At 36.7% G+C, this 54542-nt stretch overlaps 3 protein-coding genes across 3 annotated transcripts; 1 reads left to right on the plus strand and 2 right to left on the minus strand.

Annotated features, from left to right (window-relative positions):
- The first annotated feature begins 3008 nt into the window (after window positions 1–3008).
- LOC144429927 (uncharacterized) lies at window positions 3009–8615 on the plus strand. Its single transcript, XM_078118175.1, has 5 exons — window positions 3009–3104; window positions 3385–3618; window positions 3722–3982; window positions 5191–5302; window positions 7331–8615. The coding sequence occupies exons 1-5, from the start codon at window positions 3074–3076 to the stop codon at window positions 7503–7505; spliced, it is 813 nt and encodes a 270-aa protein (XP_077974301.1). The 5' UTR covers window positions 3009–3073; the 3' UTR covers window positions 7506–8615.
- A 14874-nt stretch (window positions 8616–23489) lies between these two features.
- On the minus strand, window positions 23490–26554 carry LOC120346996 (uncharacterized). Its single transcript, XM_039416796.2, has 4 exons — window positions 26410–26554; window positions 25225–25287; window positions 24446–24654; window positions 23490–23836 (listed from the first exon to the last, which is right to left on the minus strand). Exons 1-4 carry the CDS (start codon window positions 26552–26554, stop codon window positions 23639–23641), a joined length of 615 nt encoding a protein of 204 aa, XP_039272730.2. The 3' UTR covers window positions 23490–23638.
- A 5859-nt stretch (window positions 26555–32413) lies between these two features.
- Window positions 32414–51109, minus strand: LOC120333154 (uncharacterized). The gene is made up of 13 exons (XM_078118155.1): window positions 50996–51109; window positions 47787–47845; window positions 47427–47466; window positions 47002–47124; window positions 46654–46779; window positions 42616–42789; window positions 41627–41728; window positions 40097–40229; window positions 39329–39413; window positions 38421–38502; window positions 36329–36505; window positions 33900–34108; window positions 32414–33440 (listed from the first exon to the last, which is right to left on the minus strand). Exons 1-13 carry the CDS (start codon window positions 51063–51065, stop codon window positions 33240–33242), a joined length of 1581 nt encoding a protein of 526 aa, XP_077974281.1. The 5' UTR covers window positions 51066–51109; the 3' UTR covers window positions 32414–33239.
- Window positions 51110–54542: the final 3433 nt, after the last annotated feature.

Consider the following 54542-nt stretch of genomic DNA (forward strand, 5'->3'; position numbering starts at 1 on the left):
TGCAAGCATTTCCAATCCATTTACGTTATAAAGCCTATATCTAATCCAAATTATTATCTATGCCTATAAAGCTACAACGTCGTAACAGATAGCTTGTGAGAAGCAAACAACTCGATTCACAAAGCCGCCACTTACTGAACAGCAAGCAATTCGAGGAAAGTGCAGAGCAGACGCTAATAAATCACTACAACGGGTAATTTGAGATTTGGTAATTAGCAATCACTTTTTGTTTTAACCGATTTTTTAAAATGGGTGTCATGAAATCCACCTATCGGTCGGTTATGACAGACGAACACTTGAATAATGGACTTCAAATTGCTAGCATTTACATTAGCAAATTTGAAAAAAAGTAGTCGGAAAAGCGGGTCTGGTATAGTTTAGTACCACAAGTACTTCTCCTAGTGGGCGTAGCATAACTATTTTTGCATATGTTATTCCTAATCCCCATCTGACTACGTCATTTAAAAATAACGTCACCGCAATGCCACAATCTCGTCATAGAGCTTGGCAAGTGTAGGTACGATAGCCCGGAATGGCGTCTGCGCCGACGATAACAAACTCACGATCCCCAGCGACCTCTTATGACTTAGACTTTAGAGTATGTTTACGACGTAGCTTGCTCAATTTTGGGTGATCGTCTGCGCGTTTTGCACGACCGTACGTAGGGGAACGTGGGGAAGGTTGGGACACTTTTTTTCTTTTTCCAATTTTGAGTTCTTTATTCTGCACATTCATATGACTTTGCGGGATTAATGCAGGGAGGGGTAAATGTAGTTTTTATTCAGCGACTAAGAAATTCTCTCGCGACACACATCTCACCACCAAAATGCTTTGAAAAACGTTTGTCAAGTGTCCCACTGTACCCCACTTGTGGGGCACATTCGGACAGACCCTGGGGCACAATGGATCATTCTGTTAAAATTCAACGAAGTATGCCCTTAAAAATAAGCAATCAATCAGCATAATCGTCTTAAGAACAGGGAGACCTCAAATTTGAAGATTTAAGATTTTTAAAATCAATGTTCAAACGAAATATTTCACTAAAATATTCGCTTACAAATTAAATTATTTTCTAATCCGAATCTAAATCTGGAAATATTTTTGATTCTCGAATATATTTCATATTGGACCATGAGTCGAAAGATACCATAATGTTACATGAAAATATAACGCATCTCTAGGTCTCTAAGCACTTGTTGTATCAAACACTGTCGAATTGTGTCATGTAGGGCATGTCCCACTGAACCCCGGTCCATTGTTCCCCATTATCAACAAATATCTTCAGATCATCCCACGGCGAAATTCGGAAGGCACATCCACTCGCCAACTTTATAATTATTTCACAGTGTACTATACCTGAAAGATATCAGACGGTGGTTTGTCACGTTGAAAAGGCTAAGTTAGAAAAAAGAAAAAAATGGAACGGTGAAATTTTAGTTTCAACCCCTCAAAACCAATTTCACCTCATAGCTTGCGTCGCTCTACCCGTCCGCTGTCCGTTTGCGGGGACGTTGTAACTCACCGAAGGACGGATCGAAACATTAAACCGCGGACCGGATTCCGAATATAGTATTAGTGTGAGAGCTGATTTTTCACTGTGCCCCATGTCCCAACGTGCTCCATCTTCCCCTATATTGTGACGGGTCTTGTTACGTCACTGTGACGCCGTAGGTAGTTTTAGATGACATATGCTAAAATTGTTAAATCACGCCCACTATAAGTACTCAAAAGCTAGGAAAAGTAGGGAAGATGGCCGCAGGCTGATAGCGTGAAGTGAGGGTGATGTCTAGCAGAGATTTCCCGCCCTTATTTCGATAGAACAGTGAAATAGCTTAAAAAAATAGGGCTGTGTTTGCTATATTTTTCAAGAGCGTACGATAATTGACTAGAATTAGTCTCAATGAATTAGAGTGAAAGGGCTTTTACCATATGGCTTATACTCTAGGTGTTAGACTCAAAGAAATGCCAAACACAGCTGTCGAATTTCAATATTACTTCGCCATATTTTCATATAATCACACTCAACAGCTCTTTGTTCTTCCAAATTTAATTTTACATGTATTAAAGCAAAACTGAAACTACGACTTAGCAATTTATCAAGCCGGATGTACTCGAAGACGATCCACCTTTCATAGAAGACGAAACCATAATGTGACGTCACTATAGTACAAAGAAATAATTGTTCTGTCATATTGTAATCAAATCAGAAAGCGCCTGTAACACAACGTAATCTTCATGGAATGTAAGTCAGAGTAGCTTTTAGGCTTTCTGTGATACAGGAAATAAATAGGGATTGTGGCGACCAAGATATTTTGAGTCAGGATAAGCAAGTCTTATCCGGCAGGGCCTTTTCTATCATAGTACCGTGTTTCCCCGAATAAGAGCCTAGCCTGAATTGTAAAAATGATTTATAATAAGCCCTCACCTTAAAATAAGGCCTGGTTAAATGGGGCGAATTATTATTTCTTTGATTCAGTCGATAACAAGAAATCTCTCTTACATGCTTCAAAGGATTGATAATCTACGTTTTGCATTTGTTTGGAATAAAAACGTGTTATTTATAAGTGAATGAATATCGGTTTTCATATTTTGTATATTTAAAAATCTCGCAATTTTGTTTTTGATGAATAAAAATAAAAGAAAAAAAATAAGCCCCAAAGTTATTTCTCGAAAGAAAATTTAAATAAGAATCTGTCTTATTATTTATGGGGAAACAAGGTACTAATTTTCAGAGTCCACGAAGTGGACTTTTGGACTGTTTGTTCTTATTGTTTTGGGGTGATCATTGTTGAAAAAATTGCTAACATTGGCAATGAATCCATAAATTTATGTTAAATTTCCAATACAGACTCAGGCCAACATTAGCCAGTCTAATAACCGCGACTCTGTTATTAAGGTTCCTTTGGTCTTGAATCGTGTTTAGAATTACCCATCCTTCTTTTTAGTATTTGATATATCCAAATCTACGGTGTTGTTAACATTTAACATTGTTTTCTATCCAGCTAGAATATGGTATTCCAGTACAAATCCGCGTTAGCGCTAATAGCTCTTTAGTAGTTGCCAGGATACGGAAATGAGACGAATGATATACCCGATGTTGATTGGTAAGTTTGATTGACATTTTGAAGACGACTTCGTTCCAGTATGATTTCATAAGAAATGACTTCACTTCATGCATAAAAATGGTTTGTACTTTCTGATCACGTCACTCGACACTTCCGCATAATCCATCAATGGTAGAACAAAGTTGCCAAGCGAACCTTTAATCTTTTATTAGTGAATTCGATAAAAAAAAATTTTTTAAAATTTGAATCCCACCAATGGGAATATATGATTGGAATGTCCTCACTTTTATGGGCCAGTGACGCATATTTTTGTTTTCAGCATTACTTGTAACTCAAGTGAACGGAGTCCAGAAGGATGTTGAGTTGCGTAATCGATCGGGAGAAATCACATACAGTAGCACGGAGTCCGGGAAACACAGAATTTGGAAATTTCCTGCCAAATATAGAGACAACCACACGTTATTTATATTTATCAAGAATGTGTCGATGTATGGATGGATATCAGAGAATAAGAAAAATGATACAGGCTGTATTGGCACGTTGTCTTTGCCAGGTACGCTGTATATTTTTCTACCGCAAACCTCATTTTGTTTTTGTCCAAAACTTACAACAGCTGAAGACTTTTAATAAACTCCTCTTTTGAACGATTTTTTCAGAACTAAGTAGGACATGTCGAGAGCCCGAAGTTAAATGTATATACTATCTACCGTTTGGATGTAGCTTACAAACTCCAACCACTTTCACAATACCGGATATAGACGGCGTGGTCTGCGACAAATTTGCATGGTTTCGTCTGTCAAAAATGCCAGCGGAATTAAAGATAACTAGGAAGTATTCTGGTGAAAAATTCGTTCAAATCCAGTATAAATATCTCGAATGCCCGACGAACGAGTCCGAATACTCCACAACAGTAACTGGTGAGTAAACACGTTAAGGATGGGGATAATAATGTAATTCGAGTAATAATGTGAGTAATTCCGCACGCTCATTTCCACAAGCTTAAACCTGATTCAATTTTTTTGTTATCTATGCCCATGGCATTACAATGCCTTAACAGCAAGCTTGTGCGAAGCAAAATTCCGTGTCATAAGATAAACAACAAGTTTTTTGTGCCTGAGCTACTCGAGAACCAATGTTAAATAAAGGTGTGGCCCGCGGTTTCACCCAGTTATGTGTGTATTTGCCCTCCTGTATTAAAGGTTGCATACCCCTGTGCAAGAGGATTGATTATAAGTCTCCTCGGCATAGCGATGTCATGGTTTACTGCACTTTAAAACCATGTATCTGGGCTAAACTGGTGAGCTATATCCATACTCGATCTGGGAGTTAAGCAGCCGACAAGCAACGAAACATTATCTGTGCTCAATATAATTCCTGACACCAGGCCAAAACCAAATTAAGTTTACAGAAAACCACTCATTTAGAGAATTACCGAATCACTGAATTAAACACTGAATGAATGAATTTCAATGACAGCCGCATATATATAGTTAACTCAACGAAAATTCTCGTATCCACGCAATAATTCGAGCAATTTACGATAAACAGATTACGATTGATTACGAAATAGGGAACCATTGTGACGCCATGCTTCAAGTGGAAACTACAGCCTTCCTGAAAGTAGGAGAAAAACGCATTCTGTCTTATGAGCATTACGCAATAAAGCTGTTTTTAACAACGACGAGAAAAAGGCACGATTAAGAAGTAATGTTAGGCGTAATATTGTGACAACAGGCCTTTAGTATCAATATTTAACCTTCATTTATTTTCCTGTTAAAGATGCAATGCGCCACCTCTAATCATGCAATGCGCCACGTTTGGCGCATGCGCCATAGGTTGGCCACCCCTGCTCTAAACCCATAAACCTAACTTTTTTTTATCACAAATACTTGTTTCACAGCAAAATGCTCTTGCGGCGAATTTTAATGCGGCGAAATTTTTTACGTCGAAATTCCTTGCGGCGAAATTTTTTACGTCGAAATTTCCTGCGGCGAAATTTTTTAAGGCGAAATTTCCTGCGGCGAATTTTCCGGACACGCCATATAAATATTATCTCCATTTTTTTAAAGTGCTTTCTATCAGAAAATTTGCATAAAACTATATGAACTTGAACTCTGAATTACAGATTCATTGCAGATGGTTCATGGCAGAACCGAACTGATTGTCGGCCTTGCAATCGCCATCGGATTACTTGTCATATCGTGGGTGGTGCTCGGAGTTGTGATTATACGAAATCGGTAAGTGAAAATGCTTTGATATTATCCTGTTATTGCCACCACTAATTTTTTGATTTTTTTTGGACACGAAATGGACCTATGAATTGTCTTGTTATTTTGTTGTTGTTGATTTCCTTGTTTGATTTTTTTATTGCAAAAAAATTACTTCTGGACCAATTGCCTTGAAATTTTCAGTGGGGAAAGATTGTATTTTTCGCTAGAACGTTTTTACTTTTAATCATTTCCAAAATTTCTGTGGCCTCTATGGGATTCGGTTTATGTGTGCGATGACGTCATCCAAATTAAAAATTGCGCTCCTTGTGGCGGTTTCCTCAGCTGAAATACGGTACCGGTAGGCTATTGTGACAGATTGTAACCGCGCCATTTTGTGTCCATATATTTGAGCATTGCTCTCTTGTCTTAGATTCTGTCTTAGGTTCGAGCAATTTTGTGTCATCTATTTGAGCATTGCTCTCTTGTCTTAGATTCTGTCTTAGGTTAGAATAAATTGAAAAATTTGTGACGATAAATTTAAAATGAGCAGAATCTGACAAGCCACCTCGATAGTTACCTCAAGGGGCAGTATGCTATCACCAAGGGCGCAGCCAGGAGATGAGAGTCGAGATGCCCTTCTGAAAGTGAAAAAAAAACATTTTTCTGTATCATTCGAACGAGGCGCTCTGCAAGCATTCAAATATACGTATAAACCTCCGATTTGGGGCTACTGTACAATTTCTAATAAACTATTTATTACGCGTTTAGCTGCTCACCACCGAAATGGGTGGATCTGGTATAGTTATGTACCACAAGTACTTCACGTGGACGTGGCTCAACAATTTTTAATATGTCATTCTTAAACCCACCTGACTACTTCATTCAAATATTACGTCACTACGGCGTCACATTGACTCAATAAGGCCTGCCAAAATCTGCAGACCGTCGCCCAGAACGCGCAGACGATCTCACGAAATCCAGCAAGTGAGCGCCCACAAGTACTTCTAGTGGGCGTAGCATAATGATTTTTGCATATAATATTCCTAACCCCCACCTGACTACGTCGTCCAAAATTACGTCACTCTGACAACACGTCATAGAGTTTGCCAATGTATAGCTACGATCGTCCGAAATGGCATCGGTGGGGACTATAATGAACATGCTGACGACTGGCGACCTCTTTCTTATCGGTATACTCACAACGGCAAAACGAGAGAAATAGCTTGCTCGATTTTGGATAATCGTCTGCGCGTTTTAGACGGCCATCCGTATATTTTGGAGGGCCTTATTACGTCACTGTGGCGTAATTTTCGGATGACGTAGTTAGGTGGGGGTTAAGAATGACATATACAAAAATTGTTGAGCCAGGTCATTTAGAAGTACTTGTGCGCGCGTACTTCGGGAGACCTAAGTTACGTTGGGAAATCTAGCCTAGCGAAATAGGACGTATTTACAAGCCCCTCAGAACAAGGCACTCCACGAGCACCTACTGATATGTAAGGACCTATTATAGTTTCGAAGGACCGGAATCATTCTAACTCGTCATTACCTTAATAATTTATTACACTATGGGCGCATAGGCGTAGCCGGGGTGTGCCCGAGGGACCATGTCCCCTGGAACTGATTTTTCCTAGCTTGCTATCATTGATTCTTCCACCAACCTAACGAGATAAATGGAAATGCTCGCTTGTATGTCTTGGATAACTTCGACAGCGAAATACGTCTGTAGAGAGATTCTTTGAGATATTGATAGATATCAGTGGCCGCTCTTACCTGGCTTTGTTCCGAGCAAAAGATAAGAGTGAGTGTCGTATTACGTCAGTATACCCCCAAAAATTACCCCCTGCTCTCAAAAAATGTTGGGATGACTACGCTTTGCCTGGGTAAGGTGAAGAACATGGGATTTGAATCCAAGATTGTGACCTTTGATGCCATCACAGTTAAGTATGACGCCTTAACCACTAGGCCACCGCTAAGGTGTCATATCGACCTTTCTATTCCATCACAGGCTCCATTAGAACCTAATCTCTTTCAAATTAATATAATTCACTTCAGGTCAAAGGTAACCTCACGCAACCCAGAAGAATCAAGCAGTCGGGAAATCGTGGTCAATGCCATATATGGAGACAACTTCGGCAGAATGGGAGACGATTCGCAGCCGAGTAGCTCAAATGCCATCTATAGCGTCATCAATAGAAGACGACAGGCAGCTGACACGCCACCTCGCTAGTTTACTCACAGGGTCGGCCCTATGCTACCGCTAGGGGGAGGGGAGGGTCGACCCCCCTCCCCCCTCTTTTCAAATGTAGAAAAAAGAATTTTCCGTATCATACATAGACAATTTTCGTAGCTTGAAACAATTTGTAGACTTTCAAGGCCTTTGAAAACCACCGGCTCTTACTGTTAGCTGTTACGTTCTAACTTGGCAATTAGAAATTTCAGAATCCTTCCTTTCCCTCATTGGAAATTTCTGGCTACCGCAACTCGCGGCACTTACATAGACATGGTGTCCAAGTTTAGGTGTGAGGTATTACTTTAAATAAAAATTATGTATAGCATATTTGAGGACCATAAGACGCACTTTTTATTCTTCAAAAATCGATTGTGCGCCTTATAAGCCGATGCGCGTAATGTATGGATCAGGTAGTGCAATGTACTTATAGCCTGGTTCACCTTGTATATGGATAAATACCCAATCTAAGTAATTCATTGACAGTGTGTCTTATAACCGGGTGCGCCTTATGGTCACCAAAATACGTCAGCGTATTTATACTGTACGCAAACGACTCTTACGTAAAATCACGTTACTCCTGATTTGTATTTATTCACAAGTTGACAATATGTTACACAAATTCATTTTTTCGTTACAAAATCCTAATTTTCAGATATTATTCTTATTTCTATTCAAACTAGGCCCCGCCCACTCCGTTTCACATGGGTACCACGTACTAATTAGAGCCGACCCTGTTTGCTGATCGTGCGTTAGGAATACGCTTGCTACGCTTGCGCGGTGGTGTGGCTCAACGGGCTAAGCGTTAGGAATACGCTCGCCACCGCACCTCTAATTACTCTGCGTGGATTCGCAGGTTCAAATCCCATGCAGGGATGGTTATGTGCGAGAGGATTGCTGGACTCCTCGCCGTCGTTGGGTGGTTCACGTAACCGCTGGTCGGTTACGGCTTCCTCCACCACCAAGTCCATGCTTCCGAAAACAAACAATACAGTAAAATCTAATCCCATACCCGACTTGGAATGGTAACCGGACGAGAGGCCGTGGTTCGCCATATGGATAAGCCGTCTTATCGGCTTTCTTCTCCCCGGGATAAATATGTAAATCCTATCCTATCCTATACCACTCCCTGCGTAAGTTTGCCGGCTGGAATCTTGCCAGATCGAATCCTCACGTCGCTGGGTGGTTCATGTTACCACTAGGGCTGGGCACTTCGAATTGAATAGTAAATTATTCGAATCGGTTCAGAGCTAAATTACGAATCGCCGCCATCTTGTTTTTTTCTTTCCGCTAATGGTCGAGGGGAATTCCCCGATTTTTTTTCTCATTGGAGTCATATTTTTTCAACGAAATTCTAACACATGACTATTTTCTGTAGTGAGTTATTGATAAAACGTGTTTGTTATTATGTGTGAACGCTCAGTAATCTATCTGGGTGATTTATTCTATGTCTTCAATAATTCATATGTTGAGAGGACCAATTACTATAATAAAGTCGCTCACAATTATATATTTTCAAGTATTCGAGATTCGATTCGAAAATAATTATTCGATTCGATTCTGAAATCACAAGGTATTCGAAAATGCCCAGCCCTAGTTACCACTGGTTGGTAAGTACTTCCTCCATCATAAAAGTACATGTTTCCGCGGTTCCGGCGTTTGAGAAATTTTGAAATAAACTCCGGATCCGGCAAAGTATTGACTCCGAATCTCACTTTGGCAAATTGATGTCTTCTTTAATGAACGGTTAGCAACGCTTTGTCAACTTAACTTTCAGTTTATCGATATTTTATAAATTTTTATTATCATCATTGAACTTTCGCCCAATAACCATTACCTGCATAACCCCCCCCCCCCCCCCCCGCCAACACCCACCCACCAGTACCACGCTTACCCCGCCCCAAACACACACGTGATTTAAACTTGCGAACACTGGCAGGGCAGTGAAGGGACCTCCGGAAGTATGCGCACCAAGATGGCGCACAACCTGAACATGGTATGTGTGTACCTGTTAGGATTCAGGTTGTGTGACATCTTGGTGCGCATACGTCTGGAGCATCCAATGAAGAGTTTAGTGGCAAGCGTATTCCTAACGCTCAGCACGATGCGTCAACTATTGAGAGACTTTGTGTTTATGGAACCGACAATGCGAACTTTGATTTATTGTAAATATTTCTCTTTTATTCATCTCATTCATTCAGGTTTGCACCTCAATTAGAATTGTTTTATCCAATGTATAGGCGGAAGAACAAAAATGCCCTTCACCTCAGGAAAGATTCAGATTATTGTTTTTATAATGTCTGCTGAATATTTTGATTCCGATTATCAACTTGAAAATTTAGATTTTTGTAAATGTTTTCTTTTTTCATTCATCTCATTCATTAAATCACGCATTTCAATTGCTCTTGTGGTTTACAGGAAATTGATGAAATACGCAGAGGGTCTTCCTTCTTGGGATCGCGAGACTATACCTAGTAAGAAGCGGCGCTAGGCAGAAGTCCTTGATTCATAGTCAGGTCGAGTCACTAGTCATCCATTCTAAAATCGATTTATTCACTTCGTTACGCATTTGTTTTATCGCCAAGAGATACCACTCGACAGCGTGGTAAGGGTGCGCCCCTAAAATTAACAGAATTGCGTTGAACGTAACTAATATATGATATAAAAATCAGATGAGAAAGAAGAGTTGACTTTTTGCCATCATTCCTTAGGCCTACATGTTTACAAACTTTAAAAGGCATAGAGTTCGCATTAACGATCACAAAATTGAGTTTTATAAAACCCTTTTTTTGCGTAAGCGCGCCGTGAGTTTGCGTTAGTGGATTCTTACAGTACAGGGGTCGGCAGCCTACGGCCCGCGGAGTAAAATATTCCGGCCGCGACGCTTCACTGAGTTAGTAGAAAAACGGCTGTTTTGACGAATATATTTTTTACGGTGACCGTACATTTGAACCCACGTACATTTGAACCCATGTGTATATCCGCGGGTTCAATCTATATTCGGGTGCTAAAACCCATGGGTTAGGGTTAGTATGGGTTCAACTATCCGTAAATAAAAAAAATTTCCATATATGCAATAGCATGCAGGTGCAATTGTCATGGGTTCAAATGTACGTGGGTTCAAATGTAATGGAACCATTCTTTACGGTTTACGTAACAGAATTTATTGTGATATACGTGTAGACTAAATTATATTATAATCTAACAAGTATAAAATTCACAATTGCTCGTTTAATGAGCCTATAAGTTAATTATAATTAGACAAATGGCAACAAAACGCAAAAAAATTGATGCTAAGTGTAAAAGGTTTAATGGCGCAGAAAAAATGGCTCACTGATGAATAATTGACAATTCCGAGTCATTTTATTTTTATGACGAATCCTATTTAATCTTGACTCACAGAAAGCCGTACAGAGACTGTTCTACCGAGTGAAGTGCGCAGCATGGGTAGCCATTTTCATACATTGCATAGCTGGTCCGTTGTAGTGCTGGTCACACTGTGCCAACTCTAAAACGGTGTCTACTCAGATCACAGTGTGCCACAGATGTTGATACTTAAAATTGCGGTCTTTTCCCATTGTGCTCTGACGGGACGTCACCTTGAGGACCGCATATTATAGCCTGTGTTCTCCAAATCCCCATAAACAAAAGTCTTTTTGACTGGATACAATCAAATGTATTATAACTTGGAAAATGTTTAACAGTCGCTCAAGGATTGCAAAATCAGGTCGAACACAATAACACTCGCCAAACAGTTGGTGAGGTACGAAAAAGTCGGTGAATAATTTGAGTGTCACTCGGGAATTAACAAATGCAGAACCAATGGATTCTAAACAATGAGAAATAAATAATTGTTATACCTAAAGGAACACGAATCCATTACAAATACAAGCCCATATTGGGAGAGCCAGACCAACCTAAGAACTGCAGACGGGGCTATTAACCTAACGCACAATGCGTCAAGAACACATGTGAAAAGCACGTGGTACTTAGAAGGTGACTGCTCTTTTGCAACCCCTAGTGGGCAAAAACCTGTGGGTACGTGTGCCAATTATACTCTTTGTGAATCAATGACCATTACAAAACCAAACAGTTTTTTTATTCAAATTTGAACACAATAATTTTTTGCCTCATTTTGAGTTTCCCAACATGGGTAGGTTCAAAATATATTGCAATAACATTAGAACGCAATTAAAATGTCCCAACCAAGCATGTTTGGCAAGGGTACACCTTGTGTGAACTTTACCACAGCTTTTCGTGATCTATCGTAACCATCTGAAATATATTGGGAAAAACATACATGATAAATCAGTTGCAATGCATGTTTTTGAATCTAATATCTATGCAGAACAGCGAACGAATCAAGAATTGTATAAAAATAGTGCTGATTTTAGAAATGAAAGTGGTTGAAGCACTTACAGTCTGAATGGATTGTTTTATCAGATATGACAAACCTCAATGAGCTCATTATGAATTTTCTATTAGTTAATTCATCACTTTTAGACTGATAAAGCTTGAATATGTTTCTGTTACCTGGTCTTTTAATGACACGCAATGGCACGGTTGACAATCGTTAGTTGGTGGCAAATGGCAATAAGTTCACTGAGGCTGCCTGCCTATGTCACGGTCATATTTAAACTTCATCATAGTTCATATTTTGACTGTAAATAAAATATAGGTATTGTGTAAAATCAAAGGCAATGAACACCATATATGTTAAACAGACATGTCATATTAGTATTTAAAAAACTTCGTGGCATTTTACCTTGCCATTAATGTACATATTAAAATATAAACTATAATATGTGGTTGTTTAAAATCCACATGTGTTGTTATTTCATCATTGGAGTTCTTTGGCCCAATGCTATATCTAAAAGATTTGACATAGTCTATTTTGTAAGGTTTCTGATCACAATTTATATTCACCTTGTGTAGTCAAGTCAGCAACGGCAAAACAGTTTTTGGTATTGTGATAAGTGATCCTTCAACTTTCAGACTGTTTTCCTTAAAAAACAGATGGGGTCTTATACTTATTTTTTGTTCAAAAAATAGGAGTTATCTTGTTGATAATGATAATTTCTTATCCAGTCGTTGATAACACATCCGTCTGTGATTTTATTCCACAAATTTGCCTTTCAAGTTACAATCTCTTATGTTTTGGGCTATGGACTAGGTCTTAAAGGGGAGAGCTTATACTAAAATCATTTTTATAATTCAGGCTAGGTCCTATATTCAGGTCTTTTTCCGGGGAAACAAGGTAGTAAGCAGTGTTACCGGTACAGACAAGGGCAGACTAACACAACTTGAAAAACTGTATGATTTGACGACTGTAGTCGTGCACTTGTACCGTACGGGCGTACTGCACCACCGCCGATTTCTGTGTTGCCAGGGACTGGTACCCGGACATCCTATCTAATCTAGTCAGTATACCATATGGAGTATATATAGTACCGTACTTTAAACCTCTAAGAAAGATATTAGGACATACCTGATCCGGTACACTCCCGGCGCAACATTGGCACCCAACGAAATAAAAGCTCAAACACGCGAAACCGCCTTGTCCCCTCAAAGTAAGGTAAAACTTGTGTCTGGCAGCAGCCGTCCGTTCCGTTCCGATGGTTCGTATGAAAGGTGGTAATTGGTCCAGTAATCAACGAGAAAAGCGACTTTTTAATATCGATGAAATTTTGTGTCAAAGAACATTAACAACAACATAATAACAAAATGGTTCATAGGTCTACTACTTGTCCAATAAGCATAGAACGGTATGAATCTCGGCCCCTTCTCTTGAAACTTAGGAGCACGAAAAAAGATTTTATATTCCCAATACAAACGAACTCTCTCATTTGTATGCTCAATATTAATAATGAAAATAACATACTATAGTTAGGCTCATGTATGGCCAGTACTCGGGGTTGAAATACTCGTTCACAGGAGATAAATATTTTTTTAGTTGCAGTTGTTATGAGCAAACACTGGAGCAGGAGTGTGCAAACTTTGATACAGGCGGGCCCCATACCGATAACTGGGTGAAATCCGGGTCGCACCTTTATTAAACATAGGCTTTAACACAAAAATTTTGGTTATTGACCCTATGACATGCTTCGCACAAGCTAGCTGTTAGGGCATTGAACGTCACGGGCATAGATAATAAATTGGGCTCAGGTATAGGCTTTTTACTCGCGCGTATCAGATTAAACTAAATTAAAAAATTCGTTTCGCGAGCCACACAGTTTTCTAAATTGACACCTTTCCGCGGGCGGCACTATTTGGCCCGCTAGTTGCGCACCCCCACTCTACACAGCGGATACACAGTTTAATTATTATTTATCTAATTTGCAAACGGCGTAAATAAAACAAAATCGAATGTACAACTAAGTCTGTTTCATTGGAATGAACTTCCCTTTTTTTCTCACCACGTGGTATTGGGATTTCTCTCATCTGCATTACTAAAACGGGCGCTCCAGAATGGTGTGTACAAATACGGAGGTAACTAATTTTGTTCGCCTACTTCACATCAAGTTGTGTAAATGGACTGAAACTTATAGGCAGGGGGTTTATTTACTTGCCTAACACAGACAGTCCCCGAACGCGTAATAGAACTAAAATACGGAAACCCAGAATAAAATTATGGCCTAACCTGGTACACACACTATGGGAGCACCCTAAAACGATCCTAAAATTAATAATTTTTATCTCAGTAAATATTAATGATTAAAATCCGGTCCCGCCAGCTTTTACGATCTAACTTGGAAATTAAGAATTTCCGACCCTCCCGATTCTTTGAAGATTCTCGGCGACACCCTTGCATGACAGATCAAGTTTTCACAAGTTGTTAATATGTGAGAATACAAGAAACAGGTGAAACGAAAAATATATATTACAGATGTAAATTCATGAATATTACAAAAAGTTTTTTTGTTTGTACAAAGCCCCCGCCAAAACTAACACTCCAACCAACGCTCAAAATAAGAAAATTAGTAATTATCCAGTTTGTAATGTCCATGATATACTGTTATATTCTATGTCTTATATTTGGTCTTTGACGTAATAATATGAGGACATCTAGTGATCTAGTTTAGGCCATGTGATAGAACATTCTAGAACTAATCTATGTGAGCATCGGACGTATGTTGTATTCCCATTTACTTTCATGCAATGTAATATATTCTGTGAGCAATTGAAGCCTGTGTTACTTGGATTCAAGCCCTTGAATAATACACAGTTAGGAGTGAGGGTTAGGAATGCAAATCGCGCTAGAAATCTAAACCATCCCTAATCCGAACCCTGACTGCATTATTACTAATTTGTTATTTAAAACGTGACGGATGTGTTTTTCTCAAATCTCACATTTTTGCTTTAGTGGCGTGGGCTTTGTACAAAATATCCAATGTTTGGCCTGTCATTAAGTTAGAAGAAATATACTCGATAATCAGGCCATTTTAGCACAATTCTTGTGTAATACAATATTCCAAATCGCAGATGCGATCGTGTGACTCGGCGGTGTGGCGCATCGTGCTAAGCGTTAGGAATACGCTCGCCAGCGCACCTCTGCTTACCCAGGGTGAGTTTGCAGGATTGAATCCCATGCGGGGATGATCATGTGCGAGAGGATTGCTGGAGTCCTCGTCGCCGTAGGGTCAGTGTCATCGCTGGTCTGTTACGGCCTCCTTCGCCATCATGTCCATACACCTGGGAAACAAATAACTGGAAACTAATTCTATACCTGACATGAACTGGTAACAGGACTAAAGGCGGGGTTCGCTATATGATTAAGTCATATTATCAGTAATTAGTAGTTTATTTTCTCACCTTACTGAAAACACACTTGATGTAGAAATTGCAATAAATAATTAAAGCATTTCAGGGTGAGGGGAGCCACGAGAAACTAAATTTGATTGAAACTAATCGAGCAGCGGCACCCATAAGCAAGTCTAACAAGGAAATGATAACAAAAAGTCGAACTGTATATGTTATTTTGAAAAAAATCTTGCGTTTCACCAACAGTAACAAAAAAAAAACGTCTCCGTGCACCAACGATCTAAGTAGCCATGGCAACAGCTGTGTTGAGGTAAATCACAATGGTACCATTGTGAGGCGACTGTGGTCGTATATAGAACATTGTACATTGATTGTGTATGATGCAGAGTCTCAGTAAAACTGAGTTTCACAAACAGGAAGCATACCGGTTGTATAATATGCATACAACGGTAGTAGTAATAAATAATTTGACCTTTATGGTAAGAAGAAATTTGTACGAAGAAAGTCTGTTACTGCTTCCAATGCCTGGGTGCTGGATTCAAAGTTTAGCACACTGGAATTGTAAAATTGGAAAGGACACGAACAATGAATAAACGGTATCCCACAAGATCATGGTAGGATTAAATGTCATGTGGAACTGACCGCTTTATACAGAACATGGAATGAACGAAGCAGGTAAGCATGACTGCTTGTAATGGTAGATATCAGGTTTCCTTTTCCCCGGTATATATATGTAAATCCTATCATATCCTAATATGATCTGATTGTTATCCGTTATTTGAAATAACAGATAATTGGATATTATTCGCCGGATTCGCATTTTGTAATGTATCTTTCACTTTACATGGAATTAGGATTTCTCTCCATTCCTTGAATGAAAATATTGCCGCAATGATATTAATCGTATTAAAAAGTAACATCGCAGTACCGATATCATACCAACTGTATCTAGATATTAATACTGAAAAAAATGAAAAAGATATTTGAATAATAACAAAAGCTAGCGAGGTATAAAACGATCTTCGAATAAGAGGTGTGACGTAAAAAAGAGAACTGAAACTACCGGACTCCCGTTCATTATGTCTTTTATGCCTCGCTAAAGGAAAATAGAACATGCCTAGCAAAAGACACTCAGTAGTTACTCTATGTATACTTGTCAATATATAAGGCCAAACTATTAATTCTTTCTGACAGATGTAAAATTTAGATGTAATCAAATGAAAGGTTGTTAATATGATGGGCATTGCTATGATATAAAATAAAAGAAACTTGCTCAACAGTCTAGTTGTGCGATTTGTTAGACTTTGCAGAGATGGATTAGTATAAATCATTTGTTGGCGACACCATAGTGACAAAAATAAAAATGTGTGACCGATAGCGATCGAACACGTCACAATTATTTTTCCGGTGGTACAATATTGTAAGCGAAAATGGTTGAATAATAGAACGTTAAAAGTCCCAACACAAGCTGCAAATTGCACTGCAATAGCCGTGATGATACAATATCGCATATATCTCCCCCAGTCTACGTCTTCAGGGTTTCTGAATCTTCTTTTCATTCTTCTGTTAAATCTAATCATTGCAATGAGCAAATGTACAAAAACAACCAAATACACAGCTCTGATTATACTGTAGCAAATGAGCTCAAAATTGCTGTATTCATTAAATTTGTTTGTGTCGTTCAACAAGGAATATTCCGTTTTGTTCCACAACTGCACGACTTGAAATAAAGTAACATTATCTTCTATTTTCATACTTTTTACTTTTTTTATAATTAGCTAGTTCGGGAAAAAATTTTTTTTTTATTCGATAGAATACGAGGCAATGTTTGTGTATGATAAATTCGGGATATATTGTAAAAAGCACCCGCAGCTAACGCTCAAAAAAAGAAAGTTATCAATTATCTAGTTAGGATTTGGGAAATGCAGATTGCGCTGGGAATTCAATTTTTCAAATCATTCCTAACTCAATAATTAATGAATTGTTAGTTTAATTAGAACATGGCGGGTTGTTTTTCTCAAATCTCACATTTTCGCATTAGTGATGGAGGCTTTGTACAAAAGTTCCTAAATTCGTATTTAGCATTAATGGAGATATGATAGAATTCTATTCCTTATGCAATATCTTGTTCAACGTTTTGCTGTGCTTCTTTAGATTTGTCGAACACACAGATTACTTTATTGCCAATGACTCAATTAAATACTGTTGAATGAAGATTTACGGAAAATATAACTGCAAAAATGTGGAATTTGGGATATACATCTCGCCGTGTTTTAAAATAACAAGTTATAAATTGTCTTGATTGTCTAAAATGCGTTTTAAGCTACAATAAATTGATATGTATGATACAAAAAAATATCTTTTTTAGAATTCAAAAGCGCTTCTAACCCCCACGCCTTCCCCGATACATCACTCTAATATACAGAATTACCCTGGCGTTGTCCCGGGCTACTGCTCTACGTCTATGACTAGCTATAAACTAATTATGCGAATTATTGTGTTGTCAATTTGTAAAATACGTACTGCTGTTATCGGATTAACATTTTCGCAACGACGATTATGATCGTTGTGCGTTTGGTATCATATTCAAATGCCGTTTTTATGAAGTTGAAACCTCGGTCATATTCCAACCGGCTCAACGACTCGTCCTTATATTATAATACATTATTAACGTGTCGAAAATAATATGATATTTGTAATAGCCTAATAGGATATGTAGACATCTGACTATGAAACTATATAGCAGTAAATCAAATTCTCCCATGATTGGTCGACGGTATAAACCCGTAGCAATGTCCTAGTAGCGATACCGTGTTTATCTGTAAACTTTCTATCGCGGCGATTTTTGTTGGTCTTTTTTATTAGGTATTTTTTGGTACTCCCATAGTATGTGTATGGGTTAGGCAATAATTTTAATCCGATTTTCCTTATTCCAGTTCTATGGACCTTTCCCCGAGCATGGACTTCCTTGTTTACTTCGTGACATTGGCCAATCAGCAAGATGCAAAATGTGACGTAACAATGCCCCCTTTTCGCATCCGCTCAGACACTTTTCTCACTCAGACAGATTTTCAAGCGTGATTGTAAACATTACCTCGTTTTCGCGTTTTTGAACTCTATTCGTTAGTTTTCAGTTGTGTTTTGGGAACTTAAATAAAAATCAGATAATTCAATGATCACTCTGTCTTTCTAGGAGTTTCAATTTAATTGCAGTAATAAAAATTAGGCTGTGATAGACTAGCCTGAAATTCTTTACCGGTACTTTTAAAAAACAGATTGTTGTATGCGATGAATCATAATGATGGTTTGAAACACATACCCCATTTTACAGACGCCAACTCGCAAAAGCACTCTTAAAATAGCCTTGACAATTTTGCAATGATAAATGATAGGGAGAATTTTCCGGGGTCAAAGGTCGAGGAAAGGTCCATTACGAGTTCGGAGACTGTCTGTTTTAGCCAAGTAAATACCCCCTTGCCCATAAGTTTCAGTCCATTTATACAACTTGATGTAAACGAAAACAATTACCGCGTTTCCCTTAAAATAAGACTGGGTCTAATTACTTATCGATTTTAATTGTTACTTATCAATTTTAATCGGTAAGTATGTTGATAGGTATTTGTCTGTCTGTTTGTTTGTCTGTCTGTCTGTTAGATGCACGCGATATCTCACGAAAGCAAGTATGTCGTACCAGAAGCCTATTGATTTTGGATGAATTATGTAGTATAGTTAGCGAGTTATTAATTAATTAGTGATGGGACACAAGGTGTCACTATGGAGTAAGAGCGCTGTTTTGGGGGATCCCCTAACTTTCGATCCACAAGTCTTCGGTCTCTGACCGATATTCTCGTTTAAATTTTCTTTCGAAAAATAACACGAGGGCTTATTTTCGGGGGATGTCTTATATTTTCATTTATCAAAAACCAAAATTACAAAGTAGAGAAGTACGAGATTTTCAAGGCTTATATTAAAATCAATTTTAAAATTCAGGTCAGGTATTATTTTCGTGGAAACACGGTCCCTCTATATGGGTACACATACTTCTGAAGCGTTTTTCTGCAACGCCGCGATAGCAAGTGTCCAGATAATCGTTGCTAGGACCAAACCTAGTGGTTTCTAACATACTTTTTGGTTGAGCAAAACTCCGATGAAACATTATTGAGGATCGATACAATAGCATAATTGTGTTTTATGGTACAAATTTTAAAAACTATAAATATATATAAAGCAAATCTGATCCTGATAAAACAAAATCATCTCCGAAATGTAGCAAGTTCGATATTAAATATCAAAAATCCTGATTTTAATTATTTAAAACCTTCCATTAAAGAAGTCTCAACTGTTTTCCGAGCCCTGACAAATATCTAGTGACAATGTCTTATTATAATTTAAGACAGGGGTGTGCAACCTTTTATACCGGGGGGCAGATACACCCAACTGGGTAAACCAAGGGCCGCACTTTTATTCAACATATGCTTTCTATTAGCTGCAGTCAAAAAATATTTTGGTTTATGATCTTATCACTTGCGTTGGACCTTGGGTGTCGCTGCTCGATATCTAATCTTGGTCCCCGCTGCTTCTCTTTCCTAGTAAATGTGTGTTTAATTTTATTTTTTGCCAATTTCGTATGTTATTTTTTACTGGATGGGAAAAATAAACTTGGCTATGACTATTCCCACAAGCTGTTAGGGCATTGTAACATTATAGGCATAGATACTGGATTCAGGTAAAAGCTTCGCAACGCATGGGATTGAAATTACTCGCACGTACCAAATTAAAAACTCGTTTCGCGGGCCGCACAACATTCAAAATTGGCACTTCTCCGCGGGCTGTACAATTTTTCTACGTTGGTCGCATCTGGCCCTCGGGCCACAGGTTGCACATCCCTGTTTTAAGTCATTATATGAAGTTTGAAGCATTTTTTTCAATTTCCCAAAATTACATGAAGTTGGAATGCATATTTGAATAAACAATAGCACAAATAATTCAATATTATTTACATTCACTCAGAAACAAATTGGGTTAAAATAATAAATTCAAATATATCTTCAAGTCATCTAGAAAATAAATTAAAATAGTATGTTCGGTAGAAATCTAAATTTTATCGAAGTTTTTATGCGAGAAAAGCCCAACAGACGGCCCAAATAAATAAGTGAGCATTAAGTGCAACGAAGATGTGGTTAGACTATAACTGTAGTAACCATTGCTATAGAAAATCCACGCAATCAATTTAGACATTTGCAGAATGCCAATGTGGAATGCCCTTTTCCAAAGAGGTACAGGTTCCTCGATTCAATATCGGAATTTGTAGAAATAGCAGGAGTGAATTTATTTGAAAATTGCAAAGAGGCGAATTATAAAATAAAAGTTAGGAAATTTTGCTATTAAGATATACAGAGATCAAATTCGATAAAAACAGAGAAAAGCGAGATAGATTTTTGATTATTTTTTGCTATTTCGTTGGCAAATGTTAGAATGTGACGTAAATCTGATGCAAGTTCAAAACTGCAGCGCTCGTTTCCTGGCTAATGGTTTATTGTCGTGCAGTAATCGATTAAATTTTTGATCATAATTATCACGCGATGGGTTGTAATGAATTGGATTAAAGTCAAAATAGTGTTTATGTCAATTACTCACTGTTGAATAAGGCTATGATCACACACACTCAGAAGTTGGAAATATCTGTGAATATTATTGTTTTGTTATGCAACGTGGCTTTTCCTGATTACCCTCCCTCTCAAGAAAATTGCCGCGTAATACTTGTACTATGCTTTAAATATTATTGGCTTTGTGACAAAACAAGCAGGCGCGGCCATATTGTTTCAAACAACATTTTTATGGGAGATCTTGTGTTAGAATTATAGCGCAAATTTTATTCCGATTCCCACTTTTTACGACTTAAAATGGTAGTGAGAGACCTTTGATAGCATGTGTGAATAAAAACGAGAATTGCAATTCAATTTTGAAAACAGTAAAGATAGAAAAGTTGCAAGTTACTGATTTGCTAAGGTCTACATGTAGACTTATCCACGTGATATCTGGTGGAACGAGACTTGAAATAATTCCGCACTATACTGTCAGGAAGATTTCTAGAATACCCCAACTCCAATCTTAGACGCAACAATGGAAATATATCATTAAAATCGCCAAGTGTCGTTGAAATCTGCTTTCGTGATTTACTCTCTCATAATATCCGGCACATTCTAACCTGTAAGCGCACTTAATATTTGAGCGAAATCGTCTATTTTGAAATAAAAATATGAAAGTTCGAGTCAAAATTTGCTTGTCTGGTTGTTCGAGTAAAAATTTGCTTGTCTGGTCGTTCGAAGAAAATTTAATTTTCTTGTTGCACAAGTCCAAATTTGAATTCCTGGGAGTTCAAATCAAATTTGATTGTCTGAGACTTCGCGGCAAAATTTGATTTTACGAGAGTTCGAATATAAAATCGATTTTCTATGAGTTCGAAATTAAAATTTGATTTTCTTGGAGTTTGAGTAAAAATTTAATTCTCTGAGAGTTCAAGTCTAAATTTCATTTTATGGAACTTTGAGTCAAAATTTGATATTTTGGGAGTTCGAGCCAAAACTTTATATACTGGGAATTCGAGTCACAATTTGATTTACTATGAGTTCGAAGTCGAATTTAATTTTCTGTGAGTTCGAGTCACAATTTGATTTCTATGAGTTCGAGTCAAAATTTGATTCTCTGGGAGCTCTAGTCAAAATTTAATTTTCCCTGAGTTCTATTATATTATATATTGAGTTCCTGCATTCAAAACAAATCACTGATATATGATTAAGCCGTTTTCCTTCTCATCGGAATTAAAATATATCAATCCTATCCTGCATTTCTATTCTACACTGCGCTATGCTCGGAGATTTCTCCTAGAAAATTTTTGTCCTATTTCAACAACTTGTATGGAACTGTTTTTAAATTCTAATTCTCCAATAAAGCAATTTCTTAGTTTTCTGAGAAATAAATTTAGTCTCTATCATTTTAAAATGCAGTATTAGGGTTTTGCATGGCAATTTTATTCACATAAAGTAGCAAATAAGAATATACATTAAAATTTCAAATTATTTTTTATGAATTCAATTTTTTCAGTTCAGTTTGTGAAAAATAATTTGAACTTTCGAACCACATCTAACTAATAATATAACAGAGCAAAGGTAATAAAAAAAATGTTGATCACACTAATTCACATACAAGAAAAATGAAAAGCAAACGAAATGAATTTTTTTGTCATGTTTTGAAAGCCCGGGAAAGAGAGAGGTGACATACGAAATAAAAAAAACTTGCTTATTATGAGGAAATTACAATACTGTAATTGATTTTGATTTCAATAAATTTCTAACATTTCCTAATAAAATTCAAATCATTTTTCAGCTTTTCTAACTATTAAATAACCAGGAATAAATTTTTTCAATGATGCGATGCAAAAAAATTCAAACATGAAATACCACAGCAAATATAATGAAAAAATCATCAATTCTTATAATTCACACACAAAAAAATAAAATGTAAAAACGGGTGTGAGTAATAAAACTTGCTCATTGTAAAGCAAAGACAATGCTGTAATTGATTTCAATTTTGACAAACTTGAATATCTTATATTTCTTTCAGATCACGACGGGAAATATATCCATCGATAAATAGCAACTAAAATTAAGGAGACACGGGCATCAGAATATTTACAAAATGAGCTTTTGCACTTATCAAAATAAATGTGAAAACTATGCGCAAATTATTTAAGTCAAAAACGGCTCTAAAACTTTCCTCGACACATCCTCCTAGAAAGGTCCTGGTCGGTAATACGATTCAGTTCTGCTCGGTCTAGGAGTCAAAACAGAAAGATTTTTGGATTTCCAAGTTTAAGTGCAGAGAGTTCAGAGTGAAGATTTGAAACACCCCAGGCTTTTATGAAACTCTATTCTCGTGACATGAATAAGCATTCATTCACTAAAGCGGGGATGTACAATTAACTGGGCGAAACCGCCGGCCCTGCCTTATTTAACATAGACTTTCTAGTAGTTCGCACTCGTACCAGATTGAACTGATTTTAAAACTCATTTCGCGGGTCGCACAATTCCTTCTTGTAGACCGCAGGCTGCACACTCCTGAACTTAAGTACCGTTAAACTGAACGTCTCTAACATGTTATTAATAGGTGCTCTACACACCGTCTGTAGGCTATATCAGGGTTATATTCGAAAATACAATAACATATGTTGTTGTATTTCAATGTAATGAAATTCAACTGTAAAAATTAGTAATTGAGAGTTTTGATTAAGCTACTAGGGCGAATAACAATTACTTTTGAACTCGTGTAATTTTACAGTTTTTTTTTTGTTATTGATCATTCAATGAACAGAGTTATAATTCATTTTCACAGATGGCTCCAAGAAAATTATTGTCAGAATGAGCATTAAGAATCCCTTCCTTGCCTTCCGAGTTTCGAGTGATGAGAACAATAACAGTTGGATACGATTCGTGGGTAATCGGAAGACCAGGATGCCAAAGCGTTTTTGGCAGAGATATAGGTTGGCCCGTCGTTGAATACAGCTGACCGTTCTGTTAAGATAAAGAAGAGATTTTGTGAAATATACAAAATGGAAGTTTGAGAATATAGTTGAGTATGATTAAACCAGTAATGATCAAAAAAGGCAAAACAAACTTATTTGGGTTCCAGTTAGAAGGTGAATGAAGCGTGACATTAAAACATCAATATTCTGCTCAGTCACACTTCAGTGATCACCGTTGGTGGATGAGAATTGAATGGAATAGACACATAACCAAAATTAGTTTGAATTAGTTTTTTTTTTATTTAGTATCAGAACTGCAAAGATGAAGCGTCCCACTGGTGTTGTAATTAAAATGTTGAATTACCCAGAAACATCACATGGAGGCGAAAGTTTGTGGTTGATTTTTTGATAGAAACTGGAGTACGCTGACAACCGAATTGTTTAAAATCCGGTAAGGAGGTCAAATTCCATTTAGTTAATTAGTGTTATAAATGACGCAATTTGAATGGAACTTATCTCCTGTGCTAAAGCCATGTTAGTTTAACCTCAAGATAAAATTAAATACTGTAGCACATGGTAACGCGGTAACAATATCGGCCATATTTTAGAACAATTTCATGTATGGTCGCATAAACAACATGATTTAGATTCGACCTACCTTGTAAGTCATTCCCGTACGAACCCCAATCCCTGACCATCCAGCAGGAAATATTGATCGTAAATAATCTTGAAGCAGTTTGTAGTGTGTGACGTCATAAATGTTAGCCAGTTTGTTTCCACAAATTGATTTAGCGACGCTCAATGAGACGTCGTTCTTGTTATGAAAGATCGCTCGGAAACATTTAGAATAATAGACGACGCCACATTCTGAAACATAAATTAGAGTCAACAGAGTTTGAAGTCAAATATTCAGAACACAATTACTTCGGAAAGCTTTTTATTTTTTATTGATAAATTTGATTTATATTAACAAGAATTGATTGTCTTATGTAGTTTTTTGCAAAAATTTATGATTGTGAGCCCTTTAGTAGTTTTGCTCTTACGTCATCTCATTTCTTACAAGCAAGGTCATGCAAACTCAGTTATTCAAGCTAAAGAAATATAGCAGTGAAATACGCGCTGGATAATACTGACCGATTGGATTTGGACGAAATCGTTTCAAATACGATCCCAACCTCAAGAGGCAATAAATTACAATGACAATGCTGAACCAGGAAAATCTCTGTTCTTCAATAAAAACGTAGCTCCTTATGTAGTTAGTGGATGATTTTACATAGCTTTGTTTGACTGAAGGAGCAGAAATATATCAACCACGTCCAACTAAAATTAGAATGCGTGGTATCTAGGTAATGGAAATACCTATGGATTTTATCCATCTTGCTAAAAACAAAAAATATTTTAACGACGAAGTAAATTTATGCAAGTTTTTGCTCTCACCTGTTTGATTTCTTAGTTTCTTTAAAATTCTTTCCTCCACAATGTCCATCATTTTGTTCATACCTGAACAGTTAAGAATACTATATGTATGAAGTTCATAGACATATATATAAGCCTATAACACGAATTGATCAATTCCCGAATCGCAATCACAAATATCCTATATAAAAGCTAGAGGCCGTAAATATTGGGTTCGAACGAATTCTATGACCGTACAGTTTTATTCGGGGTACACAACGGCGAATCAGAAAAATTTCGGGTGTTTCAAACAACATATTAGGAATTCCAATAAAACTATAATGGCTTGCTTTAAAACAGGGGTCTCCAACACGTGGCCCGCATTTGTGTGCCCGCATCATGGTTGAGATTTTTCCACAAAAACTGAAATAGTGTGATGTCAACTATGAATAAGTTTTATCGTGTTATTTAACATCAAGAGACCGGTGCGACAAACTGTGGAAGCGAACAAAAATGTCCGCTCGTTATTCCACTTTACCACGTTCATATTTTATTCTATGGACGTTTCCCCGACCCTTGACCCCTGAAAGATTTCCCCTATACTTTATCATTGCAAAATTTTCAACGCTGAATTTGAAATTGTTTTGAAGAGTTGGGGCTTACAAACTGGCTTACGTGTTCAAAACTATTCTTCTATTTTTAACAATAAACCACGTGCCGCTTATAGATACAGATAGGTCATTTTAGGCTAGTCTATCGCAGCATTCATGGTATCATTTTTTGAACATTGTAACTGAAGTAAAGGTCATCGGAAGATACAATAACAATAAAGTTATTTGATTTACAAGTATTTTTTGGAAACACAACTAAAAACTGACAAATAACTCGCAAAACTACCAAAAAGAGGCAATGTTTTCAACCACACTTGAGGCGAAGGAGGTATCTGAGCGACGGCATAAATTCCAATGTCATTGTTAACTTATTGCTGATTTGTAATTGTTACGGAAATAAACAAGGAAATCTATGCCATCCATTGTAATATTCAATTTGCAAATTTAAAAATTTCTTTTCTCAATTTTATTATGACGAAAGTTTCGGTTAGATCATTGAAATGTGCAGTTAGGAAACATTAACACGTTGTTGGGATCGAAGTTGTCAAAGACACACAAAAGTCTACTAGTGACAGACCAAGAAATATCGACACTTGAACATTTTCTATTGCTTTACCTGCTTGAACTATTTCCTGTAGGGTTGATTCGTCAAAGATGTCTTCAGCGGTCTTGCATATCTTGTGTTTGCTCTGGGCTATCACTGGATCATGGTCTATCAAGCACAATAGACATAGCAACGCTATTACGCCTATTTTACCCATATTCGTATGTTTAGTTTCTTAACATATAAAAAAAAAATTAAATCATATCTAGTGGACGTGGTGAGCGAAAAGTAGTGTTATTGTAAGCCGGAGTATGTATTCAGCATATTTTTAAAAGGCGTTAGCAAACGCTTACAATCCGGAAAATTTTCACAGAATTTATGATCGGGTGGTGAAAACATTCAGCTGACAAATAAGCCTCCGAGTGCTCGCGAATTAGCTTGACCTGGCCGATATAACGGTATGACCAGGGCTGCCATCAATATGAACCCAAAAATGAGGACATCTGAGAAACATGATAATGAGATAACTAAATTTGAAGTATAATTTACTGGTATAATTGTGTTTTGTCTGAATCACTGATTCACGACTATGTTATTAGGTTATTAAGTCGAAATTAACACATGTGAAATGCTTGGGAAGGAGAAAGTCGCTCAGAACGGCAGAAAAGTAAATAAGTAGGCTACTGCTACACTTATCAAATCTATGAGATTTTAAATAATTCTACTCGTCAACTGCAAATCTTTGATTCACTACAGTATTTTGACTCAAGTTACACAAACTGATCTTTGCCAGTATCTATTGTTTTGTCATTGTGAAAATTAATTTACAGCTATTACGTCACGAATGCGCGTAGAAATCAATGAGGTTCTAATATCATTTCGAAATACTCAATCATTCGAATTTTGGGCGTTTTAGCAGGGTTATTGGTGTTTTTTGACGGTTTTTAACAATCTATGTGCCCGGTCTAAAAACCGTTATTCCTGAAATGAAACAAAAATAAGGAAACATGTCCAAAACAAGGACATTTCTTAGAAAAAGGGGGCAAAAATATTTTCTAAGACAAGACCTAAGACCTTCAAAATATTGACAAATCCTAAAAATAAGGACGTTATGGCAGCCCTGCCTGTAACAGTAAATCATACGAAATATTTGCATCCTCGATCTTTTTCGCGTTTGTCATATATTAGATTATTTTAAATAAGGCATAGTTCGTTTTTAAAAACGCTTACTACACATAAAAACCTACAGTATTAGACAAGTTAAAACAGGATATAACGTATAAAATTTTATAATAAAAATGATTTACAGTAAGTCCATAAAGACATTAAGATTATAATTATAAAACCAAATGATAAATTTCGACATTATGGACACACTGTAAAACATCTCCTAAATTGTTCATTTTCTGACAAATATGAACTGCCACACCCAAGGTGACGGTATTTATAGAACAGTGAATACCAGCGAGTGAGTAAAGCTTTTTTCTCACAGCTCATGATGCCTGGCGCACTTCTCTTGTTCTAAGCGGTCTGTAATCAACAGGTTGTTACCAGGGCTGTTATAAAATGAGTCAAAACCTCCCTATAAAACTCAAGTTCATTGATTTTACTGGGCATATCATTTGAAATATATGAGGTTAATAACCATTTACTGATGGTTTTCCACCCGAATTCGCACGATCAACATAGAAGTACATTTGGTAACAAGTTAACTTCAAAAAGATTGAGAGTATGGCTCTAATATAATTTTTTACCGATACGATTACTGAAAAATATACATTACGCTGATGAGGCTGCAGTAATGACCAAATTTTAAACATTTTTTTTCAAATGTAATTTTAAGGCATTGGCAGTAGGACATAAACTCTATTTTGACTTTATTCCAATTTATTACAGTCCATCGCGTGATAATTATGATCTAAAAAATTCAATCGATCACTACACGGCAATAAACCATTAGGCAGGAAACGAGCAATGCAAATTTTTGCCGTTTTGAACTTGAATATGTTTGGCATCAGATTTACGTCACATTCTAATCATTGCCAACGAAATAGCAATGCAAAAAATAATCAGAAATCTATCTCGTATTTGTCTGTTTTTCTCGAATTTGATCTTTGTATATCTTAATAGCAAAAGTTCTCAGCTTTTATTTTCTAATTCACCTCTTTGCAATTTTCAAATAAATTCAACCCTGATATTTTTACAAATACCGATAATGAATCGAGGAACCGGGGGAGAAAGGGCTTTTCACATTGGCTTTTTGCAGATGTCTAAATTGCTTGCCTTGAGTTCCCACAACTACAGATAAATCACGCAGCAATGCTAACTCCACGATGATAATTTTTTTCATATATGGGGTTCAAATTCCATACCCACCTCCTGACCCAGGGTGACAATGGTTAGAGTCTAACCATTAGACAATGTCGAGCCGGAAAATATAAAAAAAAGGAACCTCCAGAAGTATGTACACCAAGATGTCGCACACCCTGAGGTTAGGGTTCAGGTTGTGCGCCACTTTGGTGCACATACTTCGGGAGCGCCAAAAAAAGTATTAAACAGACGGTTGAATTAATGGTTTTGAGATTTAATGAGAAGTTTTGAGTCATCTTATCGCCATTAAAAGTCTGCGGTTTTGGACTCTTGGAGTTATAAATCACGCGATAAGCGTAAACCATGCAAATTTTCAAAGATGTAAGTAAAATCCAGAATTCGCAAAGTATACCAGATATGACATTATTTTTCATATTTTCATTTCAAAATAAACGATGACGACTAATTATCAAGTAAGCCAGAAGAATGTGATGAATCTTTCGAGAGAGAAATTCACGAAAATAGATCTCAACGACACTGAGCGATTTTATTGATATATTTCCATTGTTGCGTCTAAGATTGGAGTATAGCGTATTTTATAAATCTTCCTGGCAGGGTAGTGCGGAATAATTTCAAGTCTCGTTTCACCAGATATCACGGGGATAAGTCTACGTGTATATCTTAGAAAGTCAGTAACTTGCAACTTTTATCTTTACTGTTTTCAAAATTATCAACCCTGACAGGTGTTGGGTCATATTTCCGCAAAATTTAATTATGATTATGTCAGATATTTATAGTATTTTGAATTGCAATTCCCGTTCTTATTTACCCCTACTGAGAGGTCGCCCATAACAATTTTATGTCGTAAAAAGTGGGAATCGAGATAAAATTGACGCGATAATTCTCACACAAGGTTTTCTCTCAAAAATGTTGTTTGAAATAATATGGCGCGCAATTGTTTGATCACAAAGCCAATAGAATTTGAAATCATAGTACCTATATTACGCGGCATATTTTCTGGAGAGGGAGGGTAATCATGAAAAAGCCACGTTGCATGGCACAACATTAATCACTGTTATTTCCAACCCCCAAGTGTGTAATCATTGCATGATTCAAAAGCAGCTAATCGACATAAACACTTTATTCCAATTCATTACAGCCCATCTACCACTGCACGACATTAAACCATTAGGCAGGAAACAAGAGCTGTAAATGTTTTTTTCGTTTTAAACTTGCATATGTCTAGCATCAGATTTACGTCAGATTCTAAACATTGCCAACGAAATAGCAATACAAAAAATAATTAGAAATCTATCTCGCTTTTGTATGTTTTTATCGAATTTGATCTCTGCACTGATTTGTTCATCTCTGTATCTTTATAAAATAAGTTTTCAGCTGTCATATAATTCCCATATAAATTCACCCCTGATATTTCAAAAAATACCGATAATGAATCACGGGAATATTATGTGAACACAGATGGCGGTCACTGGAACGTAGTATGTGTACCAGGTTAGGGTTCAGGTTGTGCGCCATTATGGTGCGCAAATTTGACGAAAAACACTAATACAAATATCAAGCCGTAAAAAAAATTGCTCAAGGCTGAAAACTCCACACCCATGTATAAATGATGGGTAATGACCCCAAGATGAATAATAACAAATAAAAAAAACTATGTTTGAAAACAAGGTTGGACCCAAGAAGGCCCCTTATCTGCCGGACTCTAAATTATCGAATTATTTTTTATTTTTGCTCGTTGTTTGATTTGTTGGCTAATAAATAAACTTCTATCTATCAGCACCAGGTCTTCGTCAATATCAAATTATTTTTCCACTAATATGAAATTACCAATATGCCATTCAAAGTATTTTTTCAAAACTGAACAATACTTTGCTCTTTTTGTTTTGTGTTTATGTATGTTGCACTCAGAGGCGTGCCAAACTTCCAGGGCGAGTACTTGATAACGCCTATATTAATAACTCCTTATACTCAACATCAAAAATAGTTCGGGCACTAATCAAATTATAAATAACAAAGAAAGCGTCTCCGACTGCGCTAAATCACGCAATGGCCATTCGCTCTTTCTACATTTATTCAAAGTAAATTGACGTGATTTGCTTGATTTTTTGTTACCACAAATTACTGGCAAACTGATCCCATACTCGACATGAACTGGTAATTTAATGAGAAGATGTGGTTCGCTATATAATTGAGCCGTCTTAACAACTTTCTTCTTTCCAGGAATAAAAATATATAAAACCTATCCCACATTTCTATTCTACAATTCGACATGCTCGATGATTACTCCTGGAAATTTTTTCTTACTCAGTCAATTTGGATAGAACTGTTTTTAAATTCCAATTTTCCGATTAAGCTAATTCCTTAGTTTTCCGAGAAAAAAATTTAGTCTTTGTCGTTTTTAAAATACATCGATAACGTTTTGCAAGACAATTTTATTCACACAAAGTAGCAAATAATATTTCTGCACTGAAAGTTCAAAATATTTTTATTGAATTTCATTTGTTACAGTTCAGTTCGTGAAAAATATTTTGTTCTGACGAAATATTTTGCCAAAAAATGATAAGATTCAGAAATACATCTAAAAATTAAATACCGGAGCAAAGATATCACACGAATTCACACACAAGAAAAAGGGAAAAAATGAAATTTCTTCCCATGTTTTGAGAGCACAAAAGGGAAGGGCCATACATAAAACCTGCTTATTTTAAAGAAAATTCAATAATGTAATTCATCTCATTTTGATAAATTTCGAACATTTCCTGATATATTTTGTTCAGGTCACACTGAAATTTCAAATTATTTTTCAGCTTTTTCAACTCTTAAATAATCAGAAATAAATTTCTGTGGAAAATAACATTCAAATAGTTCATAGAATACCAGAGCAAATATAATAAGAAAATCATCAATCCTTATAATTCGCACACAAGAAATATAAAATGTAAACAGAGGTGTGAGTAATAAAACTTGTTGATTGTAAAGCGAAGGCAATGCTCTAATTGATTTGAATAACTTCTTGAATTTCTTATACTTTTTTCAGGTCACAACAAAACTTTTATTTAATAAAAATCGAAAAATATGTCAAATTTGAATATAGAAGAAAATTGGAAATTCGGACCCAAAAGTTAGGCAAATAAACCTGATATTTGTAAAATATTTCTCAGCAAAATTTTCTAATGGGGTTATTCAATCCGGGAGAAATATATCCATTAAAATGGACATAGCAATGAAAATTAAGAAGACATGCGGCTTAAATTATTGACAATATGGAATGTTGGAGGAAAAAAGTGTGAAAACTATGTGCAAAATAATTTAGTCAAGAAAAATGAACAACTATCGCACATCTTTTACTTAAAGTGCTTTTAATCGAGAGACAACCTTCTAGAAAGGTCAGTAAAAAGGAAAAACAATCGAAATTCTGCAAAATAATAAAGAAAGTAGTAAAAATTCATTCCGGCCAATTACGTTTATACCAATGCTACTCTGTATTTTTGTTTTATGATAATTTTGATTTTAAGTTTTCTAAATGAATATAATTTGCGTAAAACGTATTCAAAGTATATCTGAAGACGTCTTTTTATAATTTTTTGAAACTTAAAATCTTTAGATATTCAAAGGTTACAGATACGAGGTCGTTACCTCGAAAGTATCATTTTTGTAATTTACTGAAATTTCTTGAACATGAAATATATATTTGAATTAACCAAATCGCAAACATTTCAAGGATATTAACAATCACTCAGAAACAAATTGGGTTAAAATAATAAATTTCTTGAACACATCTAAGAAATAAAAATAGTTGTTCGGTAGAAATCCAACAATGAATGCAGTTTTATTGAAATTCCTACACAAGAAAAGCACGACAAACAGACAATTTGGATAAGTGAGCATTAAATCGCATCGGTTCAACATACAGGTCTCAGGTTTAAATTCGATGGAATTGATTGTGAGGAGTAAAGAAGAGAACATGGTCACCGATTCATCGGCTCGTCTATTTTCAATATAATTTCAAATCTTATTCCAACTATCATGCAAACATACAACCTTCCAACAGGTCGATTGTAACCTATGTATCAAGCTCATTGTCATCTATGTACTACAGTTCGAGCAAATTCAAAACAAACAATTCGTAGTTTTTTAAGTATAAAGGACCCCCTATGCAGAGCCTTGTTCGGGATGGAGATTTAAAACACGTCAGACTTTGGCGCAAACTATATCATTGTGACGATTTAAATGAATTCTTCAAATAAAATTATCGGTGAATTAGCCGTCTTATACAAGTGATAAGTAGTTGCCCTACACCCCTACTGTATCCAATGTGGGGGTTATATACCACATGCAGAATCTATTTACCCCATGTGCTTGTTCAACTGTAGAACGTGAAAATAGGAAGTTGGGGTGTAAATTAAGCTGCAATTGTGGCTAACGAATATTCGGGAATACAAGAGCATATGTTGGTTCAACTGTGGAAATAGTGATTCAAAGTTTTATTTAGGCTATCAGAGTGAATAACAATTACTCTCAAACTCAAGTAATTCTACAGTTCTTGTTTATCAATCATTCAATAGACAGAGTTATAAATCATTTTCACAGATGGCTCCTTGACATGAATGGGAAGGAGTAGTATTAACAATCCCTTGATTCTTGTATTTCGGGTTTTCATTGATCTCAACACTAACAGCTGTTTGGAAAGTATTGAAAACCGGATAACGAGGAGACCAAACCCCAGTTGGCAGAGACATAGCTTGGTCCGTCGTAGAATACAGCTGGCCGTGCTGTCGAAATGAAAATATGTTTTCAGAAAAATAACAGATGGCAGTTTGAGAATATAGTTGAACCAGTAATCCTTGCCATATGCTCTGACAAATTCGGACCTCAATAAGAAACTGAATGAAGCGTGACACTATAACATGAATATTCTGTCCAGTCACACTTCACTTGATTGATGAGAATTGAATCAACACATAAATCAAATTCGTTTGGATTAGTCTACTCTGATTTAGTACCAGAGCTGTCAAGTTGAAGCATTCCACTGGTGTTGGAGTCAAATTACCCGGAAACTTTACATGGGGACGAAAGTTTGTGCTTGGATTTATTGATAAAAACTGGAAAACGCTGGGTTTAACCTCAAGATAAAATGTAATAGCACATGGTAATACGGTACCAATATCGGCAATGTCTTATAATAATTTCATGTATGGCCGCATAAACAACATGAATCCGACTTCATTTACCTTGTAAGTCATTCCCGTGCGAACAATAATCCACGACCATCTATGAGGAATCATTGATCGTAAATAATCTCGAGTCAGGTTGTAGTGTGTGACGTCATAAATGTTAGCCAGATTGTTTTTGCAAATAGATTCAGCGACGCTTAATGAGACGTTGTCCGCTTTATAATAGATCACTCGAAAACATTTCGAATTATAGACAACGCTACATTCTGAAAATAAAAATGAAATTCAAAAGAGTTTGAAGTCAGAAATTTATGAAACAATTTTAAAGAGAATAATCATTCCTACGTATTAAGCTCGTTGCCTATGTGCGGCTGTTTGCGCAGAGTCTTGTTCAGAATGAGGGAATGGGTAAAACCATTAGTCCTTCACCTATCTTTGGTTGCTTCTTTAAAGCCTTGTTCAGGGAGAATGTGTGAAAACTACCGGTAATACCAGCATCTGCTCACATAACAGTAATTTCTTGTACAGGTCACATTCAGAATGATCGTGTTTTAACGCCTAGCTCTTCACATCGCGATAGTTGTCTCAGTAGAATGTGGTTCAGAGTTACGGAAGGTTCCCTTCATTTTTTAGTGAGTTCAATGCCAGCAGGCCGGCGGTAATGACTCGTCAGACACGGCCTGAGTATAGGAGATAGCACCCGCTGAATTTAATCATATTATTAAGCGGTGGAAACGAAGGCAACAAAGATTACCTGAGTAATGGCGAGTAAACTTAAAGGTGACTGGCGTCAAATCTGCGCTTTGGCTGACGGCAAGCGCCGGTGTTATTCTGACCAGGGCCTCGCACGTAATTTGAGGATTTACGAAATTATGTAAAGTCATAGTTATTGACAAAACACGCTTAGTGTTAAAAAGAGAGTCCCCCAAAGCGTTTTATCCAGTCAATTTCGTGCTGCACGACTTCATTTCTATACCTCGTGAACGAAAGTTGAAGTTCAAATAAAAATTTTCAAAAATGATTTCTGCGCCTGCGCCTGTAATCTTATGTCTTGATCATATGCCCTTACATTTATGCTCTTATTTCCCCGAGTACTTAAGAAATTTACGGCTCTGCTCCCTAAAATATTTTTCCGAAATGCCAATTGGGTTTAAGTAGAAGTCATTACTTCAAATCGTCGGAATCGCGAGCTTGCAATTAGAGGCTTCTGGAACAGTCATTTAATGTAGTCATTTCATCCCCTCTCTTTTTTTACCTTTTTGGATGACTGAAAAAGTCGCTAATAATGCGTGCCATTGCATTTTCTTTAAAATGCAGATTGTTTTCGTCAGCGCAGTGTGCTACTTAAGCCGTGAACACCATATAGACAGCAAGTTAGAAATAGGAATGAATACATGGCCCCAATTGCTATTTAAATGGCTTCCCCCATACAGGGCTATTGGACTGTCATATAGACAGCAGGTTAGAAACAGGGATGGATATATGATCCCAAACACCATTTAAATGGCTTCCCTCATACAGGGCTATTGGACTGTCATACAGACAGTAGGTTAGAAGTAGGGATGGATAAATGGCCCTAAACACCATCTGATTTTTCGAGTAGAACTGGTTATTTAGCAGGACTAACAAAAGCTACAAGACAACCAATCATGACTAGGGCTGGGCATTTTCGAATACCTGATGATTTCAGAATTGAATCGAATATTTTTTTTGAGTCGAATATACTTGGGAGATGTATAATTGTACGCAATTTTTTATTGTAATTGGTCCTGTCAACAAATGAATTACTGAAAACACAGAATACAACACTCAGTCAGATTGCTGAGCGTTCACATACAATAAGAAACGCGTTTTATCGATATCTCACTACAGAAAATAGTCAAATGTCAGAATTGTGTTGAAAAAATATGGCTTGAAGAAAACTGGGGAATTCACCTCGATCATTGGCGAAATTAAAAAATACAAGATGGCGGCAATTCGAAATTTTGCTCTGGACCGATTCGAATAATTTACTATTCGATTCGAGATGCCCAGACGTAATCATGACCTCCCTCCCCAATACAGGGATATTCGGCTTTCATATAGACAGCAAGTTAGAAATAGGGATGAATATATGACCCCAATTGCGTTTTGAAAGACCTCTCTCATACAGGGCTTTTGGGCTGCCATATGGGCAGTAGGTTACAAGTAGGGATTGATATACGGTCCCATTTGCTACTTGAAATGGCTTCCTTTATAGAGGGTTATTGGGCTGCCAGACAGCAGGTTAAGAATAGGGATGGATATATGATCTCAATCGCCATTTGAATGGCCTCCTTCATACAGGGCTGGCTACTGGACTGCCATACAGACAGCAGGTTAGGAATAAGAATGTATATATGGTCCCTGTTGCTATTTGAATGTCCTCCTCCATACATGACTATTGAGCTGACAGCAGGTTAGGAATGGAGGTTCGAAGGTCTTAATTGTTATAGAAAAAAACTCACTTGATTTGCACACTGGTGTTGTGGACCATGATCCGTCAGCTTTGCATGTTCCCGTCTGCCCGCCTTCCAAAGAGTAACCAATGCTGCAAGAGTAACTGACCTCCTGATCCTCACTGTACAAGTCCTGCTCAGGAGAAATTGCTCCGTTCTCAAGATTTCGCTTCGCACATGGTGTAGCTGCGAGAAAACAAATGATAGAAGAAAGTTAACTTGCATAGTATTTGTTTGAGATTATTTTAAATTTATGAAATTTTTTTTCATTTCAAGAAAGGCTTTGTGGAAGCGGCCACTGATACAGCAGCATCGTCTACAATAGGGCTTCCCAAACTAGGGGCCGCGAAGAGAACACCAATTTTACACAAAGTACTATATCTATTGCACTTTTTCACTCTTGATTTGAAATACAATTATTAAAAATAGTGTAAAACGATAATTTCACAATTCCGAGTGAATATACATCATCATACCGTGTTTTCCCGAAAATAAGACATTGTCTTCAATTTTCTTCCGTACACTGCGGCTCATTTTTGGGGGATGTAGAGAATTACGATATTTTTTTAATATATAAAATATGAATACCGAAATATATAAATAATATGATTAAATATGATACCAATTTAATAGCACGTTTTCATTTAAAATAGCTGCTACATATAGATTATTAACCATTTAAAGTAGATTTTTTTTCTATCGACTAGGACACAGTGGTTTTCGAACTTCATTGTGTTGCGACGCCCTCCAGAAAACTGCTCAAGTTGCGACTTCTCGTGAAACGTACCGTGCGTATTAATACATTTCAATATAATACCTTTTTTGCAATGAGTTTAATATAAACGAACAAACAAAATCTAACAACAGTCAGTGAAATCACATTTATTGGGCCATGGTAGAAAAGCCTGCTTTATATAAATACAAAATCACAAAGAAGATGGGGTGCGCAACGCTTTTTAAACCAAGGAAAAATAATCGGTATCTACAGAAAACCGAATTTTCAGAATTAAACTTATTTATTATAACACCATCACGAAATTTTGCAACGCCCTAGCAAAATTGAAACTTCCACGGGATTAGGTGAACAAATTGCGCTATCGACGAAGTCTTTTTTCAAGGCGAGCGGTTGAATTAAAATCATTTTTAAAATTTAGGCTTGGACTTATTTTGGGGGAAACACAGTAGAATCATCGCGCTTGCATGACAATGCATATTCTGATCATTTGACCCGATTTGCGTGCTTGCATAACAATGCCGGCTTCAAACACTAAGCATTATATTTATTCCAAATGTTTTATTGTTTCTCATTAAAGCAAATGATGTGTATATGAATCGAATTCATTTTACCGTTCTATATTATTTACTTTCTGTTACGTTGTTACGTAACAGGTAAACCCTAATGCTGAAATTTCGTTGGCCGCAGTTTATTCATTCGCTGAACCGAGTTTATCGAACATGAGTGAGTTTTGGGCATTTAAAAAAAAAGCTAGGCAGAGTTAGGCCTACATGTTTTATAATCCTCAAAAGGCACAAAGTACATATTAACGATGACAAACTTGTGTTTTATTTTGCGGCAGCATATTTTTTTAGTGGAGGTACGCCATTAGTTTTGTCCTTGATGATTTGGTGACGCTGAAATCCGCTGCTTTATGCTAAGTTTGATTAATAAGAGTGAACAATTCCGGATTAGGACCAGGTCGTCGGTGGGCAGACATCGTAATTTATCATTAGGCCTGTATAAACAAACATTGCGCCACGGCTGAACTTGTTATGCAGCAAGAAGCATTCGCACTCATTACATTGAATAATCTCAGTACAGGTGTTTTTGTTATTGAGTAGCCCTATTAAAAGTTGAGAATTAGCTGTGTCAATAAAATATCGAAAATGCATATTTTGAACTGTTTAGCATTATTAGCGTGAACAAGGGCCGCGAAAAATTTTAATATATTAAAAGGGGCCGCGAGCTCAAAAGTTTGGGAAGCCCTGATCTACACCAGTTTATCAACCGGACTGAACTGGGGTTTGAACCCGAGAATATCGGAGAAAACATTCGAAGCTCCAACAACTTTGCCATTTACTAAATAAATTTTGATGTACTTACCTAGACCATAACATTCGGAAGAGTTCAAAGTTGTTATGTTGTCTAACTCGACATTCCCGGATGCCTCAAGCTCAAGTTGGACCTAAATGAAATAGAAAAGATTGAAGTTTGAACAGGGCCGCGAGGTAGAGTCTAGAGTGGAAGTTGAGAGTGCTTTCAGTGAAAAGTCGGAATCGAACTTTCTAACCACGAAGTCAGCAACCGGAATTCCAGATTTCTAAATGTGAAAATCGAAGACAATTTTCAGACAGATCGCGAAATGCATTAATTTAACTAAGCATTCTCAACATGCTTGCACGATATGAAGTTTTTGTCACAAAATTTTGGTTTTCTTTGTTGGACTCAAAGTAGAGGAATTAAAATCAGAATTTATTGTCAATCTGGAGTCAGTCCTTGAATGGATCAAAATTGTGAGTGAATTCTCATAGAGTCAAAAAAATCTAAATTTGAGGTTTATACATGCGGAGAGAAAAGTTGATAAAACGGCTAATATGTGTTTCCAGTTAGTAAAGGAATTCCAGAGAAACTCCAATTGTGGAAAGAAATGATACCACCCCCCTGTACGCTGATGAAACTAGACTACGCCCTACCAATCTCAACCAAACGCCCATGTGAGATGGGATTCCGGTAGTATGTGTACCAGGTTAGGGCTAGGCCATTTTTTATTCCGGTATTCCTTACTTTAGTTGTTTTACGAGTTCGGAGACTGTCTGTGTTAGTCAAGTGAATAACCCTCCTGCCCATAGATTTCAATCATATTACACAACTTGATGTAAAATAGGCGAACAAAATTAGTTACTTCCATGTTGGTACACATACATCTGGAGCGTCAAAACTTTTGTGGGGTGGGATTCACATTCAATCATTTCTGGTTTAAATAGTTTTTTGCTAACAAATGTGTTGCAAACCTCGGTATCTGTAGAGTTCACTTTCTTTAAAATGAATTTCTCGGTCTTCCAGGTAGTCGAGGCAGAAAACGACCAGATTGCTTTCCTAGAAATTTCAAAACATTTCATTGCTGTCTTCAAAATACTTACTTACAAAATAAATCAAAATTGGTTATATTTGCTTTTTTAAGGAACCTCATTTATATGAAATCTATTATTTAGCACTTCTCCCGAGCGCATAAACTTTAACTGCCTCAAGTTTCCCGCCAATCAGTATTTACTAATGTGGAATGCACCGCTATCATTATTTATAGTTTCAGCAGCTCTTCACATTACTGCGGTTTGCCAGTAATTCCGTTCACAGATGACCCTCATGGAGCCAAAATTTTTTTTGGAATAATCTCAAACAGGGGTGTGCAACCTTTAATACAAAGGGCCAGATACAAATAACTGGGTGGAGCCGCGGGCGCACCTTTATTAAACATAGGCTTTGCGTGACAACATGACATGCGTTGTTCATAGGTATAGATAGTAATCTGGACCGATGTATTTTTGCAATTCAAAGGGATTGGAATTACTCGCGCGTATCAGATTAAACTAAATTCGTGTGTCGCACACTAGTCAAAATTGGCACTTCTCGGCAGAGCGCACAAATTTTTTTGTGATTCCGGTATTGGTTTTTAAAAATAATATTTCTTTACTGTACAGTGACTGCCAATACAAAGCCTGCTCTGGAGTGAAAGCGGCAAATAGTCGGGTGATAAAATAAATGCAATGTTAGCTACTCACGTTACAGTTCCATTGTGAGCCTTGGCCACCAGTTCTCCATCAGATGTCCCTTTTATGTCGACACTCATGCATAGTTCCTTAGCCAAAGCCTTAGGTAAGGACCTGATTGTACCATTACCAGCAAGAACATAACCTAGAATGAATAAAAATAAAAGAAATTGAGATGATATTTGATGTGAAAATTGAGATGAATCGCAGGAATTTTCCGACACAAGTTCTTTCAATTCTTGCGAGAGAGTCTAAAATCTGAACACGTAGTGATACAATTTGGCGCAACGCGCTAAGCATTACAATGCGCGTGCCATCGCACCACTAATTACCCTGAGTGAATTCGCCGTTTTGAAGCCTGTGGGCGATTGTTTCCGCCAGCGTGACGTGTTATTTAGGCCTTAAACGCCTTTACGTTGGAGTTTCTTCTTTCTAAATCACAAATTTTCCACAAATTTGTGCCACGATAACGATGATATTTATTTTATTTCTGTACTCGCACTGAACTGTGAATCCGGTGAAATTATTATATGTTCATCGGAGGCGAGATTTCAAAGACAAGTGAAGGGGTAAATCTGGGACGCAAATTTTTCGATTGAAAAGCTGCAATATAAAATACTGAAATTAAAAACGAAAACAATAGCATTTGTTGAGGGATTTTATGTCAAAAGTCCACAGATCGCCGTGTTATTTTAGAGTTTTTATGTGAACGTAAGAGCAACCACGGTTTACGTTGGAAACAATTAAAATAATATTTAAGGACATTATAGAACCTTGTAGTTGTCATGGATTGAATGTTTTACGCGAGAGAAAAACCCTTGTAGGCTAAAAAGGCGACCCTTTTAATAAGCGCGTAATCGCGGTGACTGTTACAGGTGACAATGGGAATTTCCGATTTTGACCCCCCCCCCTCCTTTTTTAAAATTCTCCACCCTATGAATAAAAATAGAATAGGATTTGGTATTCCAGATTTGATTGAAGTATTCTAGATTAGTAATGTATTCTAAATTTTCTACCGCTAGAAAAAGAGACTCATGTGCAAATAAAGTTACAGACACTCACTCAGAGGTAAAGAAGACTTATTTGTAAGCAAAGTTTTAGGCATTCACTCAGAAGTAAAGGAAACTCATTTGTAAGCAAAGTTACGAACACTCACTCAGAGGCAAAGGTGACTCATCTCCGAGCAAAGTTATGGTCACTTACCCAAAACCTACAGGCACTCACTCAGAAGGAAGTAAAGGTGACTCGTTTGTAAGCAAAAGTGGAGTTGCTCACTCAGAAGTAAAAAAGACCAATCTCTGGAGCACAGTTACGAGCACTCACTCAAAAGTAAACAAAGCTCATCTCTGAGCGAAATTACGGAGACTCACTCAGAAGTAAAGGAGACTCATTTTTAAGCAAAGTTACAGGCACTCACTCAGAATTAGAGGAGACTCATTTGTAAGAAAAGTTACTCACTCAAAAGTAAAATTGACTCATTTGTAAGCAACGTTATTTAGAAGTAAAAGTGGCTCATCTAAGCGTTTCATATAGAAACAATACCTGTAACGTCATTATTTCTGTATTCTCTCTGAAATGTTCGATTACCTCTCGTGTAGCCGCATGTAGGGTTGGTTGAAGACTCAAAATCACAAGTGAGATCGACTGAAAAACACAGAAGAGTTTTTTCAGAGTCAGAGCCTCGTATTCTGGCCTAAACTGAATATCATTTTATTATGAACGGGACTGTGAAGTCGTTTGAAATTCACAATCGACATCGGGTTGGAACAATTTTTTTTTTTATCTCCGACTCATCTTTGAAGTCCAGAGATAAATAAACGACGTCGGAATGTTAGACTTTCAATGGTTATAAGTCAAAATTATTAATAAAATCTCAACAAGCAAATTTGCTAAACAGTCTATTTAGGGAGGCTTGCATGGATTAGACACGAAAGCAAAGTTCTTTTAAATAAGAGTCAGATCAGGAGTTAGCTCGATTTTTAAGATAGGGTTTATAGGGCTCTCCTGAACTAAACGTACCAAGATGGAGGACACCGGAACGTAGTATGTGTACCAGGTTAGGGTTAGGCCATAATGTTATGTACAAATACTACGGGAGTCATGAAGCTAGTCCCCGAACACGTAATAGAACTAATATAGGAAATATTAGAATAAAATTATGCCCTAACCCTAATCTGGTACACATACTACGGTCCGGTGTCCGCCATCTTGGTATACATACCTTAATTAGGAGTATCTTTTAATATTTATCACATGGGAGTAGAAGGCCAATGAGACACTTCAATCATATAGTGGTAGTCCCACCAGTAGTCTCATTACCCATTTTGGATTACCCGTGGATTTAGAAATAATTAGCCTACATAGTTTCAGATACACAGACTACATGGTGAGGAAGCTGTAAACGACCAGCGCTTACGTGATAGCGAGGGGCCATCAATCTTCTCGCACATAATTATCCCTTATTGGAACCACCGAACACCTCGGAGTTTGAAAAATTATCCCCGAATGCACAGCGCTATGTCAACACTTACCTACGCAAGTGGGCACTTCCCCCCAGGTTCCATTTTCTTCGCATTTTCCGATGTTTGAACCTTGAAGAACGTATCCAGCATTGCATGAATATTCGATAGTCTGACCTAACTCTAAGTCAGGTGCGGTAACTACAGTCCCGTTGTCTGGAGCACTAGGTTCTGGGCAGGTACGTACTGTAAATGAATATTAGAACAGTTAGAAGGTGCAGACCAGACTTTTCAACAAATTTCATTTTCACCTCCTTAACTACGAACAAGGATTAAGAGCGGGGTGGGCAAGATTTTTGGAGCAGGGGCCAAAAATTTTGCCCACCTAGTCTGGCGGGCCATAAAAGTGCGACGTAAAAAATTACATTTTATGAACAATATTTATAGTGTTACAAAAGCAAAAGTGTAAAGCAATAAGCCTCGTGTTCAAACAAAATTAAATAGAAATGTTGACAAAATCCTTTAGCTAGATCTATTTTTAACTAAAACATTAAAATTTGGTTTTATTTTGGTTGTGGCAGCATCAGGAGGGTCAGATTGAATTACCCAACAGGTCGGATTTGGCCCGCAAGCCGAAGGTCGCCCATGTCAGTCTAAGATCCTGGATGGGAAAACTACAACCCGTCACAGCCTTTCGTGTGGTTAATCAGGTCTTGGAGAAAGTTGTGAAAACTACATACAGATATTTGATTTATTTTTAAACCTAAGTTAAAAGCCGCGTGCAAAATTGCAAATGACTAACTTTAGATGCTGTCAGACTGCTCAGTACATCCGAGTAAAATTATTGGATATAAAATACGTTGAATCAGAGAAAAATGAACGTTTGACATTTGACCCCAAACAATATTTCTATACTTGATTTTAATTTTGAGAGTGTTTTTGTGACTTCAAATACTGTTCAGTACATCGGCGTAAAATTATAGGATAAAAAATAAGTTGAATCAGAGCAAAATGAACGTTTGACATTTCACCCCAAACATTATTTCATACTTGGTATTAATTTTGGGAGTGTTTTAGCGACTTTAAATAATATTCAGTACATCCTCGTAGAATTGATTGATAAAGAATACGTTGAATCAGAGCATAATGGACGTTTGACCTTTGACCTCGGACTATTATTTATATTCTTTGTTATTGACCCCGATTTCTTGAGTCGCACGTCGAAACGATAGTCGCAAGGACAACACGAAATTGGGACTGACAGAATCGCAGAAAATACCCACGCGTAAAATTAAATGTCCCGTTAAATTTTAACGCGTTAATTTTTAAAAAGAGAATATCGGTCAGAGACCGAAGACTTATCGATCGAAGCCTTAGGGAATCCCCAAAAACAGCGCTCTTACTCCATTGTGACACCTTGTGTCCTATCACTAATGAATTAATAACTCGCTAATTATACGACATATTTTGCCCAAAATCAATAGGCTTCTGGTCCGAAATATGATGAATGCACATGCTAAATCTGGAGCAGATTCAATCTCGCTTTCGTGAGATATCGCGTGCATCTAACAGACAGACAGACAAACAGACAAATACCAATCAACATACTTACCGATTAAAATCGGTTCAAAGTAAATTCAGGGTTTTGTATTTCAACTAAATTTACTGGATAATTCATCAAATACTTTTTTCTATTGGTCATACATCAATACTCTATGTTCATTAAACTTGGAATAAGTTGCGGAAAGTATAAAATAACAAAAAATAATTTTACGCCCCCTTGTGGATTTTTCCGAGTTTCAAAGAACGATCGTCTTTGAAAGAGCGATTTCTCGAAAACCGCCAATAAAGGCAGCACTACCGCACATTCGATGGAAAGCAGATACCTTATATATTCGATTTCAGTATGTCAGAACAATAGCAGCACGTCTAAAGTTGGCCATATATAATACCAAACATAGCGTATATTGGATCTCCGCTTCTAGGAGACCCTTAATATCAGTAGTTCTGTGTGTCTGTCTGTGTATCCGTCTGTTTGTCTGTCTGTTTGGATGTAGCGTCTTAACGAATGGACCAATCTGGATGAAATTTTCCATGTGGGTTATCCTGTCACCCTAGTAATGTGCGTTTCGTAGAAAGTCCGGATATGGGTTTCGTTTCCATGGTAACAACGAAAAACGCGCCGATCGTTATGAAATTTCAATTTTTTTTTCACAATTTATCGCTGTTTTCTCGCCAACCAAGTCAAAATTAAAAATCCAAGAATGCTACCTTCCGCATAGCAAAATACTCTTTCAAATAAGTTATCTTTGGTCTCGATAATCTATAAACTGGAGGAGCCTTAGGGATTTTAGTGAAGATTATTTTTTAATTTTAAACCACAATATACAAAGCCACGAGTAAGACTACGAAACGCGCAGCGTTCGAAATGAACTCAGCGGAATGCGCAGCGTTTAAATGAATTGGCGTGTTAGTAATATCTGTTAGTGAACTGAAAAGATGCGGGCCTCAAGCAATAGCGGAAATCCAACTGGGCGCCTATTGGCTAGTTCTTCAATTTTTAAACAATTAAGACGTTACAAATTCATAAAGGTGTCGTATTTCAACTGAATTCACTGATTAATTGTTCAGTATACAACAATAAGAAAAAAGTGTACCTCCTCTGGTGAATTTTTTTCCAAATTTTTCAAACATACCGTTTTTGGAGTAACGATTTATTGGAAATCGCTAAAAAGGGCAGCATTACGATAATTTTGGAGAATAGCAGACGTTTTGACTTGGCCATATATACTACCAAACATAGCGTGTATTCTCAATTTTATAAACAACGTGACGTGACAAATTTAAAAAGGGTTTTGTATTTCAACTTTATTATCCAGTAAATTTAATTGAAATACAAACCCTTTTCAAATTTGTTTCATCCACATTGTTTACAAAATTTATAATACATGCTATGTTTGGTATTATATATGGCCAAGTCAAAATATGCTGCTACTGTTCTGACATAATAAAATATGTTGTAATGCTGCATTTATTGGCAGTTTTATAGAAATTGCCTTTCCAAAATCGGTAATTTTTTAAAATTCTGGAAAGAATCCACTAGAGGGCGTAAAATGTTTTTTTTTTAATATTTTATACTTTTCGCTGCTCATTCTAAGTTTAATAGACGTACAGTATTAATGTGTGACAAATAGAAAAAGATATTTGATCAATTATCTAGCAAATATAGTTTAAATACAAACCCTTTTTAAATTCGTTTCGTCCACATTGTTTATAAAATTCAGAATACACGCATGTTCAGAGTACATGTTCAGTAATATGTACGCCCAGGTCAAAACGTGCTGCTAGTGTTATGATATAGGGAAAACGAATCTATAATGTATCTGCTTTTCTCCGAATGTGTCGTGGTGCTGCCTTTATTGGCGGTTTTCGAGAAATCGACGTTTCATAAAACGATAATTTTTCGAAACTTCGTATTTTGCGGAATACTCGAAAATTCTTTTTTCGCTTAGTTAGTCTTTTTTAAACACCATTTTCTTGTCAAATTCGTTGTATTTAATTAGTTTAGAGATTTTTCATGTAATTCCGTGGTAAAATTATATTTTTATCAGTCTTTTCAATTTTTATATGTAATTATATGTGAACAATATAGGCGCGTGGAAACTATATGCAATGTAATGTGTAAAAATATTCTGGCTGACATTGCTGCTAGCTTCACAGTGGTGTTGCAAAGGGCATAAATCGAGGTAACGCTCAGACTATGGACGCCCTCTTGAGGCAATTTTACTCTGCCCTATATTAAGGCGTCTTGAGGGGATAGAGAAAATAATTTTTTAAGGATAATCTTAAGCGAACACGTTAATATCTTATAATGAAGCAAATACATTTAGTGCTTTTTTATTTGTTTTCGCAATCCGCTCCAAACAAGGCGCTAGAAAAGACAATTACTAATACATAAGGATCTACTTTTCTTGGAAGTGTCGTAATTTTTCTTATTCTGGTCCTCAGGTGCTGGGGAATTCGTACTTGAGATATTTGACGCGTACTAAAAAGCGCTTAAAAGAGAAATATTTTCCGAGTGAAAAACGAGAAGGAGAAGGCCACACCAACCTGTACTCTGTTCGACTTTTGTAGTTTGTGGGCGCACAGTAGAAAGAAAGGCTTCCTTAGTAGACCACGGGGATGTAGCAGGGACGGTTGAAGTACGGACCGAAGAAGTTTTCTTGTCTTTGTATCCTGTGAAAAAAAGTGACTTCATATTACAAGTTTACAGCAAGATTTATAGTTTTGAGTACTTTAAGGTAAGAATGAGATACTGAATGGCAATGAGAATATATTTCAATTTTTTTCTTTTTCAGCGTTTTCGCATAATCGCTTTATTACCGTTAACTAGGACTGAAGGACTTTTTTGATATTTATTCTAGTGCATGTGGTTGCAATTGACATAGATTTTCATACCCTGGGATGTGGTCGTTTCTTTGACACCAACAGATGGCGGCACTGAATTTGTCTTTAATTCTTCTATCGTCTTTTTTAATTGATAGAATTTACTTTTCGTTTCTCCAAATTGTTCCGTTAAAGCTGCGAAACATAAATATAAACAGTTATTAAATTGAGTCATCAGTTTCACAATCCACATTTTAACAATTTTGTTAGAAGATATGTACCCCTCTCTCTCTCTGGGTAGAAATAAAAATATGAGATTGGTATTGCTAAACTACACGTCATGATTCGATTGTTAAAAATGGCGCAATAAAAATATAAAATAATTTATATTTTACTAATGAAATGATTGTTTGGGAGCATGTTTGCTGTCAGACCGTTTGACAAAAATAAAAAAAATGCAAACGTATTTTGAAGTAAATTATATTGTGGACACGAACCTTCCAACGCCTTCTCTTCTTCTTTTGTGCACTGTCCGTTCTGAAATAGAACAAGAGAGAAACGTTTAAATACATGGACATGAAGGCTGCACATCGCTAAAGTAAGGGTTTAGCTAAGCAAGTGTTCCCATACGCCGTGAAAAAGTGTTCCAATGGATTAAAGTGAAAACATAAAATCTGGGATAAAGTATCGGGCCCCATCGAGCTCCGAGTACGTTTTGCTTCTAAAGCACTTATAGTTGAAAAATTTTTCCAGAACATTCTAATTTCTTATTTTTATTTTCAGATTTCAAACAAAATTGTTCAGTTTAATTTTTACAAATAATGCCACCCATATAAAACTACTACTAAAGCTCTCACCGTAAGTTCTCTCCAAGTAGGTTGATCGTCGCAAACCATAGGAATCCAGCATTGCTCTCCTGTTAAGAGAAAATTGAAATTAAAAATCGAGCGAAATGACCGTTTTAAAATAATTTTATAACCGATATACGAAAATTATGTTACTGAACGTTTTTCATAACGTGACTAATTCAGTACCTATTTCCTTATGGTGCACATTCGCTATTCAATTTCAAACTGACACTCACGTCATGCGAACGCATTATTTTCCTCGATGATGATTGGTCGAATCAAATTTGAATTATTGCTCCGCCATTGGGGAACTTAATACAATGTTTAGCGGTCTTGTGGGCATGAGCGTAGATCTGACCGATTCAACTTCTGGTTTCTGAGAATCGTTTCAATTTTTCTGGCGAACAATGAACTCGGGAAAGTTGAATTTCCATAGTTGGCGGCTTTTATTTATACGTATTTATCAAATATCTATTTTATTTATAGGTGCAAGCAGCCGATAAGAGTTTCACCTCATTTGAAACGTTTTTTTAAACTTAAGTTTGAAATATCGTCATATACACTCAAATGCTCAGAAGTGAAAAAGGCGAGCAGACACTGATACGTAATTATCTGCTATATTTTGGATGGACGGCAATCTTGTTGATTCGGCATTGCTGATTCGGTTTACAACACCTTGGGTGAGGTGGTGGGTATTAAATGGAACCAGCGATTTTACCCCGCGATGCCAAAATATCCGAATCCAACGCTTTACCAATGGCAACCAGGCCCGCTAATCTATAAACAAATTTTCTCTCCTAAATATTTGAGTGTACATGTATATTTAAAAGATAAGTTTTAAACACCAAACGTTTCAAATGAGGAAATCCTCTCATCGGAGATTTCAAAACCAAAATGTTTTTTGTGATGAAGGCTCACTCAGTAAGATTCACGGTCAGGGCAGGTTTTATACCAGGGGTTACCAAACTTTATCGAGCGCGGGCCAAAATTTAAAGTAGAAGGATATAAGCGGACCAGAAAAGGGGAGCGGACAAATGGGCACCACGGTACCGACTGAAAAAATAAATGGGCTTTAAAATAGGCTGCAAACTTGATTTTAGGTACACCTAGCATCGCAGTTTGCTATGTATGAAAATTAATAATAGTTAGGTGATAGAATACCCGAGCAATGAAACACATGACTTTCAGCAAGAAATTTGCAACAGATATCGCTCAGTGAAGTTACTTGCTCATCTGGCATACGGCCTCGTATAAATGGATACTTATGGTTTGTTTGAATTGTTACAAATATGTACGTGCTTTAACTGTGATAATGACGTAACAATTGTTGGTGTATGGAACGCAAGCGCGTAAACACATAAACTATGAAGTTTTAAATATGTTAGTATTTATGTACGATTAAACTATTTCACTTAATTTCGGCGGGCTTTTTTAAATCGTTAGGCTGCTCCGTTTTTGAGACGCGTCATGAATAAATTGTGTGGCATTGATCTACTGAAAAAATACGAACGATACTTACGCAAGTAGATTGGATAGCAGATTAGGAAATTCCGGCCGTAATAAAACGCCATAGCACCAGAGTACGGTTTTTTAAATTTATATAAGTTTATTATTGTACTGTTTTTAATTTTTAAACGGCAAATATATGAGACAAAAATTTACTTGTTTAATATCAGCTTGCTAAAATTTTAAACCGGTTTTATTCTAGAACTATCTTTTACAATTAAAAAACGATTTAAAAATGAATAATAGTTCGAAATTTAATTCCGAGGGCCCCGAGGCGTCGGCCTAATTTGCCTGTTAAATCCAGCCCTGTTTACGGTACAGCAACGCATCCAATACGTGACAAAATAAACGAGGTATTCGAGGGAAAAGCTATCAGATAAAAATCATTATTTTCAACATTTGAATTTCGGTTTAAACTTCATCGAGAGACCGAGGTTAGTTATATTATTACACCGCCATGCCGGCTTCCTCTACGCCGGAATAAATGAATATCCTATCTGATAAAAATATACCCGCTGTGACGCAAGAAAACAGATTTGAAATTTTTGAATTACCATGTTTCAATTGACAGTTACGGTTTGTCACCTTTATTAGCTAAAGCGCGGATTAACGAATACATTTATAAGCTGTTGAAATTTGTTGAATCCGACAAATATTTTTCCATCGTTTTATTGCACAATTTTTCGGTATGGTTCGGGAAAAATATTCGAATTAATAAAATAATTTCACCAACACACTGTTACACTGAGAACGTATATTATCAGATTTCTGGATTCTATACTTAAAAAAGTATAAAGCGTTCATGCCGATTGCATATCAATGGCTTGATTTTTGGAGTCTTTATATAATTTTCAAAAAACTAATCCTCTGTACAAACCACTAATTTTCATATTCGATAATCGCTGGGGAGGTTTTTAGTATTTATTTTATTTTTTGCTTTTGTGAAATCAGCATTTAATATAAGCCGATTAAAAAACGGTAGTACCGAAGTATATCAGGTTAAGGTTAGGCCGTAATTTTATTCCGATTTCTCCTATTTTAGTTCTATTACCAGTTCGGGGACGGTCTGTGTTAGTCAAGTGAATATTTACCATCGCCCATAAGTTTCAGTTCTTCTACACAACTTGATGTAAGATAGGCGAACAAAATTAGTTACCTCCATATTGGTACACACACGTCTGGAGCGCCGAAAAACAGCCGACATTAACACTATGTGAATTTTAACACAAATTATTCCAGAATATTATTCATTCACAATTATTCAACATGCAGCTTTATTACGAGCAACTCAATTATCTTGCGCAATTTACTGTGGCAAACGTTTTACGTGGTGTAAGAATTACCATCTGGGTATCAAAAATCCAAAGAAAATTAACTATTTTATCGCGCAGGAGTAGGCAAGGTTTTGGGACCAGGTGTCAAAAATGTCACCCACCTAGACCTAGGCGGCCCGTGTATATGCGTTAGAAAAGCAGAAATGAAAAACAACAGGCTTCGTGTCAAAACTGAATATAATTGCAATTTCGACAAATCAAACATCCAAATTTAGTTTTAGATTGGTTGCGGCAGCATCAGGCGGGCCAGATTGAATACCATGTCGGAACGGATTTGGCATTCGTGCCGCAGTTTGCATGTGTCAGTTATAGCGCGCCCCTAAAACCAAAACCCAGGCCAGCAAGCAAACCCAACTTGGCATGCACGGTTATACTGACCTTCAATCAATAAACAAGCCTCCATCAACAGCATTAGTACGATGAAATTGTGTCGAATCGGAATCTTCATTTTGAATCCAATAATTTTGTCAACTTTGCTTTGATAAAAGTAGATTTCCGAACAACGTAGATTAGAATGAAGCTTTAGTCTATTTGCATCGAAATATATCCTATGCAAGATTACTCACAACTTTTGAGCGGAAAGAATTGTTTTCTCTTTTTTGAATTTCAGAAGACGTGTTGCGTCATAAAAAGAGAGTTTGGGCTGCTTTTTCATTTTTATGAAACGATGACGACGACGTCACTGCCTGTGAGAGTCATATTTGGTGGATTTCTGGTACATTTTGCGCAATATGGCATAGTAACCGCCACCATGAGGCCTATTATATGAAAATAAAGGCCATACATGTCTTGCCGGCTTCAGATATTGCGGGGTTCTTTGCGAAACAAATTTCTCTGGCCCAGTCTGGGTAGATATAGGTATATTAACTGAAAATTAAAATTTAGGGTTAGGGCGTCGACGTCGATATAAGATTTCGTACGTCCAATATAAGATTGCGAACCTCGAAATAGGATTTCGGACGTTGAATATAGTATTTCGGACGTTGAATATAGTATTTCGGACGTAGATATAGCTTCAAAGACATCGAGTATTGGATTTCGGATGTCGAATATAGGATTTCGGACGTCGAATATAAGACTTCGGACGTCAAATATAGGATTTCGGATGTCGAATATGGGATATGAAATAAATATTTGAACAGCTTTGGATTCGCTACACGCAAGGCTCGTAAAATAACTTCAAGATTTTGATAGAAATTTAATGGTAAAAGCTACTAAAAGAGAAAAATTTTTGTTCTTTGGTTATAATTTCTTCTCAATTTGACCTCGCAATAAGGTAGGCAGCTCTGTAACGCGACCAAGCATATTTCGGACGCAAGGTAACGCTACACTCAAAAAGCGTGTCAGTACGGGCTAAGCCTTCTAAACCAGTGTGCCCTATGTATAGAAAGAGTCCCAGTCCCTTCTTGTCCTTATACGGCGTTGAGTACGTTGATTTCAAAGATGGGCAAGCGCTACAGGTCTCATTTGTCTGTTCAGTTGATCACAACATTGCATGGCCGTGTGTTACTGCGATGAACTTATGTTTGTGCCACAGATTGAACTAAGATAAATAAATTAGGTTGGCTTCTAAATGAAAAAAATTAGCTTTGGCCCAGGCTTGGCTCTAGATAACATTTATTAAATATTTAGGTGTAGTATAGCATATGGTACTGAGAACCTGACAATATTATCAAAACTTCCTGTGCAATTCCCGCTATCGTTCAACTAATTTCTGGTGCATCGTTTATGAGTAACACCATGATTTCAAAGTAACGCATTTCCAAGACACATTCGTAATTATACGAGATCATTATCGTTTAAAAAATCGCGGAAGTTTACGTCAATCATTTACTTTCTGTTCAAACAGCACAACGCAAATTTCACACCAAATATATCAGTAAGATATTCTGATTATAACTTTACTCGAAGCCCTTACTATATTTTCGTAACACTGACATATCATACGTAGAAGTGCATTGGAATACCGCGATTCGTGGACAAAAAAACAGTTCGATTTTGCCATGGGGGTTGAATTTTATTTTAAAAAATTCACAAAGAGGTAAATTAGGGAATAAAGACTAAGAACTTTTGCTATAAATTCCGATAACAGCAGACAAAGACGAGATAGATTGCTGTTTTTTTTGCATTGCTATTTCGCTGGCAATGGTTAGAATGTGAAAAATCTGATGCCAGGGTTATACTAGTTCAAAACGGCAAAAATTTCCACCGCTTGTTTACTGGAAACTAATGATGCAACGACGTAAATCGTGCAGTGATCGTTTGAATTTTTTGATTGGAATGAAGTTAAAATAGTGTTTATGTAGGTTACTCACTGTTGAATCAGGCAATGATCACACATTCGGGAGTAAGAAATAACGTCGTGTTATGAAACGTGGTTTTCCCCTGATCACCCAACGTTTCCATTTTTTTTTGAAATATTGCCGAAAAACTGCCGCATATTTTGGCGGGCCGGATGTGGGAAAATGAAGTCCTCGGTGGGCCGGATTATAATATGAATAGTATTCAATATCTTAATCCCATATCTATTCGCTAATGCAAGAAAGAAAGTTATAAATCACGTTTAAAGTGAAGTTTACACTTTACAAAAAATAGAGACCAAAAAACACATAATGAATTTATCATAATGTACTAAAAGTGTAATACACATAATGTAATATCATAATGTACTGATGTACAGTCAGCGGGCCGGTCAAAATTTCGTCGCGGGACGGACTCGCGGGCCTTAAAGGCAGCCGTCACATTAAATGAATACGATGAAGTAATTTGTTATTTCTATTCCGAATAATGAGCACTATTGAGAGCATTGGAGGTACCTAGTAATCTAAGTAAAGGGTTTAGAACTGCTGCTATAAAGTGATAAAGTTGGAATCAGGTTACATTCTCCGTTGTAATTCTCACACATGGTCGATTTCCCACAATAATATTGTTCGCTTGTGTTTGATACATGGGTGGGCCAATTACGGCTCGCGGGCCACCGAAGTGTTTCATCCGGCCCACTCGTGTCTGCTTGAATGACAACTATAGTTTTTATGGATATAAATTTGCGTTGAAAATTCTTACATTGTGCTTATTATATAAACGTTAGTCTAGCTGTTGTGAATAAAATGTTTTTATTCATGGTTTTTCTTATCTATCAGCATCCGGTCCAGTAACTAAGTCCATTATTTGTATCTGGCCCACTCGGAAAAGTAATTGCTCACTTCTGGACGTCAGCCAATCAAATTTGAAGTAGGGGAATGATGTGGCGATATTTCTGACATACCAAATATTGAAAAAAACTTTATTCCAACTTTTAGAATCCATGCTCTCAACGCATGGTAGCAAAATGTTAACAAAAAAAAGTAAATTTACCACACAACTCATGGTTAGCGTTGTCTTTGCCACAGCTATTTCCGGATGATTGACACTGTCCTACTAAGCTTGTTCGGGTCTTTCGCTCCTAACAAGGCCCTGTACAGGCAGTCACTGATATCTAACGATATGTAAGGAAAAACTATTATTTGGTGAATCCTTTCAGTTTGGCATTGGCGACCCAATTCATTACACTTTGGGTGAGGTGGGGCAGGGGCTTGTCAAACTTTCCCGTTGCGCGGGCGAAGTTCTGATAATAATGCCCCTCATATCTCATTTCAAAATTAATACGGAGGATAAATAAAATATATACCATGTTTCCCCGAAAATAAGACCTAGCCTGAATTTTGAAAATAATTTTAATATAAGCCCTCCCCTTAAAATAAGACCTAGTCAATAACGCGAAATTGACCTAGTCGATAGCAAAAAATCTCACCTACTTTTTTCAATAGATTGACAATCTATATTTTGCAATTATTTTGACTATAAACAAGTTATTTATAAGTAAATGGATATCGGTTTTCAAATTTTGTATACTTAAAAATCTCGTATTTCTCTACTTAATTTGTTT

Source organism: Styela clava, chromosome 11 (genome assembly GCF_964204865.1).
Source record: "Styela clava chromosome 11, kaStyClav1.hap1.2, whole genome shotgun sequence".
In the NCBI taxonomy this organism is placed as follows: Eukaryota; Metazoa; Chordata; class Ascidiacea; order Stolidobranchia; family Styelidae; genus Styela; species Styela clava.

Bases quoted from the DNA above. Each gene is read 5' to 3' on its own strand.
- LOC144429927 (XM_078118175.1), top strand. From the start codon at position 3,074: ATGAGACGAATGATATACCCGATGTTGATTG. The intron at 3,619-3,721 runs GTACGCTGTATA...CGATTTTTTCAG, and splicing joins TGGCACGTTGTCTTTGCCAG to AACTAAGTAGGACATGTCGA. The intron at 5,303-7,330 runs GTAAGTGAAAAT...AATTCACTTCAG, and splicing joins GTTGTGATTATACGAAATCG to GTCAAAGGTAACCTCACGCA.
- LOC120346996 (XM_039416796.2), bottom strand. From the start codon at position 26,554: ATGGGTAAAATAGGCGTAATAGCGTTGCTATGTCTATTGTGCTTGATA. The intron at 24,655-25,224 runs GTGAGAGCAAAA...TTTATGTTTCAG, and splicing joins GAAACTAAGAAATCAAACAG to AATGTGGCGTCGTCTATTAT. The intron at 23,837-24,445 runs GTAGGTCGAATC...TTATCTTAACAG, and splicing joins GTACGGGAATGACTTACAAG to AACGGTCAGCTGTATTCAAC.
- LOC120333154 (XM_078118155.1), bottom strand. From the start codon at position 51,065: ATGAAGATTCCGATTCGACACAATTTCATCGTACTAATGCTGTTGATG. The intron at 40,230-41,626 runs GTATTGTTTCTA...TATTCATTCTAG, and splicing joins CAGAAATAATGACGTTACAG to GTTATGTTCTTGCTGGTAAT. The intron at 34,109-36,328 runs GTGAGTTTTTTT...TTTTATTTTCAG, and splicing joins AACACCAGTGTGCAAATCAA to AATGTAGCGTTGTCTATAAT.